General features: G+C 47.8%; 3 protein-coding genes and 13 non-coding genes across 17 annotated transcripts; 3 read left to right on the top strand and 13 right to left on the bottom strand.

The window, feature by feature from the left end:
- Window positions 1-15,422: 15,422 nt before the first annotated feature.
- On the bottom strand, window positions 15,423-15,495 carry Trnar-ccu (transfer RNA arginine (anticodon CCU)). Its single transcript has one exon. It is a non-coding gene; the product is annotated as a tRNA-Arg (tRNA).
- A 2,676-nt stretch (window positions 15,496-18,171) lies between these two features.
- Window positions 18,172-18,243, bottom strand: Trnap-agg (transfer RNA proline (anticodon AGG)). The gene has a single exon. It is a non-coding gene; the product is annotated as a tRNA-Pro (tRNA).
- A 337-nt stretch (window positions 18,244-18,580) lies between these two features.
- On the bottom strand, window positions 18,581-18,653 carry Trnak-cuu (transfer RNA lysine (anticodon CUU)). The gene has a single exon. It is a non-coding gene; the product is annotated as a tRNA-Lys (tRNA).
- A 2,384-nt stretch (window positions 18,654-21,037) lies between these two features.
- On the bottom strand, window positions 21,038-21,110 carry Trnak-cuu (transfer RNA lysine (anticodon CUU)). The gene has a single exon. It is a non-coding gene; the product is annotated as a tRNA-Lys (tRNA).
- A 2,426-nt stretch (window positions 21,111-23,536) lies between these two features.
- Trnak-cuu (transfer RNA lysine (anticodon CUU)) lies at window positions 23,537-23,609 on the bottom strand. The gene has a single exon. It is a non-coding gene; the product is annotated as a tRNA-Lys (tRNA).
- Window positions 23,610-28,905: 5,296 nt separating this feature from the next.
- On the bottom strand, window positions 28,906-28,977 carry Trnap-agg (transfer RNA proline (anticodon AGG)). Its single transcript has one exon. It is a non-coding gene; the product is annotated as a tRNA-Pro (tRNA).
- Window positions 28,978-29,146: 169 nt separating this feature from the next.
- Window positions 29,147-33,020, top strand: LOC125401541 (uncharacterized). The gene is made up of 2 exons (XM_087909599.1): window positions 29,147-29,350; window positions 32,599-33,020. The coding sequence occupies exons 1-2, from the start codon at window positions 29,147-29,149 to the stop codon at window positions 32,995-32,997; spliced, it is 603 nt and encodes a 200-aa protein (XP_087765725.1). The 3' UTR covers window positions 32,998-33,020.
- Window positions 30,034-30,105, bottom strand: Trnap-ugg (transfer RNA proline (anticodon UGG)). The gene has a single exon. It is a non-coding gene; the product is annotated as a tRNA-Pro (tRNA).
- Trnap-cgg (transfer RNA proline (anticodon CGG)) lies at window positions 32,317-32,388 on the top strand. The gene has a single exon. It is a non-coding gene; the product is annotated as a tRNA-Pro (tRNA).
- Trnak-cuu (transfer RNA lysine (anticodon CUU)) lies at window positions 32,498-32,570 on the bottom strand. Its single transcript has one exon. It is a non-coding gene; the product is annotated as a tRNA-Lys (tRNA).
- A 10,860-nt stretch (window positions 33,021-43,880) lies between the features above and the next one.
- Window positions 43,881-43,952, bottom strand: Trnap-ugg (transfer RNA proline (anticodon UGG)). Its single transcript has one exon. It is a non-coding gene; the product is annotated as a tRNA-Pro (tRNA).
- Window positions 43,953-44,684: 732 nt separating this feature from the next.
- On the top strand, window positions 44,685-44,757 carry Trnak-cuu (transfer RNA lysine (anticodon CUU)). Its single transcript has one exon. It is a non-coding gene; the product is annotated as a tRNA-Lys (tRNA).
- Window positions 44,758-46,821: 2,064 nt separating this feature from the next.
- Window positions 46,822-46,894, bottom strand: Trnar-ccu (transfer RNA arginine (anticodon CCU)). The gene has a single exon. It is a non-coding gene; the product is annotated as a tRNA-Arg (tRNA).
- A 1,476-nt stretch (window positions 46,895-48,370) lies between these two features.
- Trnar-ccg (transfer RNA arginine (anticodon CCG)) lies at window positions 48,371-48,443 on the bottom strand. Its single transcript has one exon. It is a non-coding gene; the product is annotated as a tRNA-Arg (tRNA).
- A 606-nt stretch (window positions 48,444-49,049) lies between these two features.
- Window positions 49,050-54,628, bottom strand: LOC125401876 (uncharacterized). Its single transcript, XM_048436353.3, has 11 exons — window positions 53,608-54,628; window positions 53,382-53,522; window positions 53,101-53,296; window positions 52,899-52,987; window positions 52,010-52,120; window positions 51,710-51,877; window positions 51,215-51,437; window positions 50,837-50,953; window positions 50,429-50,476; window positions 49,844-49,950; window positions 49,050-49,267 (listed from the first exon to the last, which is right to left on the bottom strand). Exons 1-11 carry the CDS (start codon window positions 53,680-53,682, stop codon window positions 49,160-49,162), a joined length of 1,383 nt encoding a protein of 460 aa, XP_048292310.2. The 5' UTR covers window positions 53,683-54,628; the 3' UTR covers window positions 49,050-49,159.
- Window positions 54,629-54,762: 134 nt separating this feature from the next.
- On the bottom strand, window positions 54,763-61,292 carry Znf213 (zinc finger protein 213). Of its 2 annotated transcripts, none has more exons than XM_085694664.2 (6): window positions 61,065-61,292; window positions 58,607-59,109; window positions 57,777-57,894; window positions 57,518-57,588; window positions 57,270-57,435; window positions 54,763-56,245 (listed from the first exon to the last, which is right to left on the bottom strand). In XM_085694664.2, exons 2-6 carry the CDS (start codon window positions 59,003-59,005, stop codon window positions 55,581-55,583), a joined length of 1,419 nt encoding a protein of 472 aa, XP_085550790.2. In that variant the 5' UTR covers window positions 59,006-59,109; window positions 61,065-61,292; the 3' UTR covers window positions 54,763-55,580. The 2 variants fall into 2 exon arrangements, with proteins under 2 accessions (XP_085550790.2, XP_048292309.3); XM_048436352.3 differs by having other exon boundaries at window positions 60,858-61,291.
- Between the last annotated feature and the right edge of the window lie 7,187 nt (window positions 61,293-68,479).

Raw genomic sequence — 68,479 nt, 5'->3', positions numbered from 1 at the left:
TTCCTGTGGGGCGGGGGAAGATTTAGTCTACCTGTCTAGGCAGGATGAGAAGATCGGTTCCCTTGAGGCATCCAGGAAACTGAAGAGGTGAAAGACTGCTTTTTGCTCTGTGGGTGGCTTTGCCAAACCCAAAGGCAAGCCTGGAGGTGAAATGTTTTTTGCAACCACAAATCTTCTTTGGAGGAGCTAAAGGGTGCTGCGGGAGCTGGCCTGTCTCTCTGTTAGAGGCTCTTTTCTTAAATGCCATACCCTCAGATCTGGAAAGGCACTTGAGAATTGGGTACCATTACCTGTTATTTAAACTGAGCATATAAGATAAATTTAGACATGTATTTTATCCAACTAGTTACAGTTTACCAGAGTTAATAATGTAAGAAGATAAAAAGAAATATTTTAATAAGTCAAGGAATAGTAGCACACGTGGGTAATCTTACCCAAGATGGCAGAAAAGTCAAAATGGAGGTTACCCATGTGTTTGTATTTTTTCAGAGCTATTTTAGTCTGGACTTATCTTAAAACGAGCACACATGCATACAGAAACATAAATCCATATACTTACACAGACATACTGTGGCCACATTATCCTAACAGACAGATAAATAAAACAATTTTAGGAACCTGTGTCAGCTGACCAACTTAAAATCCCGGCATAGTTAGGTGGCAAAAGCCAGGACAGTGGAAGGACGGGGAAACAGATTTGTTTTAGAGAATCTCAGAGAGAGACAAACAGCTAGAAAACCAGGAAGGGGAGTGGGGTAGAAACTGTGGGCTACTGAGAAGTGGGGATGGAGAAGCGGAGGTGGGGGCGGGACATAGAAGAAGGGGTGGGGGCCGAGGCATTTAGAAACTATGAGCTACAGAGCCTTGTTTGCTTTATGTTAGATGTTAGGTAATCAAAATTGAAAAGGATTTTTGTGAAAGGCCACCCAAGAGCGTTGAGTAATCAATCAGCTTTGACTTGCAGGAACCCGTCTAGAAGCCCATACCTCTTAGGACTCAAGTCTATCACAACGCATCTTCTGGGACAACCCTGGAGTCAAAACGGGGTTGCATAAGAAATGAGTGGCGTATGTCTCCAAACACACCCAGGTCTCATCTCAGTGAGGCATGGCTCACTGCGTGGGGGAACTCACCAAGTCGAAGTCAATGTTAGCCTAGCAGAGAGAGCGGGAGAAGAGCATTTTCCAGCATGTGGTGCTGAGCCCGTGGGAAAAACAGATCCTCTCCGTGGAAGACCTCCATAATGTTAGGAATAATCTTAAAACGAGCCTCTCCACCAACCAGACCAAATTAATCCCCATGTTTACTGTAGTGTTCCCAGAAGACTGGGAAAGCATGGCAGGGAAAGGATTGGGGGGGGGGACACAAAACCCGAACCACATGTTCTTCTTCTTGGTGGACACCTAAATAGCCTGTGGGAGGGGTTCTGACTCTCCGGGGGAGGGGGGCGGAGTCAGCGCTTGGTGGGCTTTTCCAGAGGTGGAGTCCAGACTAAGGAACTCCCAGACCAGGGACTGGGGTGACGCTTCCAACCATCCCCTTAGATATAGGGGTGTCAGAGGGCTGCAATCTCACTTTTAACCAAAAATCCCAGGCTTCTTGGATATAGAAGCATCAGAGGGATGGGGTCTCACTTTCAACCAAACAGGGCTCTTTGGGGTTCAATGTTGACAATAAAGACTGTCACCTGAGTCTCTTCCTCGGAACTTAACACTGAAAATGGTGGAATATTGAGGGTAATTACAGGCAATACCCTTCTGATATAGAAAACGTCAGAATCCAGCATATTCTCCTCCACACACCCAGTTCCAGTTAATGTCACTGTTGAGAATGTGAAGCCATGTGAGAATCAAGAGACTGACTTCAAGAGCCTGTGAGATAGCTCAGTTATAGGCACTAACCAGCAAGTGTGATGACCTCAGCTGATCCCCCAGGACCCACATTACCCAACCAGTTCTAGCAGGCTGTGTTCTGACATCCGCAAGTGCTATATAGCTTGCTTGTGTACACACACACACACACACACACACACACACACACACACTGTGCTGGTTTGAGTGACAATTATCCCTATTGGCTCATGTTTGAATATGTAGTTCCTAGTTGATGAACTGTTTTGGGAAAGATGAGGAGGTGTGGTCTTTGAAGGAAGTGTGTCACACGTGTGTCACACGAGGTTCAGTCTCTTGCCCTCTGCCTCCAGTTTATGGATCAGATATAAGGTCTCAGCTGCGGCTCCAGTGCCATGCTTCCCATCTGCTGCCAGGCTACCCACCGTGATGGTCATGGACTCGCCCTCGGATGTCATAAACAACCTCCCAATTAAATGTTTTCTTTTATAAGTTGTCTTGGTCATGGTGTCTCCACATGGCAATAGAAGAGAAACTAAGACAAGCACATTGTAATTTTTAAGTTCAACCCAGCACCTGGGAAGCAGAGGCAGGCAGATTTCTGTGCACTCCAAGCCAGATTGTTCTACATAGTGAGTTCAGGTCAGCCAAGAATACATAGTGAGAACCTGTCTCCAAAAGAATAAGAATAAAATAAAATAAAATAGAAAGTTAATAAGCTTGAATTGCACAGAGCTGTGCACACTTCCTAACCCACCGCTCCCTGTTGTCTGACTTTGGGAGGCATCTGACCTCCTTCCTTAGAGTCCCAAATCCTCATCCTCTGCTTAGCGAGGAAGTAAGTCCCCTCACATGACTAACTGAAACAATTGGTATTAAATGTCTCATGACTCTAGACCTTGTCAGAGCCCTTGTCCACCATGCAGAGCCTGTGTATTAAGTCATATTACATCCTTACTCTGCTTAGTCATCTGTATCCTGGTAGGTATCACCTAGAGATCATGCGCCATGCACACGCAATTCATATCAGTTTGATAAGGGGTCACGGGACAAGTCCAATGCTTTTTCCATTTTAGAGGGAATGAGAAATAGAAGCCATTGATGAATCTACTTATAAACTGGTAAAATGGGGATTCTAATAAGTATATATTTCTAACCAGGAGTGCTTTTTCTTTTAATGCTAAGCAGGTGTGACTAGGACCAACTCCATAGCCCTGCCTGTTGACTCTGCCCCATCCAACAAGGCGGAGGCATGTTCACCACTTCCGCGAGCCATGCTCACCACCCCAGCTCCAGGCACACAGCAGGTCTAAGTTGCCATTAAGCAACTAGTAGCATGCTGCTCACAGACCCCATTTAAGTGCAGGAGCTCCTAAAAGCCAGAGCTGTTCACGCTCCCAGCACAAACCAGGAAGCCATCTCTTAAAGAAGCCATGCTGGTTTTTGCTGCTAATGCTAGGTCAGGAAGCTTTCTCATAAAGAAGCCGCACTTCTGCTCACCATCAGCAAACAGAGCCTATCTGAAAAGATGCAGCTACCAGGAAACTGCACTTAGCTCCTGTTTTTGTGGGTCTAGAAGCCCTGGGTTTTTTTTTTAAGCTTTTAGGTCTTTTGGGGATCCATGCCCCCAGACAGTGGGCTCCATTCTGTAAATAGAGACTGCTCATTCATTCCCAGCCACTCAGACCTAAATAATCACATAGAAACTATGTTAATCACAACACTGCTTGGCCTGTTAGCTCAGGCTTCTTATTAACCAACTCTTACATCTTAAATTAACCCATTTCTATTGATCAATATATCACTACAAGGCTGTGTTATACCAGTAAGGTTCCAGCTTCTGTCTCCTTCAGCAGTTACATGGCATCTCCCTGACTCTGCCTTTTTTCCTCCTCTCTCTCTCTCTGCTTGGAATGCACATCTTGCTATATTCTGCCCTGCCATAGACCAAAGCAGCTTCTTTATTAATCAATGGTAACAAAACATATTCATAGTATACAGAGAGGAGTCCCACATCAACTAACTATCCATAAAATTACCACATACTCTGAAGTGTGTTATCTGAATCCTTGAAATTGTGTCTTTTAGAAACTTAAGGTTAGAATGCAATTGTCCCCAACAAGTTTATGTTTTGAAGCTTTGTCTCCTGTGGATGTCTCTGTTTTGGGAAACTGGAAGCTCTAGGTCTGGCCGGATGCTGTGTCCTTAGGACTGTACCTTGCCTCAAACTCCTGTCTGCCTCTCACTCTATGTCCTGACTGTCATGAAGCGGGAACGCACTTTTGACTCATGTTCCCACCAACGTGCTCTTCCCAAGCACACGGGGCCAGGGAACCATAGGCTGACCTCTCCAAAACTACAAATCAAAAATAAACCCTCCCTAACTGTTATATAACCCCACTCTAGGGACCCAAAAGTAACTAATGCAAGAGGTATGTGTTACTCTTATCTGCCTTGAGTTATTTATAATCAAATTCTTCATTCATGTGTCTTAATTAGCATCGTGTTTTAATTAACATTCAGTAACTACAGTTAACCCAAAACTAAAACCTCAGGGTTATAATGAGCTCTTATATCATTATCAAACACTCACTAAAAGATAAGTTCTGCCCATCCTATCTCCAAAAATAGTCTCTCCAAATCAAAATAAATAGCACGCAAAGCTGATTACACAAAAAGTATCCAGAAGGAATAGTCATAGTTACTAACTAACACATTTAGTAAAGGTGTTATTTGAAAGTGACAGAAAACCAACTTTAATTAGCCTAAAGAGGAATGGCAACTACTGATAGACATAATTGCAACACGTTTCAAACTGTCTTTTTAGGAAGTCTGTGTTTTCAGACTAAATTCAGGCCCCCCATGATGATGTCACAATTTCCTCTTCACTTTGTTTCTGTTGTGTGACTTTTTCTGGGAAGAAGTAAAAAATAATGTCTCTTCAACACAGGATAGTGTGAGCATTATAGCTTGGATGGAAAGGTATCCTGGCAGTCAGGAACCAAGGAACAAGTCAGGAGCCAAGTCCCTGTAAATGTAGCAGTACAGGAACAGTTCCGCTCCAAGGAATGGTTTCCGCACTGTGAGTGTAACAACTCTGCTCTGGCAGGGGGGTCTCCCCAGTGTGGTTGTTACAGCTCTGCTCGGCTTTGCTCTGGAGAGTGTTACAGCTCTGCTCAGATCCTCCCGTGTGTAACAACTCTGTCCTGCTAGGGGAAGATTTCCCGCAGAGATAGTGTTACAGCTCTGCTCTGCTCAGCTCTGCTTGGTAGAAAGTTGTTAAGGCTGGGCTCCAACCTTCGAAAATGTAACAACCCACAACAAACATCTTTCAAAAGATTTATTGGGGCGGGGGGGGGGGGGGGGGGGGTGGGGGGGGGGGGGGGCTGGAGAGATGGCTCAGTGGTTAAGAGCATTGCCTGCTCTTCCAGAGGTCCTGAGTTCAGTTCCCAGTAACCACATGGTGGCTCACACCATCTGTAATGAGGTCTGGTGCCCTCTTCTGGCCTGCAGACAGACACGCAGACAGAATATTGTATACATAATAAATTTTAAAAAAGAAAAAGAAAAGATTTATTAGGAAGGAAAAGTCTAGGAGGGTGGCTGCCTCTAGGGTGAGACGCAACAGCCAAGTGAACAGAGTACAGGGCTGATATAGGGCTTCTTGGGTGGGGGAAGTTTCCCATGGTGGTTTGGGATTGGTGGATTTTTGTGCTCTGATTCTAGGGCAAGCTCAGGGATTGGTGAGATTTCAAGTTCAGGGACTTCAGGGATTGGTGGGATTCTGTAGCCTGACTCTGACGCAAGCTTGGAGATTTATACAATTTCAAGCCCTGGTCCTAGGGTCAAGTCATAGTCGGGGTGTTTTTCCTTGGCCCAGGTCTCTGGTCTAGTCAGGAGTAGGGTGTTTTTTTCCTTGGCCCTTTGTGCTCTACAGATAGGGCATCAACAAAGGAAGAAGGGAGTATTCCATCCCAAGCCTTCATGGTGAGCCAAGGACATCCCTGGTGTTTTATAGGATTGCTGTTGAGGGATTACTTAGAGGAACATGAGTGAGGCTCACGGGAGCACAGGTGAGGGGTCACTCACAGGATCATGGGTAGGGCTTACAGGAGCTTGGGTGAAAGGTCACTTAGAGGAACGTCAGTGATTACAGGAGCTTGGGTGACTCTAAAGCAGCTTTATTGCTGACAAGTCCCACCCCAGCGTGACAGCAGTTCACAGAAGCTGCTCCACTGGAGTCCCAACTCCTGACCAACTTCCTGCTGCCTGTAGCATAGGAGCTGGAGAATGGGGGTTAGGACAGGACCAAGTTGATAAAGCTCAGACAAGAGTCACATGACATTGTTTTCACGAGGGAGTGTTAACAGCCCCATCATCATTGCCATAAACCTACCTGTCACTGTGCTGTTTTGCTGTTTGGTTACCATGACTGCAGGGCCAAAGTATTCTGTAGGTCTCCATAGCAATCTGTTCTAAGTAAGATAGCCAAAGGTCTTGTCAGGCCCAGAAGAAATAACTTCACTACCACAGCTTCTATTCAACTTCATTCTACAGACTTTCTCTTGCCATATAACATACCTATCAATAATTCCAAATTCACACCCTCCTCCCAGACCAACAACAGTGACCCCCCAGACCAACAGCGACAACACACACACAGCTTTTCTCCACCATGAGGTGCTAAACAAGGTCAGGCTATGGTCGTCCCTTCCTGAAGTCCATGAGTAGATCTGAACAAACCATTCTGAGTGGGTGTGCAGGATCTTGTGGACATCCTAGATCCAAGACCAAAAGTGTCCTACTACAGTTTTGATCTTAAGACAGTTCTTCTCAGTTGTGAACTTGATAAACTAGATCTAGAATCACCTGGGAGACCAGTCTCTTGGGCATACCTAAGAGAAATGATTTTTTTCTATCAAAGGTATTTAGCCCAACAAGACCCCATAGTTCTTGGACCTCCCCCTTCCACTTTGTCTCAATTAGCCAGTTGTGTCAGTTTGTAAAACTGAGCTCCAACCAATGGGATGAGACATAGCCACCAACTACATCAAGGAGAGGCCGAGGCTGCCTTGACTAAGTAAGCTCAATATCCCTATTCATTTCTAGTGCACCCCTTTTACAAAAAGAAATTGCTTTGCCAAGTTACTTCCTCTTTGTTAGTGTGTTCCTTTGTGCAGCTCCAAGATTTAATTTGCTAACTGAGCAGGGGTGGCGCACGCCTTTAATCCCAGCACTCGGGAGGTAGAGGTGGGCGGATCAATGAGTTTGAGGACAGCCTGGTCTACTAGAGCAAGTTCCAGGACAGGCTCCAAAGCTACAGAGAAACCCTGTCTCAAAAAAAAAAAAAAAAAAAAAAAAAAAAAAAAAAAAAAAAAAAGATAATTGTGGGGCTCATCCAGGATTTCAAATCCATCTGAGAGAGTGTTTAGATCCCCTCCTTCAGGGAAGGAGTGCCCCACCCCTATTGTGGTAGCCTCCATGGTCCCAGGAGAATGACACTCTCCAGGGGTCCATAACAATTCCAAGACAGAAGGTTTCTCAGTAATGTGGGACGCCCCAAGAAAATGACTTAGAGACCAGAAAATTTTTGTACAAAAGACCATGTTACGGAATGTAAAGAATGGCGAAGTACTTGTTGGGTTGAATACGAGAATGAATGAGACATGTCACTGACATGAAGTGAGCCTGGAGTCCTGGTCCACCACTCCATAGGTATCCGTGGCCATTCACTACTCACAAATCTGTCTAATCTCAGCCTTAGCCTTTGGCTAGTTTTGTATCTCTCAGTTCAGGTGAGAGAAAATGGCACTAAGGTCAGGGCTACTTCCCTTCTGGGCCATATGCTCCCAGTGCAACAGCACCTCCTATGGGCACTGGACACAACTACACTTTCTCTCTGCTGCTTTCGTGATCCCCCTTCCCAGTAAGGCTAGTTAGTACCTAGAAACTGAAGGGACGTCAAACCAGGCTCTAGGTGACACCACTTGGAGTACACGGTTACAGAGCATGCTAAGACATATGGACTCCCTTTCTTGGGGTGAGACAATAAAGTCATTCCTCCGTCTCTTTGTTTTGCTTTTTTTTTTTTTTTACCAGATCCACATGCCTAGGCTCCTACATCCATGCTAACCTAACTCAGTACCTTTTTTTTTAAGAAGAGGTGTAACTGTCCACATCAAATCTGTGAGACACAGATCCCAGAAAAACCCTTGTCCTGATGGCTAATTTTATCATAGAGCTGAGGTCACAATAAGCAAAAAAAAAAAAAGTAAGTGTATTTTGTCACCATTTCGGCTGGTGACCTTATCAAGATGGAGACAAGCAAGTGACTGAAGCCGCAGGGTGATTGGTAATGAAAAGTCCCCAGACTATCTTGATACAAAATATACAGCTTTAATAAACAGAAGTAAGACTTACAACAGCTTACACCAGAATCCAAACGATCCTTCCGGACGCAGGAGCCAGGCGAAAAGAGAGCTAGCGGAGCGGCATGCCCCCAAAACAGAATGTGAATGGCTGAACTCCCCTATCAAGTGACATTATCAAGATGACCTTACCCATGTAACTTCACTGCCGTCTCGGTTACTGCACCCTATGGCGAGAATCAAAATGTCAGCACCCATAAAACTACCTGAGCTCCCAGGGGATTACCGCACTCCTATAACTTCCTGCGTTCTGGTTTATAGTCGCACGTTCCCGTTTTCTTCTCCCAACTTAATTTTCCTTTCTGGTTTTCACCTTGCTCAGTGCCTAATGGAATCATGGAAATGGAAAACCCAGAGGAGACTCCAACATGGTACTGCCAAGTGATAAGGCCAATGTGTTTCTCCATTAGACTACAGAGATAATACCAGGCCTCTATGGTGGAAGTGGTAAAGGAGGGCCAGAGAAGCCAAAGGTTCCTCTAAACTAATGTGACCCCTGAGGACTATATCTTCAGTATATGTTATAAACATATAACATATTTATATGTTAAAAGAAAGGGGCTGATTCTGACCACCTGCATGGTCTTAAATATCCAACAAGAAAGTCTAGCCAAAGAGTAAGATGAGGGGTGTATTTCTTTAGCTATCCAAAGAGCTCACTCCCAAGACATTAGACTTAAACCCATGTGGAATGTCATTTAGACAAATTTATTACTACTTATTATCTTCTTGATAAGAAAATAGCCAGCACGCCTTTAATCCCAGCACTCAGGAGGTAGGAACAGGTGTATGTCTATGAGATCAAGGCTAGCTTGATCTACCGAGCGAGTTCCAGTACAGCCAGGGCTACTCAGAGAAACCCAGTCTCAAAAAATAAAAAATAAAGAAAGGAAACTGCTGCCTGGGTAGGAGACTTCAGACTTTGGCTTACTGCTACGCCTACCTAAAGCTAAGGGAGACAGGTCCGCTATTCTGACCTCAAAGTTTCACTCTCCTCCCTATCTAGAAGCCATCTGGGAGGGACTTCTGATTCTAGACACTCCAACAGCTATCAAAGGGTCTGAAAGCAAACCCTGGGTTTGCCACTCAAGAAACCCGCCTTAGCGACCAAAGAAAAACAAGAAGGAGCCTAATATATGGAGGCTGTAATCTCGAGACACGGTTTCTCTGTGTAGTCCTGGCTGTTCCGGAACTCGCTCTGTAGTCCAGGCTGGCCTGGAGGCTCCAATCTCTAAAAGAGATTCTAATGGACTTAGACTTGAACATTTAAGAAAATGTCCTTTATTCTATTCACCTGGCTTCCTGCCTAGGTCTTGTAATGCCAATAAGCTCTCTCTCTACCATCCCTCCCATTTCTATCCAGGCACCAGTCACAGCCTTCCTTCCTCCTCCGGACACCTGGCTGTTATACAAATAAAAGACCCCGGGTGCTTCTGGGTAGGCTTGTTGGAGGGGTACACTGACTGCCAGGCCCAATGGCTTCATCTAGCTACAAGAAGCTAGATCAGTCACTGCCCCAATTTCACAATGGCAGTTAGGGTTACTTCTTGGGGTTATAAAGAGAACTATTTGGATTCTTCCCCAAATTGTGTGTGATGCACTGGTAACTGGAGCCTATATATTTTATACATCTGATGCAAATAAATCCAGAAAGGCAGGTTACAAATCAGAAGAATTAAGTAAGGTGGAACAAAGCCCTTATAATTCTGTCCAAAAGGCAGAATTTTATGCTATTCTCATGGTACTAAGAGGTTTTAAAGAACCTCTCAATATCGTTTACTGATTTGCAATATTCAGAAAGAGTTGTCTTGCATACTGAAACTGCTGCATTTATACCAGATGATACAGAATTGACTTCGTTATTCATAGAGGTTCAAGATATAATCAGGAATAGGTTTTGTCCCATATACTTAACACACATTCACTCCCATATGGGTCTGCCAGGTCCTGTAGCACAAGGTAATGCAGAAATTGATCAATTATTGATTGGAAGTGTGCTGAAGGCCTCAGAATTTCATAAGGAACATCATGTCGATAGCAAAGATTTAAAGAAAGAGTTTCCTACTACATGGTAACAAGCTAAGGAGATTATAAGGAGATGCCTTACTTGCTCTTTCTGTAACCAAACACTGCTACCTGCAGGGACTAACCCAAAGGGTACTCAAAGGAATGAAATCTGCCCGATGAAAGTGTTCCACTTTGCAGAATCTGGAAAATTAAAATATATACACAACACCATTGACACTTATTCAGGTTTTCAGTGGGCAACTGCTTTAAGCTCAGAAAAGACAGATTCAGTAATCACACATTTATTAGAAGTTTGGCCCTCATGGGTATACCTGCACAAATAAAGACAGGCAATGGTCCAGCATATGTCTCTAAAAAATGAAACAGTTTTTGGCTTATTATAATATAAAGCATATTACAGATATAACACGCAAGCTTACAGGTCAGGCAGTTTTAGAAAGATCAAATCATACTATAAAGAACATGTTAAACAGACAGAAAGGGATGGTAAATACCCCCAGAAATAGATTGCATAATGCTTTATTACTTGAATTTTCTTAATGCTAATGAGAAAGGAACAACAGCAGCAGAGAGACATTGGATAATAGAAAAAACTTTTGAATTAAATCAACTAGTATAGACGGGCGGTGGTGGCGCACGCCTTCAATCCTAGCACTCAGGAGGCAGAGGCAGGCACATCTCTGTGAGTTTGAGGCCGGCCTGGTCTACAAGAGCTAGTTCCGGGACAGGCACCAAAGCTACAGAGAAACTCTGCATCGAAAAACCAAAACAAAACAAACAAAAAAAAAATCAGCCAGTATATTTCAAGGATGTGCTGACTTCACAATGGAAACCAGGAGATGTGCTATGTTGGGGAAGGGGTTTTGCTCTTGTTTCCACAGAAGAAAAGCTATGGATACCATCAAAATTGATAAAGATTTGGTTCGAATAAGAGAAACATCTTGAGAAAGAGAAATGATGACTCATCCACAGAGGTGACAATCATACAGGTGGTAAGAAACGTCATAAGGGTTGGGGCAGGGTTCTGTTCTTGTCTTTGGAGGAAAATATTCATTTTCAAAGAGTGGAGAGACCTTGGACATCTAGATACCTAAAGATTAAAAAGATAGCTGCCCAGAAAGAATCAACAAGCAAAAAGAAATCTGCCTTATGATGCTGGTAAAATTTGATTATTTGGACATGTATATACATCTCTACTTAAAAAATAAGAGCTGGTTTTGGAGTTGGACAATGGCTATCCATCTCTAAATCCAAGCATATTGTTAAAAGAAAAATTTAGAATTTCTGTCTCATGTCAGGAGTCATCTAGTATAGGATAAAAAAGATAGATTTTTAACGCAATATTTTACTTTTCTCCATGCCCATTTGTCTATATCATATCTTTCTCTGAATATATGTCTATATGAATAATGTTTAAGTTTTCCACAGTAAACAGTAGATTTTCCTGCAGTAATCTTTGAAGTTTCCAGGAAGAAGATGGGGCCCCACAACAACAACTCCACCTGGTCAATATGACATCATGATGCTGATAGCACTACTATGAGACTGGTTTTGGGGTATCAGCTATGGAAATGGAGCACCTTCCTACAGCATTCTGGTCAGGACTCCAAATAAGAACTTCAGAAAAACCCTATCAACTACTCAGAGACCATTTGCAATTATACTAAACAGCAATCTTAAAACTTAACCATCATTTTACTTTTACAAGATCCCATAGAAAGAACATTGCCCCCCAAGACAGCAGGAAGCAATTCTAGAAAGCAATATCCCCTCTCCCAACAAAGTTTGTCCTCATGATTAGAGGCACCATTTAGGGGTTGATTATTACTCTTATAGGGTTGGGAGTTGGAGTGGAAATTATGTAGGCCTAGAGATCTCAAAAAAAAAGGAAAGATTGAATGGGATAATAGATAATTTAGTGTGAACATATCATACTAATAATAGTAATAGTAGTGACTAATAGAGTGAATACTTGTAAGCTATTATTTATGAATAATTTACAAGTTCAAATTATATTTGTTATTTCTATTTACAATATTTGTACACCTATGCAAAATTATTTTGTTATATTGTATGCATGCATGTTTCTACCTCTGTTTAAGACATTTTGTATATTGATACAATTTTAAGATATATTTATCATATTGCATTATATATTTCTACCTCTGATCAAGATACTTATACATTGTTTACATTTTGAGGTCATTGTCCTCCTTTATTGCACAGTTGTTTAAAGATTGTTTAATATTCTGATATGAAGTCTTAATCAATAGTCATTCATGTTTTTTTATTCTTTTAGTCAGACTAATTCGATTATTTAGATATATAGAGATTGTATTCTGCATAGATAGGTAACCTTCAACCACTTCACCATGGCATTTAAATAACTTAAATTGTTATGTGTTGATGTGAGACACAATTGCTCCTAGCAACACCAATCTATTCACAAGTGTTGAGCACCAAAGATGCTACACTTGGAGTTTGTCTTCTTCTTGGCACAACTGGCCTTTGGGCAAGAAACTGCCCATGCCTCAACCACTGACAAAGTGCACCATGTCCTGACTGGACAAGCAGGATACAAGAAAAAAGATTGTCAAATCTTGCCAAGACAGGGTAAGACAGTTTTGGAAAACTTCCTGCCTCTGGAAATGGTCTGTCAGTTACTCTAGGCCTTAGCCAAAGTTGGTTGCTTCAGCATTGCAAATGAGACTTTGGGAGATTGCTCAGGCAGCCAGCTGTCTCTGTTGTCTACTGCACATTTTGGAAGCTGCTTGATGGCACTTCCTGCCTACTCAAGTAATATTATCTCCCTTCTCAGGCCTTTGATGGGGTTGAAGATCAGATAGTCATAGTTACCGTCTTCTTATGATCTAGCCAACCCATTTCCAATACAAGACTTAACTCCTTAGAATAGAATGTTTATTAAAACATTTAGCACATGTTCCTTGTTTAATATTGTTTATGCTGGTTGTAATTCTAATCTTATACTTTATATCTGTTCCTAGCGTATATAGTTTTGTATTAGATTTGGAACTCTCTTACTTAAACAAAAGGGGAAGATGCATTTAAGATACCAGTCCACTTGGGCGTGGTCACTTATATTATAAATGCAGCTGTAAAGCATGTGCTCGCTTTCTTGCTTCCGGCTCTCACTTCTGACTGCTAGACTCTGTTCCTGTTCCCCATTCATGCAGAGAACCGTGATCTAGGACAGGGATCTGTGAGCCTCCCCTAAATAAATAACCCTTTATTATTCATAATTCTGAACTAGTGTGGGATTATTTTGTGACTTCCGCCATCAAAAAAAAAAAACATAGAAAGAGAGAGAACGAGGCAAACTGGGAGTGATGGTGCAGGCTTGTTATGCCAGCACTTAAGAGGTTGACAAAGTAGAATCAAGAGTTTGAGGCCATCCTTGGCTATGTATTAGGTTTGACGCCTGCCTGAACAGAGAAGGGAAAGGAGGGAAAAAGAGAGAGAAAGGGTAAGGGAGAGAGAGGGAGAGATACCAAAGCCATCTTGAGCTACTTAGTAAGATGCTGTCTAGAATAGGTTAGAATAAGAAACTAGAGATGGGCTCCAGCTTAGAATCTACTGCTGCTTTTCGGTGTCCCTTCCTCCTCCGGGTTGAGTCTTGTGGTTTAAACCCAGCAGATCACTGAACCTGAACACAAACTCCTGCATCTGTTCTTCTACGGGTAATTCTTCCCACCCTGCACTGAAGTAAAGAGGAAGGGCATGTGAAGGGAAATAGAAAAACGTGGGAGCACAAAGGGAGGCAGAGAAAACCACACATGCCTGCTTCCTCTAGAATGTAGTCAGACTCCAGCATGCTCTGAGCAGCCAGCCCATTTCCCAGAATACAATGAAGTAAAATTAGGTATTAAAAAAAAACAATTACAAAAAAATTACTAGATACTGATTTATGATTTCTTTAGTAATTTGCTAAAGCAGCTTGTATTCCCTATTTGTCAAGCATGACTTCACTTATTACCTGGGAAAATAGCTGGAACTATTGGTCATACCTTAAAAACCTGCGGACTGCCACCTACTCTCCTTTGAATCCTGCTTGCCCACTCCTCCTTGTGGTTTTAGAATATAACTGGAGTTGTCGTCAGAGCCTTGCAACTGCCCTGACTACTGCCCACCAGCGACGTCTCCTCTCTTCCGCTCTCAGTGGTGTCTGAGCGCCTACTCCAGGAAGGTGCCTTCAACAATAGCTGGCCGGCCATGTGTTCTAAGGATCTTGGGCTTTATGCTATTGGTGTACTCACTAAGTCAAAGACCCATAGGGATAGAATTCTAATACCAAGACCCCCTCCCGTCTTTTCCCACCTTGAAGGAACTATAAAATGTCACAGAAATAGTCATTTCGAAGCAGAGATTCAAACAGCCGATAAGATCATCCTTGACTCTAGTACAGTCCTTGGTCATTCCCCCTCAACCTCGCCAATTCTTCAAGGGCTGCCTGTCAGAGGACAACCCTCACGTCCTTCCTCCCTTTGACCTCCCGCCTCTAGTTCAAGGAAGTAAAAGTCCTCAGCCCTGATAGGAACTAGGCATGAAAAGCTTGTTTGATAAAAATCTCTCCCATGTTTTATCATCCAAGTAGACCAGAAGAGATTTTTAAATTGTCTTTGTGCGGTTGAATCATGTTAATAAAACACAAACTGAAGTTGCATATGATGGGGTCACTCCTGTAAGAGAGCCACTCATTGGGCTGAAGCTGCAGGAGAGTTCAAAGTCAGCCTGGGCAACCAAGCTGAACACACCAAAAAAGAAAGGAACAGAAAGAAACAAATGTATTTAATTCTTCCCCTGCTAATGATCCCTTTCCCTATTTTATCCAACAGCTACACTAAAACTTCTTGTAAACAGATTCCTGTACATCTGAGAGCCTCCAATCTTTAAGCTATCAGGGTAGACAATCTCCCAAACCTGGACTGCGTTCCAAAGCGTTTAATAACAAGGGAACATGGGAACATTTCTTCAGCAAATGGCATCCTTTTAATCTTTTGATTATTCGATTTTCTTTTCATTATGCTGTGCTGTAGAAGATTTAGCTGATGCAGCTTAAAATGTTACCTGTCAAGGTAAGGTACTAGGATACACACTTTACCCCAGGTGGGACTCGAACCCACAATCCCTGGCTTAGGAGGCCAGTGCCTTATCCATTAGGCCACTGGGGCAGGTGGTAAGCTTCACCCTTGAAGTTTATTAAAAGGAATACTTCCGTGCCGGTGGTTAAACTCGTTCAGCTACTGGTGTAGGCATTTATTTATCCAAGATATCTTGCCCGAGTCATTGTAGTCTTCCAGCCCCAGCGCCCTCGCATGCCACGAGCTCTTCTGGCTGGGCACGTTCCGGATCTTGCAATCTCAGTCCATCGCTCCGCCGGGCCCCGCGACTGCACTTCCTCCCCAGGGTTGCCTGACTCCGGACACACCGCATTAAACCTTAGGATGAAGACTTGGGTAGCACTAGGAAAAAATGGGGGTCCCTAGCTGGCTCTGTCGGTGAAGTCCTGGACCCTCGAAAATCCCTTTCATGTGTTCTTCCCTGGCCTCTCATTGAACCGTACCGCAGAGAGAGACGCAGGGGACAGACCCAGACCGAAACAGAGGAACCCACCCACCTGACCCTACAAGGCTCGATCGCAGAAGTCAGAGCCTTCGAGTCCTCACGCGTGCAGCCACGGGACTGGACGCCACCTTCGGAGCTTCGGCACCGTCCAGGGTCCAGAAGATTCAGCCCTGAGCCTCTCGCTGTGAGCCTCTCGCTGGCACCGGGGTATCGGGGTGCCAGACAAAACCTTCCAGAGCGACCCGAAGCGACTTCCTTGGCGGCGTTTTCAGGAAACTCTTCGTTCCCGGTAACTGGCAATTTGCCTAGTGGTGAAAATTCGGCAGAATCCGAAGCTTTTCCGACCAGTCTACACGCCGCCGTCCAGCTCCCGGAACCTTAGAGGGACACCTTCCTCCTCCTCCCATCTGTCAGCGTCCTCTGCTCTGGAATCTGCCTTGCCGTTCCGAACTATAGTGCTGGGAGGCCGAGGCTCATCCGGGACTGCAGAGGCGGGCGCTGCCTGCGGTTCTTAGAATAGGTTTCCAGTCCGAAGCCTGAAGTGAACTTCGCTAGCTTTTAAAAAAAAAAAAAAAAATCCTTTTCATTTTCACGGAAATGCAAGAGAAAAAGAAAGATCCAACTAAGACCCAAAAAACTGAGGTCCTAGCTAGTTCCAGCGCGGGTCTGCGCCTCGGAGACCTGAAAAAGATGCTAGGAGACCAGAGGGCCCGAGGAGGGCACAGACCTCAGACGACTCTTCAGGTTGTGTTGGGACCCAAGAACAGACTTCTGACAGCTAGAGTCGGTAATCTGGTACCAGATTTGTCCCTAAAGGCTACTGACAAACTTCAAACTGACATTTTTAGCAGGCCAGCTGTCTTGTAGATTGTACCACAATACTGAATAATAGTGTTTTGTAGTCCAGGCTGCCTCAGACACACTAAACGGCTGAGGATGACCTTGAACTTCCGACCCTCCTTCCTCCACTTCCCAAACTCTGGGATTACTAGCGTGGTGCGTGCCACACTGAGCTTCTAATTGTTTTCTTATCATCAGAGCCGTAGTAAATTCTTTGGCAAAAGCGCTACACAAACTCTGGGACTAGTCGGCAGGTCCATGGCAGCTTGGAAGAGCCATTTTGTTGAGCTGTGTTTTCGAATGCCTGAACGGCATTTGCACATTCTTCTTGCACGTTTGTAAGACTTGTTCGTAGAAACACGATCGTCTCTGACCCTGATGGAAAAGGTTCCCTCTTTTTCTCTTCTTCAGGTTGCGTGCAGGGGATTCAACCAGAGACTATGGCTTGCTAGACAGGGTGCAGCCTCTTTCTTCTTTAACTCACTCCTTGAAGGTTTTTGAAGAGTGCAGTGATAATAAACCAGGAAATGTAACTTTTTTCTCCACAAACCCTGGAGCGATATGTAAGGTTCTCAACAGCTTGGGCCATCTCCTCTCCCAAACAGCAACCAGAGGGGTGGGGTGGGCGTGGGGGGGGTTCCTATGCATCTCACCTGTCCAGCACAAATTCAAGGGGTCCCAGCCACCTGCTCCAGTTCTCCCAGCATCCCCGGGTCCCAGAGGGATTGATTGACAAATGCCTTGTAAGGAAGTATTAGTTTGAGGCTCCGTGCACTTCCCCAGGGTTCCCAGGGTCATTTACATTTGGCTAAAAATTCCTTTAGGGTCGAGAAAGTTCTCTGCTGTGGTTGGTTGGAACTTGAGGGGGAGAGGGGAGGAGTATTTCACTACTTAGCTCAGACTGTCCTTTAACTCAGTCTCCTGCCCCATCCACCCTAGTACCGGAATCTGGCGTGCACCATCCTACCCACTTTCAAGGCTGTTTGGGTTTTGGGTTTTTTGTTTTATTGGGGTTTTTTTGTTGTTGTTTTTTTTGACACCACACCTGGATTGATTTTTTTTAATCCAGCATTTTTCATTATTTTTATACATCAGGTTAGTTTGAATAATCCCAGCCATTCTCGTTGATGGAAGTTTTGAATTATGAGATGATGCCATGGCTCAGATGATTGCCTAGCTCTGGGCTCCAACCTGAACACCGGATTAATTCACATGCCTATAGTTTCCAGCAAATGAGAAATGGAGGCAGGAAGGTCAGAAACGCAAAGTTCAAGACAAACCTGAGCTACAGGAGACCCTGCCTCAAACAGAAAACAAACAAGCAAGAACCACCTTGAGTACTTTAGAGACTTCTATTTGTTTAGTCAGTCCTTCTATTTAGCCAAGGTTGACTTTTAATTCTGAGATCCTCTAGGACCAGGATCACCTGGCCAAAACGTTATGGGCTCGTCCGGGATTTGAACCCGGGACCTCTCGCACCCTAAGCGAGAATCATACCCCTAGACCAACGAGCCTTGTAACATAAGCCCATCTGTTTCTTTTAAGGGTGGTGACCAATTCCCGTGATTGGTTTGCACATATCTAAAAAGTTTCAGATCCATCTGAAAAGGGTAAATTTAAAAGCAGGAGAAACTGCTCCAGTGCCGGACTCCATCCAGAACGTCAAAAATAGATAACTCTTCGTGACTCTTAACTCACTGTAACCCATGGCCCCTCTCCAGCTGGCTCAAAGTAGAGAAGACCAACAAGATAAGATCGTTCACTACTTCCAAGTCTGAGTTCCTCTCTGTCCTGTGGTTGAGAGAACATTTGGAAAGGATGCAGAACTAAATCCAAACTAAAATACCAAACCGCCCAACGTGGGGCTCGAACCCACGACCCTGAGATTAAGAGTCTCATGCTCTACCGACTGAGCTAGCCGGGCGCCTTAGGTGACTGCCGCTGAATACACAAATTAGTAAGGGTAGCCTGAGGGTACTGGAACTTAAGTCTTTATCAGAGACTGAAACCATTTTGAAATTCCCCCCACAAAGATGCTCAGCTCAGACACTCCGGCTGCTCCCTCCCTCAGGCCACGAACGCCTTTGCCCGTGGAGGTGAGCCCCAGGGCTGGTAAGTGCAACCCAATTCTCCAACACATCGCTCTCCCCAGGATAAAACTATTGCCTAGGAGGGTTACGGGCTGACCCGCCAGCTCCCTTCTTCTCCCCGACCTAGGGGTCTCGCATCTCTGTCTCCAGGTGTCGCCTCCTCCACAAAACAAGCTTTCCCCCAACCAGTCAGTCCCGCACCTAATCGCGTTTGTCTCACACCTCACGAAAGTATCTACACAGTCAGACGTAGGGGACAAAATCCGACATGTCTGGCGGTGGAGGAGCGCATCGGAACCTAAGACCGCACTTGTGTCGAGCTTTGTCGCCTCTACGCCTGCCCCGACGTGGGCTTCTCCGCTTTTCCCATCTCAGTTTCCCCGGAACTAAACCTAAATGGGAGAAGGATCGCTTTCGGTAGGGCGGGAACCCTGGAGTTAGGAGACTTACCTTCTCGGGTATTGCGCTTAGTCTAAGAACCATACAGCCTGGGAGCTGGTACAGGGTAGCCCTAAGGAGACACGAGTCGGTAAACTATATTCCAACTGGGACGCGGAGAGTGGGTGAACAGAGCCTACTTTGAAGTCATAGGTGAGGCTCCAATGTGGCTAGAAACACTGACTCCAGCCATCCCAAGTGTCCCCAGTACCTGGATTGCACGCCCAGGGACCTAATCCAATGACCCTTGTACAAAGAGTTCATCCTGCTTCGACGAGGACAGATTCGACACACAGCCTAGAAGCCAACACGGGGCCTTACGCTAGACAAAGGCTCATCTACTTTTTACGTTTCAACTGTGTGTTTTCAAATGTAGAAACATTTGCTCCTTTTCTTCAATTCAAAAGATGGAAGAACTTTTCTGCTTCAGAGATATTCCGATTATTTCCCTTTTTTAAATATAGTGAGCGCAATTGTGTTATGATTGTCTGTTGTCTTCGGCGTCTGAAATCTTTGTAATTTTCTTTTACGCCTATTACTTTCATTGTGTGGCCATATTATATCGTGTTTCTTTGGTAGTTTTTAAGGCGAACTGTCCTTTCTCTGTGTGTGGATATTTCTGTGAAATATAACAGAAATGTGAAATTTTCTACCCAAAATTGGCTGCTTGCTTCTGCCTTGAACAGAAGGACCTAACAAGCCTGTGTCTCTAACTAAATCCTCGTCACCGTGCCCACACTCTCCCGCGTTGTTACTTAAAATACAAATTCGCATCATTCACGATCCTGACTCATAGTAAAATTTCAAACCCTTCTTCATCCCAAACAAAAGTGAAGAGCCCTTGCCAATAGACAGAAGACTGTAGTTGTCAACCTGTAGATAGCGACCCTTTCTCAGCTGTCGCCTAAGACCATCGGAAATACAGATGTTTACATTACAATTCATAACAGTAGCAAAATTACACCTACGAAGTAGCAACGAAATAATTTTACAGTGGGGGTCACCACAACATGAGGAACTGTATTAAAGGGTCGCAGCTTTAGCAAAGGTTGAGAGCCACTGCTCTGGAATGGAAGGAACCCAGATTTGTAGGTACTAGGTGAAACTCGGGACCCGAGTTTGGCAGCTGTAGAGAGCATGAAGCCTTTTTTAAAATTGTTTTCCTATGACTGAGTAGTGTAGGATGCGCTGGGTTCAATCCCTACTTTTAAAAAGGAGGGCGGGAAGTTTGTTAGAATGTGCCGCGCTGGGTTTCAGAGTTAAGTTTCACTCTCGGAACCACATCTGGTGATGAGAAGGAGAGAATATGATGTTGGGGAGAGGAGGGAGGCTCATCCGGGATCTAGAATTCTCTATTGATGGGACTCACACTTCTAGACAAGCCAGTCACCGACACACTGTGGTCCGTCTCCATCGTGGTCCTAGAGGCCTGGGGCTGGGACCCACCAGATCAGGCTGCAAAGAGACTCGGATTTCCCGGCCCCTGTCAAGTGCCCAAAGTAAGGACCGCAGTCTGAGTACCCCAACTCTATGCAATCCCACTGTCTTCACCTCCGCCCACTGTCCCGAGTGCTGACCCTCTCTAGTCGAGCGCAGCCCGTCCCGCACCGCAGAGCTTGCTGGGGGTCAGCGAAACTGAGTCAAAAGTCGGTAATCCAGTACGAAAAGAGGTAAAGATCGGATAAAGTACAATACAACGTCGTTGAGGGGCTTGGAAAACAGCACTCCTACCCGACTCTCAAGGCTCGGTGTCTCAAGAATTCAAACCAAAAGAACAAGTCGCCCAACGTGGGACTCGAACCCACGACCCTGAGATTAAGAGTCTCATGCTCTACCGACTGAGCTAGCCGGGCGTCTCTTGAGACGGGTTTTTGAGCACTATGATTACCAAGGTTGACTTGAACACACTGTATGCTGCGAAAAGTAAGGACAAATGTCCTGGTACTACACAGAGTTAGTCCTACACACTAACTCACCTCGGGTGCCCAGGTTCCTCCCAGGCCAGGGCTCCAAGGTTGCTGCACAGGGAGGACGGAGAACCGGAGAAGCCCCAAGAGGGTGAAACTATGGAGGGCGCGGTAGAGAGATAAGCACGAGCTAAGCGTCCATCTTATCACCCATGCCAGACGGGACTTCCCTTCCATCTGTGCTCGACCGGCCTCCCTCCAATTCACGCCTTTTAACCCGAAAAAATAGGGTCCCAGAGCCAGGAACAGACCCCACACAAATATCTACGCAGGCAGACCCAAGGGCTAAGCCCCACACAACTGGCCCTGGAGGAATGCAGCGGAACAGTGACCTGGATCCGGCTGGCTCAGGGTGGCCCCGGGAAAACAGGTTCGTGGGTTGGGCTCCAACTTGGGCTCTCTATGAATCATAAGAGTCTACTTTGGCGTGCCAGTTGAAGTTCCAAAAAGTCCAGGAATACAGATGCGACACAGTCCAAGTGTCCTCAATGCCTGAATCATACCCACGTGCCTTACTCCAATGAAGAAACCAGCTACCCGGGTAGAACTACGTCCTTAACTGCGGGCGCGTGCACGCTGACCCCCACACCCAGCATTTCTACTCAGACCCCGCTAGGCAAACGCTCAACGACTGTGCTGCCTTCCACATCTTTAAAATTTAAGCTTTGTTGTATTTTTTTTTTAATCCAAGGTGAATTGCCATTTTCTTGGTACATTTCTTTGTATAGAGAAGTCTGCGAAATATCGTAGAAGCCGTGCGCTTCCGTCAAGGACAGAAGGGAGGTCGACCCCCGGAATCGGTGCAGGACACACTCAGACACCAAATTCTTAGCACAAAGGAGATTTATTATCCCGGAGCGACAAGCAGGAGGGACCGACGCGGGGCAGGCTGCAAAGTCAATCAGTAAGCAGTAGTAGACAAGCAATAAAACAGGCGGGTTTTTGTTTGTTTTTGTTTTTGTTTTTGTCGGAGTGGGTTTTAAGAAGAAAAGAAAAAAATCTGTGCTAGGGTGAGTTGGTAAATCCTGATTGGATATATTAGCAAATAATGAATTTTGATTGATGGACCTTGGTGTTTTGTCTCAGGAATGAGTCAGTGGACAATTGGATCTTGGGGGCTAGATTTAGGAATATAATTCTAACGGTTCCAGCAAAGAAGAGAAAGGGTAAAAGACAAAATCCAACGGCGCCACGCTTGCCAGGGCCTGAGTCACTCTAACCAACATCCTTAGTCATCAGAGAAATGCAAATCAAAACAACTCTGAGATTCCATCTTACACCTGTAAGATTGGCCAAGATCAAAAACAACTTATGCTGGAGAGGTTGTGGGGAAAAGGGAACACTTCCGCATTGCTGGTGGAAATGCAAGCTGGTACAACCCCTTTGGATGTCAGTGTGGTGATTTCTCAGGAAATTAGGAAACAACCTTCCTCAAGACCCAGTAATACCATTTTTGGGTATATATCCAAAGGATGCTCAGTCGTGCCACAAGGACATGTGCTCAACTATGTTCATAGCAGCTTTGTTTGTCATAGCCAGAACCTGGAAACAACCTAAATGTCCCTCAATCAAAGAATGGATAAGGAAAATGTGGTACATTTACACAATGGAGTACTACACAGCAGAAAAAATAACGACAGCTTGAATTTTGCAGGAAAATGTATGGAGCTAGAAAACATTATTTTGAATGAGGTAACCCAGATACAGAAAGACAATTATCACATATACTCACTCATAAGTGATTTTTAAACATAAAGCAAAGAAAACCAGCCTACAAACCATAATCCAGAGAACTTAGACAACAATGCGGACACTAAGAGAGACTTACATAGATCTAATCTACATGGGAAGTAGAAGACAAGATCTCCAGAGTAAATTGGGAGAACGGGGACCTTGGGGGAGGATTGAAGGAGGGAGGGGAGAGGCAGGGAGAGGAGCAGAGAAAAATGTAAAGCTCAATAAAAAATCAATTTAAAAAGAAAAGTCAAAATAAATAATAATTAAAAAGAAAAAAAGAATCAGCTCTCAGAATTCCTGGAGCTGGTAAATTTAAATCCCATTTCCCTTGCTCACAGTCAGGACCAAGACCTTACTTTACCTCTCTGCCTAATGTAGGACTCAGCTCACCTTTGCAGCCCTTTGTTGATTACACCAGACCCTGATATCTGAGAGGGTCAAAAGTCAACCTATCAGTAGAAGATAGGGAACTCCGAGTGAGGGGCCTTCCATCCAACAAGTATGGCACGCAGTTGTGAGAGTTTATTTGCTGCTGGCTCCGCATTTTACGACTCCAAGGCAAAAAGATACCTAGTCGCCCAACGTGGGGCTCGAACCCACGACCCTGAGATTAAGAGTCTCATGCTCTACCGACTGAGCTAGCCGGGCAACACATAGGAATGCTTGTCTCTCAGATGTCAGGTTTTACTAACCGTGAACTGACGGTATTAAAGACTGGCTAAAGAAATAAACCCATTTCAGAGATTTCAGAGATTTGGAAACTTCCAAAGTAGTTAAGAATTTTCACACACAACCGAGCCCCGAGCGCCAAAAAGAACCGCAGGAGAGCGAAGGGAGGACCCTGAAGCCAGGGCTGTTTCCTGCGTCCCTCCCTGAGAACAAAACCATTGTCTGAAAGTTAGAGAGAGGAACGTAGCTGAACGACCGCTCGTTCCCCTTCCCCTATTCCCAGCCGCACCTCACTCCCTCCCCCACCCTACCCCCGTCTGGGGGCGTTGGAGCCCTCTTTCTAGTCCCTGCCCTCCAACCTCTGAAGTAAGCGTCCCCAGAGCCGGAGCCTTGGATCACACTTGACCCTGTTCACACAGCAGAGAAACGTACTGCTAATGCTGCGCGCAGCCTCTGCTGGCGCTGGATGCGAGACCCAACCTGGGTTCGCAGCTGCTTTAGGTCTTTGCGCATCTGGTCAGAAGACTGGCATCCAGCAGCTGCTTAACAAACTGTATGTTTGACTAGACAGACGTCTCTGCTTTCCTTCGTGTCCCCCAAATTGAACCTAATCTAAACGTAGGAGGTGTCTCGTGTCTGGAACCCTCACTTTGTCGTCAAGAGTCTTAAGCCTTTCAGGTCTTAGCCCAGGGGGCACAGAGTCTGGGAGCTGGCATAGGGTGGCCATGGGAGGGGTGTCAATCAACTGACTCCAGCTAGTGCTCAGAATGTGGGGCAGTAGGGTTTAGCTTGGTATCCCAACCAAGGTTCCACAAGGCTAGGAGTACTGATCTGAGTCAACAGAATGGCGCCTCCAGAGTCCTGTCCACACCCACCCTCTGGGCTTCCCTCCTCCTCGGTCCTTTTCAGACAGAGGCCCCGGTGTCTGGTTTTACCCAAGCCCCAGGAAGGAGACCTATCACATAGCACTGCTGCACCCAGAGTGCCAGAAGTTGCGGTGGAGCGCCGTCTCCAGAACACAGCACTGATGGAGGAGCCGGTCTGTCTTGAGTTGTCTCCCTATCTGAGTCCTGTTTCCACTCTCAGGGTTGAGCTGAGTTTCCTCATCCATGTCATTGCAAGCATCCTTAACCGCGGATGAAAAAAGTCAAGCATAGGAAGACTGGCTCAGTTGTCATCACCCCCACGCACAGGGGTTCAAGTCTGACTTTACACAGACTGGACACGTCTCCACCACCTCAGCCTACTTCGTCTACTTCTGAAGCTTCCAACACTGTATGCTTTTCTATGTAGAAGTGCTCGATCTTTTTCCCCCTGTCTCTAAGACTCAAAGATCTTTCGATTTCAAGGATATTTTCATCATTGTCCTTCTTTAGACACAGTAAACTTAGCCGTTACTCATAGGACTTGTTTTCCTGGGATTTTAAAAGGTAAATAAATTGCTGAGTTTCTTTTTAAAAAAAAATATTTTACATTTATTTGTGTATGTGTTCATGGGGTGTGCAAGCGCACATGGTCACACGTATGAACAAGTCAGAGGACAACTTGTGGGAGTCAGTTCTCTCCTTCAACCACGCGGGTTCTGGGATCAAGGTCAGGGCTTCAAGCTCGGCAGTGGGTATCTTTACCTCCTCCTCCTCTCTCTCTCTCTTCTCTCTCTCTCTCTCTCTCTCTCTCTCTTTCTCTCTATCTCTATCTCAATGATTTGAAGGATTTATTTTCAGTGTAAGGGTGTTTCGCTTGTGTATAGTGCCCACAGAAGTGAGATAGGGTATTGGATCCCCTGGAACTTGAGTTAAGATAGCTGTGAGCTCTCATGCGGGGTGTGGGTGCTGGGAATTGAATGCAGGTCCTCTGAAAGAGCAGACAGCGCTCTTAATTGTTGAACCCTCTCTCTATCCCCTTTTTGTTTGTGTGTATGTGTGAGGCCGAGTTTATATTCATCCTATGCAGACGAGATGAGGGGATCTGATCCTGCAGAGCTGGGATTGCTGCAGCTGTGAGCCACCTGTGGGCACTGAGAACTGGAGCTAGGCCCTCTGCAATGGCGCCATTTCTCCAGTGCAAGTGTTAAGTTGGGAGCATAGGCCCCAGCCCCTCGCATCTATTCCAGCCCCCAGGCCTGAGAGTTATTTTGGTCTGGACTCCAAATCCCAGCAGGCCAGGTTCTGACCCCTGGAGGGCGGTCAGGACCACTCACACAGAGTATTTAAATGAACTCCCAAAAGAGAAACTCATCTCTTTTCCTTCCTCCCTGGGATGCAGCCTCCTGGTTCCCCCTCAGGTCACGAGAGAGCGCAGAACTCCCATTAAACCTGGATATTTCTTAATTTGGCTTGTTTTGATTTGGCTTGATTGAGAATTTGCGACGGAAGAGAGTTCATGTTGGGAAATATTCCTAACACAAGCCTCACTTCTATTTTGTTGATATATTTCTTTCTACAGGGAATTCTGCAAAAATATACCATAAAAGTGGGGTTCCCCACCAAAACCTGATTATTTACTTCTGCCAAAGATGAAAAGGCATAACAAGTTGTGTGCTGTTCTAACTAGATCCATCCAGCTTTGTTTTGCTACCCTCCTACCCCAAGTCGGTATTCCATTATACAAATTTACATCATTTATGATTCGTGGTTCATGGCACATTCTCTAAGCCTTCTATCCCAAACAAAAGCAAAGACCAGGCCTGCCACATCCACAGAATAGAGTAGAAGAGACCCAGCCTGACCTCGACTACTGACCTCAGGACCAGAAATTACTGCCGGGAAAGAGGGATCCCAGGGAGCTTTCCCCTGCAGCTGGGGGAGGGGGGGCAAACCTTTAATCCCAGCACTTGGGAGGCAGGGGCCAACCTGGTCTAGGTTGACCAGGGTTACCTAGAGCAAAGGGATATGCAGAGAAGCCCTGTCTCAAAAATCCAAAAACAAAAAGAAAAGCAACAGAAAAAGAAGTGATAGTGTGGGTGAAGAGGTTTGGGGTAGGGAATCAGCAAGAGGGGCCATCTGCTGCCACCCACAAACACGAAGAGCCTGCACCTCCTGCCCGGTCTCCTAGCTTCCTCTCTAGGAATTCAGTTTCCCAAGCCAGGGGCTGTTGGGGGAGTCCAGAGTTAACCTTCTAATGGCCTCATAAAGAAGATTTGGGCCTTAAGTACATGGAACGCACCTCTTGGTGCCTCTAACTAACCCCACAGAAGGAAGCAGTTTGGAAAGTGCAGAGCTACAACTCAAGGGTAGCGAGCCACAGCGGAGAGAACCGCAGCAAGCCTTTCAAAGCATTATCTCCCTCTAGCTGGGGACATAACTCAGCAGTAAAGTCCCCTAGACTCAACCCCTAGTACTGGGGCGAAAATGGCCTTGGTGTCCAGAGCTGAGGTCTCATGGGTAAGCTGGGATCTCTGAATATCATCTAGAGAAGAAAAAAATACATGATATGATTGTTAAATTAATTTTTTTTTTGAGATAGGCCTCACTATGTAGCTCAGGCTGAGCTAGAACTCACTATAGAAACCAGGCTGGCCTTGAATTTGTTGAGGTGTGCCAGCATCTACTTCCCCTGTGCTGTTATTAAAGGCCTATTAATTGATTTAATTTGTAAGTCTTTTAATTATATTTATTTATTGTGAATGGAGGCCAGAGGACAACTCGTGTGAGAGTAGGCTCTCTCCTTCCGTCCTGTGAGCCCTGGGGAGCCACCCAAGTGACCAAGCTTGGCAGCAGGTGCTTTTAGCCATGGAACCATCTCTTGGGCCTCGGGATAGGTTGTTTGTTTGTTTGTTTTTCTTTCTTTCTTTTTTCTGAGTTTCACTGTAGCTTCTGGAGCCTGTCCTGAAACTAGAGTACTGGGATTAAAGTGCCCGGCTGTTTGTTTGGTTTTTTTTTTTTTTTTGTAAAGATTTATTTAGTGTGTATACAGAGTCTTCATGTACGCCACCAGACCAAAGAGGGCACCAGATCTCATTACAGATGGTTGTGAGCCACCATGTGGTTGCTGGGAATTAAACTCAGAATCTCTGGACGAGCATGCAGCGCTCCTAACCTTTGAGCCATCTCTCCAGCCCCCTGTTGCTTGTTTGTTTGCTTGCTTGCTTGCTTGTTTGCTTGTTTGTTTGTTTTTAAATAAGGTCAGTTCATCCAGGTTGGAATCCTAATCTTATCTCCAGTCCAGGAGTCAGCTCCTTCAGTGTGCCCACTAAACAGATCCGCCATAGGATGTCACAGAGAGGAGGTGGCTGGGGAACCGCGCAGCGATTGCTAGGCGGAGAGCCGGAGTTTCTGTGAGGCAGGAGAGCTGTAGAGAGAACAATAAAAACCCAGAGACACATACGGGGGTGCACCTGAAGACCAGAGCAGCAAAGCAGCCAGCACCTAAAGAGCTCTTACCTCCACGACATTTTCAGACTGAGAGAGAGCGAGTTCCTGTCTTGTCCCACCTGGGATTTATCTGCTGGGATTAAAGGCATGCACCACCGCCGCCCCGCCTCTATGGCTAACCAGTGTGGATGCTGGAATTAAAGGTGTGTGCCACTGTCGTGGCGGACTAGTGCAACTGTTCTGCGTTCTGATCTCCAGGCAAGCTTTATTTATTAAATTACAAATGGAATATCACTACAGTGAGTAGCGACTAATCAAGTACCTCAGGACTCCATTGTCCAAGCTAAAACATTACATTGCCCAAGGTGGGTCTAAAACACATAGCCATAAGATTAACAGTCTCAAGTTCGCAGGCCGAGGCAGCCTGGTCTACATAGTTCCAGAGCAGCCAGGATTACCTGATCTCTCAAAAAAAAAAAAAAACAAAAAAACCAACAACAACAACAACAACAACAAAGGGGAGGGGGAGATTCTTATGCTCTACTGACTGAGCTATCAGCCGGGAAACCACTATAAGCCTTTATATATATATATATAGCCTAAGAGCACAAGTATAAATCCGTTTTGCATATGAAGTTTAAATTTCTCATCCAGGCATCTGCCTACCCAAAGAGCTGCGTCTTCAATATGCTCTCACCTAAGCCGAGGCCAGAGATTGGATTTGCAGGCACAGGTTTTAAGGATCTTTCTGACTCAAGGCATTTTCAGCGAGCGCCCCTCCAACAAGCTAGTGTGACCAGCTGCGAAGAGTTTGAAGACTCCTACAAAATTCAGCCTTCAGTATTCAGAGCTGATGTGTCAGAGTAAAGTCTGGATCTCTTTAGCGTCTAAGAAAGAAGTAGGGAATGGACGTTTGAAGTGACTGTTTTGAAAAACAAAATTAGTTTTTGCAAAACAGCCACGGGCTCGTCCGGGATTTGAACCCGGGACCTCTCGCACCCTAAGCGAGAATCATACCCCTAGACCAACGAGCCACGTCGATATCTACTCTAGTTCACCTTTATGGCGGTCGTTGAAACAGGGGTGTGCCTGGCAGAGCTCGGTAGAGACAACAGTTAGGCTTTAGATATTCTTGGAAGGGCAAATTCCGGGACTGTGTCTGCCGAGATATTCCAATTTTCCAATTTCCTCACGACCTACAAAATGGGGAACAGCCCTGGGTTCCACAGTCGGTGTCCCCTTGTCTACGGGAAGCAGGGCTGGGATCAGCTTTTGCCCACGCGGCAGCTGTCTAGACGCCAAGTTCTCTCCCGCCGATTACACGGAACCCCATCGAAGAGTCAGGAGGCAGCTGCGTGGAATGTCCTTGACCACGTCTCCTTGGCCAGGCAGCAGCTCCAGAGCGCAGTAAAAGTCGGCTGAGCGTCGGAGGTACCTCGCCCCTCGCCACTTCTTCCCTTTTGCATCCGACCTGCCCATCGGGGCCAAAATCAAAAGTCCCCAGCCAGGTGTAGTGGCTCATGTCTTTAAGTTTCGAGACCATCCTCGCCCTCATGAGTTTCAGGACAGGCAGGGTTTCATAGGAGAACTCTATCTCAAGAAAAAAGAAAAGAAGGGAGGGAGGGAGGGAGGGAGGAAGGGAGGGAGGGAGGAAGGGAGGGAAGAAGAAAAAGAAAAAAATAAAAAAAAAGAAAAAAAGAAAAAAAAAGAAAAGTAAAAAGAAAGGAAGAGACTTCGATTTGGGAGTGAAAACTCCACGAGGTGCACTCACAATCTCAGGTCCAAGAAAAAAGTGTCCATGTCCCTCCCTCCCGTTCTCCCTCAACTGATGAAAAAAGCTGCCTTTGAGAAACCAGCGACCAAGACCAGAGTGGAGAGAGGAGTGTCTGTCCTTCCTGCTGTCTTTTTTTCATTTGACCTTCCGAGAATCCTGCAAATCTGTTTGAAAGTGTACCCCAACCCACACAGGCTGGTCTCTGATGTCCGTGTTTCTCTTCTATTTTAAGGGACTTCACAGATCGGCTCCCCGAATCTGCCGGTGAAGGGGGTGGGGGGAACCGTGTATAAAAATACAGAGGCAACTCCACAATGGGCTCGTCCGGGATTTGAACCCGGGACCTCTCGCACCCAAAGCGAGAATCATACCCCTAGACCAACGAGCCAACACGCTCTTGCCCTTTCCCCCCTCCCTTCTCCAAATGAGGTGACGCTTCTGTCGTTTATTTTTTTTCCCTTAGTTTCTCGGTTGTCCAGTACGAACCTGCATAGGAACCGTAAGGACTCACCGGTCCACCGCCACTGTGAAATCTCCAGGGTGAGCGCTAATTCAGTGAGATAAACCAAGGAAGTGATAAGCTGGCAAATTTTCCATTCTCTAAATCCTAACTAGCGTGGAAGAGAGATGGGTTTACGGGTCATTAAATTAGAAGACATCCTAAGCAGGATACTGATACGAGAAAACACAAAGCAAAGTGCAGGCATCTTCCATTTTCCAAAACGATAAATAGCAATCAAAACAAAACACAAAACTGATAAACCAAAGACTTATAAATTGACTACATAGATTTAAAGTCCTTAAATATATCTCTCTCTATCTATCTATCTATCTATCTATCTATCTATCTATCTATATGTAGATAGATATTTAGTCAGAAGTGGTGACAAACGCCTAAAATCCCAGTATGTGAGATGGTGAATTTAGGCGAGTTAGGAGTTCACGACTATCTTTGGCTACCCAGTGAGTCTGAGGCCAGCCTGAGCCACACGAGACCCTCGAGGATATATAGGTATTTCCTTGTCATGTGGCAAGAAAAAGAAATGGAATCCTAGAAATTGATATCTATGATCTCAGCTCTATCTCTTTCATCTCTGAGACAGGTTCTTGTCAGAAATGCCTAGGCTAGTCCCAAAGTCATCCTACTACAAACGTATAGTCCTAGACTGCTCCTAAGTGGACTAGGCGAGAAAGGGAAGCTTTGAAGTGGAGGTTAAACAAGAAGTTCTTCCGGCCTGGGAAGAGTTTCAAAACCCAAACCTGCTCACCTCTAACTCCAGGCTGTGAAGTCAGTCTGGGTTGTACTAAGGCCCCGTCTCAGAGCAACACTGTAACTATTTCCAAGGGCTGAGGTAACAAAGTACCATAGCCTTAACTCAGTCTGTTTTCACGGCCAGCGCTCTCCTCCCATGGCTGAGCCGCCACTGCGGGCCTCAGAACTGTAAGCTAAGGTTCTAAGGGTACCAAGCTGACCACACAGGCAGAGGTTTTGTGAAATTCCCCCAAGGCTGTTCCGGCTGGCGGAAAGGCTGGGCAATCCAGAAATCCGGAGCCTGGGCTCCTGGGGTCCTGCTTCCTTGACTGCACTAGGTACCTCTGGAAGGAGCACCCACCCGGCTGCAGCTTAGAACAGAGTTGGGACTCCCACACTATTGAACTGTGGGATTCCTCCACCCGGTTCTGTTTGGTCAGACCTGAATCAACATCTTTCAAATTAAGACCCCGTGGGGAATTGGGTCAAGGCTAGTGCTGTGCTAGGGTGGAGTCAGGCCCAAGGATGACCAAAAGCGAGCAGAGAAACAAGGGTGTGTGTGAGTTCATTGGCCCAATCTATGATTCTGCTTAGAGTACAAGAGGACCAAATGCTGGAGAAAATTAGATCCTCGACGTTTCTTTCCTCTTAGGGGACACGCAATAGCTCTGAGTCCTGGCAGACATCTTCTTAGACTGGAGAAGTAAACCAACTTAGTGGTGTTGGAATTCAGAGCGAGACAAGAATTCACAACGCCACCCAAGAGGGTCAGGTCCCAGGCACCACCCACTGAGCTGGCTAGGCCACCATATGCTAGTTGGAGATTTGTTTTCTTTGATCCGAGGTATCAGATAATACAGCTGCTTCTAAAGGCCCTTTTAGGATTCCCAGCGTCCTGCCAATACAGCCAGCAGACCCTGGGACTGAACCTTCCGGATGCAGACAAAATTATATGGTTGTGAACAATGGAACTGGACTCCAGGGGAATGAGGCGCTAATCCTACGTATTATCCAACTGCCTGAGCTACGGCAGCGTCTCCTAGTATTGGGCGTCCGGCGGGACTGTTTGGCCATGCTTTGGGGAGATTTGGGGGCAAGACTTAATTAATGGACGTTCCTTGCCTCCTCATTGCTCTCTGGCCACGAAACCCAGCCTCCACAGCGGTCTCAGCCACCAGGCAAGGACTTCCCCAAAGTGCAGCTTTTTCCCGAGGTTCGGGCTCCTTCGGAGCTGGCTCTGGGTCAGACTGCCAAACTAATCCCTACCCCACAGTCCAGGCAGCGGGCGCAACTTATTCGGGAATGAATACAGGCCTATAAGGAAGTGTCAGGAACACTAAACTGTGTGGCTCGTTGGTCTAGGGGTATGATTCTCGCTTCGGGTGCGAGAGGTCCCGGGTTCAAATCCCGGACGAGCCCTGGAGGGGGTCCAGCTTCCCAATATTTTTATTGCCACATTTAGAATTCGGTCAAGTTCGTGTTACTGATTTCCAGTTGTGTAACTTGAACCCAATGGAAAAAAACATTGCGCCCAACGTGGGGCTCGAACCCACGACCCTGAGATTAAGAGTCTCATGCTCTACCGACTGAGCTAGCCGGGCTGCTGTACAAAAGCCATCACTGAACTAGCTGGACTGTCTGAGGAACTGCCCGCTGAGACCCGTTTTTCTAGGTGTTTTTGGTTTTGTTTTTTTAGTGAAATCGCGGCAAAAAAAATTCAGAGTGAAGAACAATGTGGGCCTCAACAAGGGCCACAAGGTGACGAAGAACGTGAGCCAGCCGAGGCACAGCCGGCGGCGCGGGCGCCTCACAAAGCACACCAAGTTCGTGCGGGACATGATCCGGGAGGTGTGCGGCTTCGCGCCCTACGAGCGGCGCGCCACGGAGCTGTTCAAGGTGTCCAAGGACAAGCGCGCGCTCAAGTTCATCAAGAAGCGGGTGGGCACGCACGTAAGCGCCAAGAGGAAGCGGGAGGAGCTGAGCAACGTGCTGGCCGCCATGAGGAAGGCGGCGGCCAAGAAGGACTGATTCCCCCCTTCGCCCCCGTTCCCAATAAACGTTGCTGTGCCCCCCCCCCAAAAAAAAAAAAGAACAGTGAGAGCACCGGATCTCCTGGCAAGAATCTCAGACTCGTGGGTTCGAGAAGAGCACCCTGGATGGGCAGAGGCGCTGGGCCGGGCTGCCGCTGGGAGACCAGTGTGTGATCCATCGAGGCCTGAAATCTCGAGTTTTACTCCCGATGCAGGGCGTCTGCGCCAAAAGGTATAAGCTTCGCTCAAACGATCGCACCGTCTTCAGAGACCAGAAACTTGAAAGTTGCTTTGAACCCGTGAAGTCCATGTCAAGGACTGTAGGTCCGTGAAAACATGGGGGCGTGTGTATTCCTGCAAAGGTTCATAAGGATGAGTCTTCTCTCGGCCTCTGCGAGTTCTCTGGATCAAACCCAGCAGGAGGCCATAGTTTTTATTACCCATCTGCTAGGTAGAGTACGTAAGGGTGGGGGCTTTTTAAAATTTATTTATTCTTTGGCAATTTCATGTATTTATGTAATGTTTGTTGGTCATTTTGTCGTCGACTCCCTCCAGACCGGTCCCCCATTATTCCCCAAAAGCCTTCCTCCTATTTTCGTGCCTTCTTTTTTTCTTGCATGTGTTTTAATTTTGGTTTTGGCCTATTACCCACTGAGCTTTAGTAGGCTGCGTGCAAGAGCATGGGTGGAGGGTGAGTTTCTGAAGCATGACCTCCCCACCCCAGCAACAACTACAGCCTACAGCCCCTCGAGGGGGTGTGAGGGTCTCATGAGTGGGGAAGGCAAGAAGAAAGTCAAGGGCTGGTGTTTGGCAGCGTATCCCTCTGTGTTTGAGCGCAGTGTGTGGGGTCGGACAAAGACAAGAGCATCCATCAGTTTCCACCGCTGGGGAAGTAGGTACTGCCGCTTTGCTGTCTCTGCATGGTTGCAACTCAACCTGTACTACTAAAAGTAGGCAAGACAAGACTGCTGAGAAACTACATCAGGGTAGAAGAGACGAGAGAGAATCTCTAGCAAGACTCCAGAGAGCTGATCACAAAGTCAGGAGAAGGGTGTTTGCACCAATCACAGCACACCTCACGTGCAAATGAGGCTTGCGTTTGCACCAATCACAGCATTTTCTTTAGAACTAAACACACTAATTCCTCCTCTAGATTATGAGATGTGCTTGCTCCCTTTCTGTCCCCGGATGAGTTCACGCAGGTTTATGATTGCAAAAAGACTGGTGGAACAGGAAATAGCCCTGGCTGAAGCTGCGCCCTTGGGAACTGAAACAATCGGCTGTGGTCAGCATTGTGTGGGTTCTGTAAGGATTTCAGCCTGTGTTACAGACAACTGGTGCCGCCGTGGGAGTCTGACTGACACAGTACTTTTGCTCAAAGCAGCTAGGGCAACAAGGGAGAGTCTAAGAACTACTAATTAGGAATTCGTATTGTCCCATCACTAATGTCTTTACTTACTTAAAGAACAATGAACATCAGAAGAGGGGCTTACATGAAGAATCTAGTTGGCACGGTGGAGCGCGCCTTTACTCCCAGCATTCTGGTGTCACAGGCAGGCAGATCTCTGTAAATTTCAAGCCAGCCTGGTCTACATACAAAAAGCCCAGGCTCAGTGAGACCCTGACTCAAAAAATGAAAGTGATCAGACAATCGGGTAGCACTAGATTCTTGGGTTCACTAAGCTAGAGTGTCACTCACAAGCAAAGAGAGATAGGTGGGTCCCTCTACTTAGGACTAGACCCAGGATACAGTTCTTTTGAGTGCATTGTCCCCTAACTCCAAGTCTGGCAGTGTGAGTCCCCTCTAACTTTATCTATTCTGTTCATTTGTTGAGGTCCTGCTCTTGTGTAAGTAGATACTTTTGGACTTCCGGTTTGCTAGCTGTGTATGGATGGCTCTTCATGATAACTCAGTTGTGCTGGACAAGGTGTTTCACAGTAGTAACCCCAGCCCTTGGGAATCAAGGACAGTGCGGGCTGCTTAATGAGTTCCAGGCCAGCCTAAGCCACAGTGAGACCTGTCTCAAAAAACGAAAAATAAAAACTCATCCTCAGCCGCCTAGACAGAACACAGGAGGCTGTCACAAAACAGAGCAAAACAGAAAACAACAACAAAACAACATCTGGACTAGGTGACAGAATTTCTCCCCCAAAATATATGTATAGGCCAGATAGATTGGTGGTGGTGTGTGCCATTAACCCCAGCACTCAAGAGGCAGGGGAAGGTGGTTCTCTATAAGTTGAAGGCCAGCGTGTTTCAAAACAAACAACGACAAAAACCTGCAGGTTACCTAGGACCTCACAGTACAGGGGTCTTTAGAGATATAATTAGCAAAGTTGAGTGTGTGCTGTCTGTACTACTACGTGTACTACGGTACTATGCCTGTAGTGTGGAGCCTGCACTACAGGACCATTCCCGAGCTGGGCAAGGGCCTGGAGATTTAAACACACAAAGACACACAGACAAAGACACAGGTCACCCTTGAAACAAGAATGCCCCCTTTATTGTGTACCAGAGCCGGTTATATATGGATCCTTAACTGATAGCCACGCCCCAGCCAAACCCACCAGAAACCACTCCCCTGCCATCAGGAACTCCTGAGGGTCTCTGGCTCAAAGGAGCTGCAAACACGGGAAAACAAGTTGTTTTGCTCAGAGCAGCTACCAGCTTAGCAAACTGTTTACAGGAAATTCGGGGTCTGGGTTCACCGCCCCCAACAGAGTGAGGCCATAGTGAAGTGGCATGAGCCCTGATCCAATAACTGAAGCAGAGGTAAGAGTGGGGAGAGTCACACAGTGGGGAGAGACTGCTAGGCTGACGGAGACAATAAAGACTGCATGGAGCAGGCTTTCTAGGAGCCACCAACCGGCTCCCGAATCATGACACAGAGACTTATTGTTAGGTATGAACACTCAGCCTTATCTTATGCCAGCTCTTACAACTTAAATTAACCTGTTTCTCTTCATCTACACTTTGCCTTGGGGCTTTTACCTCTCTTTCATTCTGTATGTCCTAGTCCATGTCTGGTTGGCTGCTGCCTGGCTAACTGGCCCCAGGCAGATCCCTCTTTTTCTCCCTAGTTCTCTCCCTCTGCCCTCCTCCTATTCTCTCTGCCCACTAACCCCCCATCTATCCCTCTACTGGCTAGCTATTGGTCATTCAGCTTTTTATTGGACCAATCAGGTGCCTTAGGTAGGCAAGGTGAAACAGCAACACATCTTTATATAATAAACAAATGCAACATAAACAAATGTAATGCACCTTTACATAGTTAAAGTAATATTGCACAACAATTGCAGACAGCAATGAGAGTCTGAGAGAGACAAGGAAGGGTCTTCCTTGGAGTCTTGAGAGGAAGCAGAGCTTGCAAGTGTCTTGAGGAAAAACTGCTGGCTTCAGAATGGCAAGAACACCTTTCTGTTTTAAGCCACCCGGTTTCTAGTAATTTGTAACAGCAGCTATAGGAAACTAATCAGTCCACCGTAAGATGTTTTGGAGTTTTGTTTCAAAAGCTGTAATGGTGTATGAGATCTATCTATCAGACAAATGAACTCTCTCTTAACTTTAGAGCACTGTTCAAATTTCCATTAGTGCTGAGCAGTGTGGCTCATGCCTTTAATCCCAGCACTCAGGAGGTAGAAGTAGGTGGATCTCTGTGAGTTCCAGGACAGCCTGGTCTACAGAGTGAGTGCCAGGACAGCCAGGGCTACAGAGAAACCCTGTCTTGAAAAATAAAACAACAAAATTACTGTTAGTGGGTTTTTTGTTGTTGTTGTTGTTTGGTTGGTTTTGGAGTTGGGTTTTCATTTGTTTTGTTTTGTTGGTTTTTTGAGACAAGGGTGTGTGTGTGTGTGTGTGTGTGTGTGTGTGTGTGTGTGTGTGTAGTCCTTGCTGTCCTTGAACTCACTCTGCAGACCAGGCTGTCCTCAAACTCACAAAAATCTTCCTGCCCCCTGAGTGCTGGAATTAAAGGCACGTGCCCCCACACTCGGCTCAAATCATTATTGGTGTAGATGATTGCCCTCCAGTTCTTACTGTAAGCAAAGACACTAAAGATGGGTCCTTGTGACTCCCGAATTAGCAGCTCCCAGACTCTCCATTGCTGCTCTGGCTGCCTAGGGAAATGACTTGTCTTTATGGCCAGCACAGCCATCAGGGACAGTCCGCGGAAACTTAAAAACGAGCTGCTGATCACAACTGCTTTGCCTGGGTGTGAAGGTGTAACCTCAGCCAAACCTGTTCCAAACAGCTTGGACCAGACTTCCTGCTAGCTCACACCGAGGTGAACAAACTCATGACCCTGCAATCATGGCCACCTGGGCCAGAGAAACCACATTCCCCACAGTCTAGCTGAGAGATGGTTGTGACTGGCCCAAAACACAAGCCATGATGGCTGTGGTTGGTGCTAAAGAAGGAAGGTTGTGGTTGTTGGAAACAAAAACCTCTGCTTGCACATCAGGCTGCCTCCTTTGGCTGTTGAGTCCACTTGGAAATCACTCTCACGAAAGGCCCCTTCCTATGCTGCTTCCAACATCAGGCCTGATGCAAGGCACCTCTCAAGTGGTTTTGCTAACTTTTACTAGAGCAGGTTGAGTTGGTAAGACAAAAAAAGACTAGCAGACAATGTAAGGGAGTTACAGGAACAGTCTTCCCAAAGGAAACTAACAGCAGACAGAACAGGGACAAGGGAGGAAAGGCAGGGGTAGATGGCGCAGAGCCGAGGTTTCAATGATAGACAGGCCCAGTCCTGGAAGCTGGCATGAGGGCTGGAACACTAGAGGGTGCCACCTCATGCTCTTACGTCACAGGTCTCAGCTGCAGAAGCTGGGGCTCGAAGAGCTTGTCCTCACCTACCCACAGTTTTTGAATAGAGCAAAACCCAGCATGTAATTCGAAATGCCTAGGACAGTGAGCATAATTGGGTTGCTGAATTTTTTTTCCCCTGCTTTTTTTTCCCCCCCGTTTCTGTTTCCCAAATGCTGGGATTATAGGCGTGCACTGCCACCCCCAGCTACAATTATAGGTGTGACCCACCACACCCTGTCATAGCCTTCGAGGTCCCTAGCATTTCTCTTCAGGAACGAATTCATTAGGGAAGAGAACTGGGCACCCATGTCTGCTCCAGAATCCTGAGGGGGTGTCCAGGTCTCCTGGAGTGGAGGAGCTGGGGCTTCTGCCATCCACACCTGCTAGTGAAGCAGGCTCCCACATGGCCCAGGCAATGCAGGCTGTCTGACGTGATCACCATGTCTGACCCCAAACCTCACAACCATACATGAACTTCCTATTCCCCACAAGACAGAGCAGGGTGGCAGCTGCAGCACGCTGCTGCTCTCTGGGACCCAAGAACCCAAAGCCAACTCCCCCACCCTCCCAGTGTCTCTGGTCTGAGGTAGTGGTGGCAGGAAGGGACCCACAAGCTCCTCTCTGGTGCAGACCTCAGTTTGAGCACACTAAGACATCGGAGCGCTGACTGGGGAGGCCGAGGCCCAGAGGAGCCCTGGACCCAGAGTTGCACATAACCGTGAAAGTCCTCTGGAGTGGGGAGACCCTCACTCAAATCTCGGGATAACACGATCCCCCCTCCCACCCCCCAGGAGCTCACGAGAGACCGTCCTTGCTGCAATCACACGAGGTTTATTGACAGGACAGAAACCAGTGCACTGGGGCTAAAACTCATTTCCCACGCAGGGGTAGAGGAGTTCGACCCCGAGTAGCTGGGAGAAGGGGTATTTAAGGGAAGAAACCACAACCCAGTAATCCAAAGAGGGTAGGAAGGGCGTCATTGGAAAATTTCAAAAATACCAGTGATAGTCACTCCCTGTTTCTCAAGATTATTTTCAAGATTATAATCTAACTTTATCTTCAGCTAGTTCCTGAAACAGAGTCACTGAACCGGCTGACCTAGATTTTTGGCTCTATTTTTCCTGCTGGAGGAGTCTGGATTTATCTGGGTCTTTCAACCACTCTTCCAATTCTTCCCCTCCAAGCCTGAGGCCTCTGCACGTGGATCCTCCTGATAGTCTCTGAGCCTGGACACATTGCTCAAAAAACCGAGCCTTGAGTTGGCCAGGAAAAAACTGCGAGTGTCAGTTGGTCTAGAGCTGTAACTCTGCTTTGGATGTGGATTCAAGTCTCAATATAGGCTTGTATCTTTTGCTTTCACAGTGGAGATGATACCGTATCCAGAACCACCTGAGTCTTAGGTAATCTCTGCTGGTGCAGGTCCTCAGGCGTCTTTTCCTAGTGACTGAGCTTGATTTAGATGTACCAGCTGCCTCTCTCCCCCTAAACCAGCCCACTGGTCGCGTGGGCAAGGCCAGCGTCCTGAGCGTGTTAATGTCAGAAACAGAGGGACACATTTGGCTTGTCTTTCCACAAGGTCTGAATCTACTGAGTAACAATAATGTCACAACCTACCTTGATTTTCTTGCCTGCAATTTGCCAAGTAGTCCTGATGTGGCTAGATAGCTGCATGTTAGCAGTCACAGGTTCTTTCTATTCCAATTTTACTAATGAATATTAATTCTGAGATCACCCATTGCAGTTCTCACAGAGTGTGTGTGCGTGTGTGCGTGCACACGTGTGTAAAGGCTTCAGAGTTCAGAAAGGCTATCCCAAAGTCAGAGATGGAGAACCGAGGCAGTGGCCAGAGTCTATAGTAGACCAGCCACGTCCATCCTAATGAACTGCAGTCCAGTGCTGTCCGGCAGAGACAGCAGGTGACCAGCCGTTTGGAACGGTACTTGGAAACCCCTGAGTGTAGCAGGCAGAAACTGCACTGGAGCCTTGGTCCGGAGGAAGAGGTCCTTCGCTATGACAATCCCTGGACAAAATTCCTAATACGTGGCAGGGTGGGGTGACTAGCCAGCATGACCACCACACTTCAGTCTCAGGAGGCTCTTTTTCTGTAGTCCAAAATGAAGGGCTTCATCTGGCATGAGTGATAGGATCTAATACATCACAGGTGTTGCTATCTACTCATAGAAATATGTTGTCAGCCCGCCTCCTTGTGCTGGCAGACCGCCGTTGTTTACTTGTATAAACAAGATACGGAATCATTCTTTCTTAACATTTATGCTCAAAATGGAGTAACTCAGATCAAAGCTCTTGCTTTATAAAATGGAGTCACTCAAGGCTAAATGTAGTCTGAAAAATTGATATTTCATACAACCCCTAATAACCCAGGGCAGGCCCGGCCTCTTCTCAGAAGTACCCCTAATCCTGTGTCTGAGTTGGAGCCCCAGATAGAGCGGTTTGTGGGTATAACCTCGAGTCTAGATACACCACTCTCCCTGCGCGTCTCTAGGCCCGAGGCTGCTTTCGTGAGATGCGGCAGCCAAGCAGAGCGGAAGAGAGTGACTCTTCCCAGGCCAGCAAATGCTGCAGGAGGTACCCCAAGTTGAGAAGTATAATCTGCTGAGTTTAACATTAAGTCCAAGGCTGTATTTGATCAAATATGGGGGACCCCCTCCCCCACTGGCCTGTAGGCTCAGCTCATCAAAGTCTACCACAGGATTTGCCCACAGGAAATACCCCAACTCATGTTGCCTCTTGTCTGTCTGTCCCTAGAGCAGCGTGGTGTCCCGCTCCCTCCTTGGCATAGCCCTGCAGTTCCTACCATGTCACCTCAAAGTGGATGAGCTAAAGACACAGGGATTCCCAGCCCTGGTTACTGTTGAAGAGACTAAGGACAAGCCATCTTGCTCTGACTCCATTTTGTGTTTGCCCAAACAGTTCTCTGCAGCACTTCCCTCTACAGCCACACCTTCATATCACATCTGAGATTTCCACGGCCTTGACCATGGTCCAGATATATTAACAACAACAAATTAAAGTAAACTGAAATAACCAGAATATATATCTAAGTCAAAAAATATTTGTCAAGCTCTGTCTAAAGTAATAGTTGTGGTCTACCGGGAATGAAGGTTTCCAGGTTACGCTGGCCCTCCTCTAACCTTGGTCCTCTTTGTGGTTTTTTGTGATAAGGTTTCTCTGTGTAGCCCTGACTGTCTTGTAACTCTCTCTATAGAACAGGCTGGCCTGGAACTCAACAGAGGCCCACCTGCCTCTACCTCTCGGGTGCTGCAATTAAAGGGGTGCACCACCAGTGCCGGTGTGGGTTTTACCTTTTAAAACTCTGCACTCCTGAGCTTAGGTATATCAGATATTTACATTATGATTCATAACCGTAGTAAAATTACAGGTATGGAGTAGTAATGAAATTGTTTTATGGTGGGGGGTCACCATAATGTGAAGAACTGTATTAAAGGGTTGCAGCATTAGGAAGGTTGAAAACCATTGAATAAAAGGACCTAAAACTTTTAATCAATATGGTTGTCAATAACCTCCTATGGATCATTTCAGTTGAGAGCTGGGGAATCCTGATACCTCGGCCCATCCAAAAGCTGCAACCTTAGCTGCTCCCAGCGCCAAGGAAAGCCCACTTCCTAGATCCACACAAGAGCTCTACAGCCTGGCACGAGAGCCACAGCCCTGGAGGACACCGCTGCCATTGCTCCCACCTGCCTGGGGCCTGGCACCTCTGCACGCGCTGAGGTTGCAAGAGTGGTCCAAGACCAACACCTGAAATGATTCTTACACACGAGCAAAAGAACAGCATAGCTGACTAGAAATTTAAGAAGATTTAAAATCCGTCGTGGTTGCCCGGGTATCGTGCTGAGACTCATGATCTTGGGGTTGTAGGGGAAACCCATGTTGGGTGTCTGACCTCTGAGTAATTGTTGGCTTTTGGCGTCTGCTATCTACTGCGATGGGAATCAGACCCCGAGGGCAAAGAGGAGGCCAGCTTCTACTGGAGTTTGCTGCAGTCTGTGGCTGTGCACAGCCAGCTCAGCAGAGCTCCCATGAGACTGAATCTGTTGATCCGCCATATCCACTAGAGTCCTGTTCCTTTGGTTTTGGTTACACAGCAAGGGGCTGGGGCTGCTAGCAGAACAGTCTGCCTACAATTGTGAAGACCAGCTTTGGTTAGGAGTAGAGAGACCTACAGTTCCAAGCCTTAGATCATCATCCCAAACAGCATCTGTAATACCAAACCACACCTGTCAATTCCCAAAGCAATTAACATTCCAAACCCAGGCAGCCTGTGGTAGTTGGGGTTTGAACCCAGAACTTCTATACACCCTAAACAATAATCATTCCCCTAAACCAGCAAGTCATGGGGCTCATGGAGCTCTCATAGTCTCTGGGTAGCTAGGACTGTTACACAGAGAGTTCCGTCTTGAAAAATAAAAATAAATTTAAGAAATCAAGAATAAGTCTTCGAAATGCTCTGGTTTCATCAGAAGGCTTCTAACAGAACTGACTGCTGCTTGATCCTGTCATGCCTCCCTGTCGTCAGGCCTCCCTGTCAGGGCTCAGGGAAGGTAAGGCCTCCCCAGGCAACCTTAAGGTCTATGTAAGAAACCTGATGGTGTTTAAGGGATGGGAACTCAGGAAACAAGTCTCAGGAGCCTGGATTAAGAGGAGAAACTTGGAGTCAGGTGGTGGTGGCGCACACCTTTAATCCCAGCACTCCGGAGGCAGAGGCAGAGGCAGAGGCAGAGGCAGAGGCAGAGGCAGAGAGGCAGAGAGGCAGAGAGGCAGAGAGGCAGAGAGGCAGAGAGGCAGAGAGGCAGAGAGGCAGAGGCAGAGGCAGAGGCAGAGGGAGAGGCAGAGAGGCAGAGAGGCAGAGAGGCAGAGAGGCAGGCAGAGAGGCAGAGGCAGAGGCAGAGGCAGGTGGATCTCTACGAATTTCGAGACCAACCTGGTCTACAAGAGCTAGTTCCAGGACAGGCTCCAAAGCTACAAAGAAACCCTGTCTCAAGAAACCAGAGAGAGAGAGAGAGAGAGAGAGAGAGAGAGAGAGAGAGAGAGAGAGAGAGAAGAAACTTGGGAAGGTCAGAGACAAGGCCTACTAGTGCATGGAGCTGCCGGCCTGTGGCAGCTCTTCGCTCTCTTGAAGAGATATCCTCTGTAGCTTTTAAATAGGCCCATTTTCTTCATTCTGGTGTTTCCCTCTCTGGGCCAGGCTAACACAGTCGCGCAGGTCAGCCAACTTTCTTTTCTCCGATGTCACACTCTAAGTTAAGATTACAGTTAGGATAACTTGTCCCAGTCGTCCAGAGTTAGATATCAGACGACTAGGTCGCTCATATCCCCTAAAGCCTACGGAAATCATTAACACTCGCTAAACGCGCGCCCAATTAACTCTCCTGGTCTCTTCTACAAAATAATCACAGTGCAGTTACGGACACTCACGATGCCACTTTCTCCCCTATGAGCAGCAAACCATCTGTTTAGTGCAGTCATCCTCCTTAATGACCTTGCCATACCTGGATTATCAAATAATAAAATCTAGTAGAACTGTAAGGTGCGACTGTAGGGTGCGAAAAAAAATCGGAGCCCGAGTGTCCAACATTACACGGAGGCCCCAAGGCTGAAGGCACTAATCTCTGCTGCCCCCATCTCCTCCCCGTTGTTGTGGGAGGGCGTTCCCAGAAGGTGTTTCGGAAAACCCGAGTCTCCGGAATTTAACCTTACGTCACACGAAGGAAAACAATGTGCCCTGAACCAGGGAGGTCTAATGGTGAGACCTGATACGCGACACCCAGGGTTCTGCGGAGAAAGGAATGGCTGGCAATGATTTGCCCTTGTTCTCTGCTAGGATCCCGAGTCTAGATCGCATGTAGTTTGTCCTTTAGCTGCACCTAGACACCAGAGTTGCAACGGACCAGAGATGCCTGGCAGAACGTAAGTGGGAACAGGGGACCCAACCTGGTGCCCGAAATTGGGCTACGCCTTCGACTCTGTTCTTGGATCCAGCACTTCGCTAAAATCCAAAACCTTCACTCTGCAAAAAAGTAAAAGTGTAGTAAGGGCTCGTCCGGGATTTGAACCCGGGACCTCTCGCACCCAAAGCGAGAATCATACCCCTAGACCAACGAGCCACTACGAACGACAGGCCTGACGCTGATCTTTGGATACTTGCATTCGACTGACTCATCACGAGTATTCCTTTAGTCCTACTTGGAAAGATTTTCCGAGTTCGTTTTTCTGTGTTTCAGAAAACCGAGGGAGGTATGGCACCGGCACTGTGGAGACGGAAGAGAAAGTTCCTACGCGCTCATAGTGGGTCAGACCTCTGCCCTAGGGCCCAGCACTCCGCATGAATGGCCACCGTCCTCCGGGAAAGGGAAGTCAGAGAGCTAGCGTGAGCAACGCAGTCTCATGGTGAACCCCGGATTAGAAATTTCACCCCAAATAGAATCCTAGTCTAGAACCTCGAGATGAGACGGGATTGCCACCTCCTGGTCCGCCAGTACCCGCAACTCCCATCAGGGGGAGAGCAAGGGTCCTTCAAAGAATCCGCAGATCCTGTTCCTCGGCAGCCCACTCCAGCCATGAAGACCGACGCAACTCAGAGACCCGGATACAGAAGCCAGAGCTGGACTCGGGGTTCGGTTCTTCTTCCTAAGTGGACCGCAGAACGAACGCTCCAAGCTTCACCTCCGAATAGCGTTTGGCAAGGGATTCGGTGTCCCTGAGGCGAGATAATCCAGTAAACCCACGTCTAAGGCTAGTTGCTCATCCTACAAAGCCCAAACAAAACCCATCTGTTTTAGAACCCTGAGGTTCTAAAGAATTCCAAGAGGTCTGTAGGTAACAGGCCTACCATCTCCGCCCGGCTAGCTCAGTCGGTAGAGCATGAGACTCTTAATCTCAGGGTCGTGGGTTCGAGCCCCACGTTGGGCGAGTTATTTTGTCTATGAAATCTGCAAACAGGCAGACGTCTGTGTACTGCAGGAACTTGTGCTCATGGCTGAGGATTTCATATACAGCGCTACAGATTCAGAAGCCTGTGGAGGTAGAGCCAGGTTTTTCCTCTTTTTATTTAAATTTTATATATTTAACCTGACACTTTACAAGTATATCATACTTACATAAAAGTTCCAGGTACAACACGAAGAACATTCAGTCTCCTGCTTGGAGAGGGGCACCACCTCCCTGGACTTCCTGAAATTCCCAGGACTAGGCGGTGACTCCACAGACTTCCTCAAGAAGCTCGACCTCTTTCCATCCGAGACGGTGCTTCGAGGAATGGAACTAAGAAAGGTGGGCTCTCCTGCAATACAGCAATACAGCCTCTAACATACGAGGCTGGCTCGAACCCCCGGTACCGGCTTTGTTTTACCTGGACGCCGATAAAGACGGGAAAGCACCAACATCCTCGTGCTGTGGGAGCTGAGTCCTTTCGAGACTGTCTAAATCAAGTTTCTGGCCGAATCTATGGGGGCTCCACCCGTGTCTGCTTTCCATTTTAGAAAACAGAAACCATTGTGAAAATGTTGAAAGGACAGGGTCAGATAGCGAAATAAATATGAAGCCCCCTGCCTTTTTTTTTTTTTTTAAAGCAGATTTTTAAAAGCAGGTTCCAATCCAGATTATCCTGGAACTCGAGATGTAGTCCAGGCTGGCCTCTAAAAGACTCACCTGCCTCTGCCTCCCTAATGCTGGGATTATAGATGACACTGCCACCCTCGTTTTGAACCTTTTTTTTTTTTTTGAAATAAAAAATATAAATTGTTCTAAAACAAGTGTGTCTTGTTGAAGGTTGAAGATCAGGGCCAATCTCAGGATAAAGTATTGAGTAAAAAAAGAAAAAAGAAAAAAAAAAAAGTCAGGGCCAAACCTCCAAAGACCTCCATACCTCCAAGACCTCCATCGCTGTTCTTTCTGAAACAAAGTAGAATTTCACCCCGCACGTTGCAGAATCACAAGTAAGGGGAACCGGCAGCCTCAGGGAGGCCTTCATGTGAAAGGCAGCATTAATTAATTAGTTAAGAAGGTTCCCTGGGCCATAATACATCAGAAGCTTCCAATCTTACAGTAGATTAACCCTTGTATTTTGGGAAATTTTTACCTTAAGGATGAAGCCACGCATTATACAGATTTTTAAAATACAGAATTATTATCTATTTCAAACATGTACTAAAGCTAAGAAAATAGTCTTTTGTGCTTTTGTGTCTGCCACTGAGCCATATATATACTCTGAGCCCCAATCTATAATTTATAAACTAATCCATTGTCTTGGAAGTTGATCTCTAAATAATTGTGTTTATTTAAAAACAAAAACAAAACAATTTTGCCTTTAATCCCAGCTCTGGGGAAGCAGAGGCAGGTGGATCTGAGTACCAGGCCAGTCTAGTCTACAGAGAGAGTTAACAGGACAGCCAGGGCTACACAGAGAAACCCTATCTCGAAGAACAAAAGAAGACTTTAAAATCTGTAACCTAACCTGGAGTCGAGGTGTACATCGGGGTTCAGGAAGAAGATGCAGAAGGACTGTGAATTAGAGCTGAGTCTGGACTAAATAACAAGACTCTCGTAAGTAACTTAAAAAAAAAAAAAAAGGAACCACATTAAAATTGTACACCTAGAATCTGAACAATTACTGTTTTAGTATCAACTAATAATTGGTGATTCATAAAAATAGTTCCAACATCGGTGGCGCACGCCTTTAATTCCAGCACGCGGGAGGCAGAGGCAGGCGGATCTCTGCAAGTACTAAGGTCAGCCGTGGTCTATAGAGTGAGTTCCAGGACAGCCAGGGACACAGAGAAACCCTATCTCGAAAAAGACAAAAAACAAAAAAGTTCAAACGAAATCATTTATTTTGTAAACTATTAGCTTGCTTTTATTTAAAAACACAAAACTACCTCTAACCTTTAAAGGTGAGTCAAAAATTCTCTCGACATTTTACTTTTGTATCCTCTCCTAGCATGTTTCGTCCTTCAAGTGTCTAAAAGACAGCCTTCTTACCCCGGGTGGGACTCGAACCCACAATCCCTGGCTTAGGAGGCCAATGCCTTATCCATTAGGCCACCGGGGCTGACGAGAGGGATGAAATATGAATCCTCCACTAGTTTGTTTCTCTCCGTTGTTCCCGTGTCAATTGCTGTGCGCACTACTTTTTCGCAAATCGCTGCCCTTTTGCCAGATTTTCGCGTCCATTCTCAGGCAAGGTTTTAACTCTGATTAAGTTAAGGCCTCGGAGCACCCCTGGGATCTAAAAGGGGCCGCACTTTGAAGAAGAAACTGAAAACTACATCACTGGTTCTATCTTAGCCCATTGGTCTAGAGTGGGTATAACGTCTGTGTGCAAGGTGTCCAAGATTCAAATATTGAGTGAGCCCTTTGAACCGTGACGGCGGATAGGGAAAACGTGTTTGCGATGCAGGATACAGGAGCCGGCACGCTAATAGATGTTTTTGCGGTGCCGATTCCCTGTCTAGAGAGAGTGCACTGTGCTCGTCCTGTTTGGTTCTCTCCCTCTGTCTCTTCGACCAAATGCTACTTGGTAGGGACAGATCTTCACTTTTTTGAGTATACAGCTGACTTATATATTTTACTCGATACCCTCATCCTTAAAAAAAAAAATTGAGGTTGCGTTGCGTTCCAGCCCAGTTACATTTACCTTCATGCCCTTTTGACTCTCCTTTATCTCGTGTGTGTGTGTGTGTGTGTGTGTGTGTGTGACTGATCTAACTTATATTTACAAGCCTTATTAAACCACTATAACATTAAAGAGCAAATGACTCCGCACAGCTCTGTACCACGTGAGCTGGACCCCGGCCCTCGCCTTATGTTGTGGCTCTCGTGGGAGTTGCGGGGATGAAAGACGTTTCCGATTACTCCGAATCCCTTGAATGGAGACACCCCCCCACCCCAAACACTCCAGGACAAATGTCAACTCAATCCTGGACATATTTTTGCTATTTAAAAATTTATATTTTTACAGATACTTACACTGGACCTGTTAGGAGACGGCTTGTTGTTGTTGTTGAAACAAGACTGGCGTTTAACCCTCCTGCTTCTACCTCCCAGATGCAGGGGTGGGATTTCCTAGACAGGACACCTTCGCATCGTAAGAAACCTAATCTATTAGATTGTTTCACGGGTTTTAGAGCTGTGGACATATACATAAACCAAATTTACTGCTTTAATTGACGTCCTGTTCAGTGACATCACCTTCATCCACCACATTGTGCAATCAACCGGATACCCTAGTCTAGTTGTTTGGTTTTTGGAGACAGGGTTTCTCATCGTAGCTGCCTACTGAATTTTTTAATCCAAGTGTCTTTGGCTTCCTCTTGGACAACTCCCACTCTCACTCAAGCAGCCCAATCTGGCATCTTTTATTTTCCTTTTCCCCGGCGCTAGTTCGGTTTAAACTAGCTTCACCCACTGATTACTAGCACGCTGGAAATCGGGAGTTCGGGAGTTCTCAGAGCCGTGGGATGAAAAGAAAGCAAATCTGAGAATGGGAAATTTTTAAGTAGGGTTTGTAAAAATCGTACTCTTGCAGCGACCACGAAGGGACTCGAACCCCCAATCTTCTGATCCGGAATCAGACGCCTTATCCATTAGGCCACGCGGCCCTACAGCAAAGATTACCTTAGCTCTCTCTATAAGGCAGTCTCAAGAGCCTACTGCGCATGCTTACTTACTGGAAAAAGGTCCCGCCCCTTCGGCTAATCTATTTAGAGAGCTGCTTGGGAGCCTCAAGTTTGAATCAGTATGAACCTTCCTGGGCAGTCCGCCAGCCTAAGCCCCTCCGGATCTGAGAGGTTCGTCTTTCTGATCTTCTCCTCCACTTGCTGGCCCTCAACTCAGGATCAGGGACAGCCCATGCGCTTACGCCATCACGTCACTGGTAGATCCGCAATGGTCTCTTCCAGTTTGCGACCCGGCTTGACTCGCCTCTCCCGCACCTCGGTGCCCCGAGTCAGATGAAGACTGAGGAACGCACGCACCGCGTACTGGCAGGGAAGAATTGCGATCCCTGAGCTGGTCCTTCCCAGGACTCTTCCCCTTAGGCCGCTCCCAGCATATCCGACCAGCCCTGTTAGGTTCAATAGTCCCGGACGCAAGGCACAAACCCCAATTCAACCTCTGGTCCCCAGGAGCACAGCTGTTCCTCTATCTAGCGCCAGGTACTTGATCTCACTTATTTCAGAGAAAGCATTCATTTCACGGAGCACAACGATCGTGAACAGGTATTTATTGCACGCTATCTGAGCTCCCACAACCAAGGTGCTGAAACGCTGACAGAGTGCGTAAGGAGGATAGAGCGGAAGTAGCCGGACTGTCAATCCTACAAACAGAGCCGGCGCCGGAGCGAGCTGCGGATCTCCAAGCATGCCTTGCGCCGCTCGTCACTGTCTGGCCCGAGCAAGTCCAGTTCACACACCCTCCTGTTGACCTGAGGAGTGACACTCAGCTAGGACCCGAGGGGCTCAGTCTGGCACACCCACCGCAGTCCTCGACTGCTGGCGGTTTCTTTGTGGGGGAGGGGATGCTTTCTCAGACAATCTCACTATGTATTCCAGGCTGGTCTCAAACTCGGAGATCCCGACGCTACCTTCCAGCTACATGCATGCCCCCACAACACCCGGCTCTTGTTCTGTTGTTCTGCAAGCCTAAAATTCCAAGTACTACTTAATCGTCTCACACTGCCCCAGAGGTTTAACGTGAGTTCCTTGCTCTCACCCAGTGGGAAAAGCTCCCACCCCATACGTATATCTGCTGAGTTGGTCTGATCAAAGTGCCATGTGTGTTTGATCATTTCATATTGTGTGAGCCGAGATCCCTCCTAGTAATAAAGGTGTTTATTGTTCTAGAAAGAAAGGGAGAGGGAGAGAGAGAGAGAGAGAGAGAGAGAGAGAGAGAGAGAGAGAGAGAGATAGCACGCCTTCTCCTTTCCCTGGGGCAAGTGGGATGTAAAGGGAACACTACCACCAACCCAGACTTTCTCTATCCCTGTCCCCGCCCTTCACACCTCTGTCAGCAGCTCAATGAGATCTCCTCCTGGGTTGGCTCTCATGACCTCCACCAGCGTCTGGACAAAGTCTGAGCCCTTTTCTTCATCCCGATAGGCCACACAGCCTATGTCAGGGAGTGAAGCCAGAGAGTCAGTCAGTCTTGGGCTCCTTCCCTCTTGCATCCCAACCCTAGAAGCCTATTGAGGGTGGGAAGAGTGAGACGGGCAGGCAGAGGGTATTCTGGGTATCTGCCTTGAGCAGGGCCAGGGATTCTTGCATCAGGGAGAAATTGCTGATATTTCTAGAGTATTGGGGTAGAATAAATGTAGAACAAACATTACTGTGGACTTGCTAGGTATCAAACACTGGTCAGGGTCCTGAGGCCAACGGACCTGCTCTGTCCTTGAAGAACCTACACAAGTGTTTGGTATAGTGATCACCTGACAAAAGCTTGCCATTGTTACGGTGACTATAAAGAGTACACTGTGGGGCGGAGATGGCTTCACTGCAGCTGGGCTGGTGCATCTGCTCCTACTGATATCAAAGTCACTCCAAGTCTCAGGGCAGGAAGCTAGGTCTAGCAACAACCATGGGCTTCTTACCCTCAGCAGCTGAGTAGACAGTGAGGATGTCTGCTTGGCCAGTGCTCCCTGCAAAAGAGTCAACTCCCTTTATCGGCATCCTGGGACTTCAACTGCCTCAGGTCTGTCATCTCTGGTTTAAGGGCAGCACAGGGCAGTGGAAAGAGTGCAGGGAAGGAAGACAGATGGAAAACCACAAGCCTTCCAGCACTCGGACTGTATGAACGCAGAGAAGCTAGTTCTCCTTGCTGACTTCAAACCCTAGGCTCAGTCAGGTCCCTTGCGGCTTAAAGAGACATTCCCTCCCTGAGTCTTGGCAAAGAAGGGGCAGAGGTGATAACAGAACCCAAGATGACAGTCCTGGAAGTATGCCAGGAATGATTCCCACCAGTATGCCAAGCCCAGGCTCTAGAAGGAAAGCAGACCCACCTGGGGCATCAACATGAACCTGGAGAACATCTGCCTGGGTGGGGATGCCTGGGGGTGCTCGCAGCCAGCGCCTGTACCATGGGAGAGCTCTTGGCCCCACACCAGGGTCCCTGTTCCCTGGAGAAGGAGGGGGGCAGATATGTATACTCAGTGGTACCTAAGGATATTTCTGGGTGATACAGACTCCATATTAATAGTGGGGCAGGCTTGTGGAGCTGGTAGTAGTCATACAAGCTCAAGGTTGTGGAGAGGATGGAGAGGGGTAAGGAAAGGCTAGTGTGCAGGCTTCCTGGAGGAGGTGGGTGGGAAGTGTAGGGGGCCAAGGACTGGCAGAGGAAAGCCAGGAGAGCTGGTTGGGCTGGAGGCAGGGCCTCTTACCCCCACGGCAGGCCTGAAGCAGGAAGACCTTGGGGCGCCCATGCAGTGCCTGGCAGCAGTTCAGCTCCTGGACCAACATCTCGGACTGTACTTCTTGCCCATCAACCCCCAGCAACTGCCCTTGTGGCCCCCCGTGGGCCATCAGGGCCAGCAGGGCACAGCTCACAGGGCTCTTGTAAGTGTCCAGCTTTTCCCGGAACTGAGCCAGCTCCTCCCGGAATGCCTAAAGTGGTGAGGACGAGGGCAAGGTCTGAACCAGAGTCTGGTTGCCCTCCATGGGACTGGGGGTACTTCTTCAGCCTCAACCTTGGGGAACAGACTTCCCAAGGCAGGGGGGAAGTGACTTTCTTATTCATGGAGCAGGAAGTCAGAGGCTAGACGTACAGATGTACTTCCTGCCTGTGATGTGGGAGAAACCTAGGAAGGAAAACTCCAGGGTCCTAGGGGAGGGGTACCCTTCCTTCAAAGCACTACCAATTTTGGGTTTCCCCTGACCTGAGCTGTAGGGTCTATCCTCAAGGTGACCTTGAAGTCTAAGGCCTGGCACAGGTCCACCAGTGCCGCCACATCATGCTGTGCCCCAAGCCGGTCTTGAATCACAGCCAGTAGGAGGGCGGCTTTGGTCCCAGGCAGGTCATACTGTGCACTTGGTCTGGAGTCTGACTGTACAGAGAGTTAGGGACACACAGTGGGCTGAGGGGACTCCCAGTTCCTCCTCTCCCCATCTGTATCTCTCTCAGCCTCCACCCAACCTGCAACTGTCCACACAGGACTCACACAGGACTAGCCTCTCACCTCTGGCCTCCAGGGCTCCACATCTCCCAAACACAGGGTGCCCCGCAAGGAGGTCCTAAAGAGTGGGCAGTAGATATCCCCAGAAGACTCTTCAGCTACTCTGCAAAAGAGCTGAGAGGGCAGGGCCCAAGGATGCCTCAGAGAACTGTGCTGTTAGGGATGGGCGTGGGCTGCATCCTAAGCAGAGGGTCAGGATCTTGGCTCCAGGGGAAACTTAGCCTGCTTGGAGCTACTAAGCTTTGGAGGTCACATAGCAGGGAGGTAGAGGGGAACACACAGAGGTCAGGATGGACTTAAGCAAGACCTAGGCTCTGACTCGTACTCAAGTTCATTATCTCACCCTAGGGATTGATACACACAGGGGCCGGACCCTCCCTGGAGAAACACAGGTCTGTGGAGGAGGCGGTGCTAGGCTGAGGGAGCCACGGAGCAGAGCTGGGGTCCACAGCTCTCACTTCTACGTCACTCAGACACCACTGAACTGCCCGGCAAGATGTTCAGACCTCAGGACCAAACCTGGGCCCATCTCAGCCACAAGGCCCTTGCAGTAGAACAGGGTAGCTTGCTTGAGTGTCAAAGGGTGAGGCAGAAGTTCCGCTGTGGATACCAGGAGCACAAGGAAAGTTAGCAGGATGACAGTGAGACTGGCCAGGCCACCAGGGAGGGCACACCACTGTCAGTCAGGGAAGACTTCGGGCAAAGGCATGGGATGGAAAGAGAGTTTGGAGTCTGGGTGGTCCCATGTAGGCGTGAAGACACGTCCTGCAGCCCAAGCACGTGTGTAGCTGATAAAGGTTTTCAGAACAGATGCAACAGAGTGTGCATAAATTGAACTCTGGGGAGCCAGGGAGACACAGGCCCCGCCTTCCCTTCTTCTGGGTCCCCCAACCTCTGTCAGCAGCTGCAGCAGTGACCAGTGAGGACGTTGGTTGCAGATTTCCCCCAGACTCGTGAGGAAAGCTTCAGGCTCCCAGGCAGCTGGGGGAGAAGCACCAGGGCTGTGTAGGTAAGCCAGAAGGTCCCGGCTTTCCTGCTCATTCCCCACCTTTGCTTTTCCCTCCCAGAACTGGGGTCACTGCCTAGACACTCACCCTTGAGGCCACTAGAGAGCAACAGGAAGATTTTGGGGCAACCCTGCAGGGCCCCACAGCGACTCAGTTCCTGAACCAGCAGCTGTGGCTGCCTTAGCTGCCCACTGGGGGCCATCAAGACCACAAGGGCACACCCCACAGCACCCCTCTGGATATCCAGCTGCTCCCGGAACAAACTCAGCTCCTCATGGAATCTCTAGGAGAAAGAGGCAATGTCTGATAAGGCCCCAGCTAAGGGTGAGCGCTGTGGCAAAGGGTGAAGGTTGCAGGGTGAGTCTCACCTGGACTGAGACCTTCCTCTTCTCACAGTTTTCAAAGCCCAGAGCCTGGAACACACCATCCAGGGCAGCAGCTGCAGCCACAGACACTCCGGAACTGCTGAGTATCAAGGCTACCCTTGAACCCTGCACCCTGTATTTTCCCTGGGGAAGGAAAGTCAGAGCTATGCTGGGCTGAAGCCCAGCTGGGCATTGAGGATGGACTGAGCCAGGCAGAGCATCCCACTACCTGTCTTCCCAAGCTGTCCCAAGCATCTGCCAACTGTGCAGCCGCCTGCAGGGTCCCAGACACCAGGAAGGCCATGAGGCCCAGTGGGGCTTCCTCCAAGCCCAGAGCTTACTCTCTGGCTCTGGTTCCAAGCACACTGGGGCCCGATCCTTGCCCTTTTCTACACATGTTGCCTCCTATCAACTGCTGTGATCCCATCTGGACTTTGCCCTTCTTTGGTAACCCTAGGCTCCACTCCTACAGCCTAGCTCTCTTCTCTAGCTCTGGCTGATAACTTCATGGCTGGCATTCCTGTGTTCCCACCTGAGCCATGAGCTTGAGCTCAATTCTATTCTTAGTCCTTGGCCCATGCTCCTATCTGATCATGTTACACCTAAGTGTCTCCCTTAGGAGGGTGCTCCCAGCTCTACAGCCCATACTATTCCCAGCATCCTTTTCACCCTATCCTCCACACGACTGCACAAAGTCCAAGCATACAACAGCGCAGAGCTTACAGAGGCACGAACAGCTAGCTGACTGGAACCTGCTGAACCAACAGTATGACCTTGGTTGCTTCATGTGGGAAATAGGAAAGGTTGAGACCACAAGGCAGATGTGCTATGCTGGGGGCTGGCAGAGGAGGGACCCTGGGGACAAAGGTTGGCACACATGAATCAGTTAGTAAGGGACAGAAACATCTTGTCTCTATCTATCCCCAGGACAGGTCCCCTAAGTCTGACAAAATGAACCAAGAAGATCAGCAAGATCAGACAAGGAGTGACTGGCCCTGACCAGGCACCACCAGCTTGCTGTAGGCCCCAGCTTGTACTGGGGGCTGGTACTCCTTTTAGCTGATTATCCCCTCTGAAAACTTCAAGCTCACACAGGGCCAGCTGAGCTTTGATCCCACAGAGCAGCAGGTGTGCCCCCTCATTCAGTCAGTCAGTTCCCCTTTGGCCCCTTGCTCACTTTACCACTGCAGGTAAAGGAGGACCTGGCAGACTTCAAGTCAAACCAGGACTGCACCGACTGACACAGGAGAGTCAGTCACAGGGCTGCAGGTACAAGATGTGGCTCCACCTGGTGACCACATACACCCCAAACCATCAGCGTTAACAAGCCAAAAGATAACTCCCATGCCCCTAACTCAGAAAAGCCAGCTAAAAAATGACAGCCTCAAGGAAAATGTCCATGTTTATTCAAACCCTTCTGAACACCACCGGGCTGAGCCCTTTTGGAGGGTCTATGCTCTGTCCTGTTAACGTCAGTCTGCACACAATGCAGACTAAACATGGAATACAGTGCTCAGGTGTCAGCACAAAGTGCAGACAGAGCGCTAGTGTAAGTACGACAAAGGCCGCACGTCTGGAGGACGGGTCTTCTCCAGAGTCAGCCTGCTGCTACAGCCACCACCTCCACTAACCTCCAGACCTGCAGGCCAGTGTGTCTCAGGGCTCACAGCATGACAGCTAGGTAGCTTCCTGGGGTTGGAGCAGGAAAGAGGGGTCACAGGTTGGAAGTGGTGGAGTGTAGGGGGTGAAGGCTAGGAAGCTAAGGTGAACGCAGGACCTAAATTCTCATTGGTGTGGGCCCATGATCCTTACCAAAGCCAAGCAGTCCCCTGAGGATGAAGGCCAGTCCCCACAGGAAGGCACAAGTAGACAGAAAGAGACGGCCTCCAGCCAAGGAAGCCTGGAAGGTCCTGGGGAGAAACCCTAGGTCCTGCCCGGGAGGCCTCACACCATCTGATACTCAACTAGAAACTGTGAAGCTCCAGGCAACAAGTGGAAGAGAAATCCAGAGCAGGAATGGGAGAGACAGGAGGCAAATCCTGGGAGCAGGCATGCCAGTTCAGAGTACAGAGGCCTTGGGTCCCTTCCATACGCTGGCAGTGGTCACAGGCAAGAGGAGAATTCTCCAAGAGGAACAAAGAGAGGCCGTGAGACTCACGGGGAGTGTCCACCTCGCAGGACTGCTCAGGTCCCATTGGCGACTCACCCCACGGGTTGGGCCATCTTGGCATGTAGGCTCTGGTGCGCGATGAGATGTGCACGCTGCTTGAAGCTCTTGTCACACTCGCCACAGCCAAAAGGCCGCTCTCCCGTGTGCACACGCCGGTGGTCCAGCAGGTAGGAGCGCAATGAGAAGCTCTTCCCGCACTCGCTGCAGCCGAAGGGCTTCTCCCCTGTGTGGATGCGCTGGTGGTCTGCCAGGTAGGCGCTACGGCTGAAGCTCTTGCCACACTCAGAACAGGAGAAGGGCTTCTCACCCGTGTGCACGCCCTGGTGACGCACCAGATCAGAAGAGCTGCGGAAGCTCTTGTCGCATTCAGGACATTTGTGTGGCTTCTCACCAGTGTGCGTTCGCTGGTGCCGGGCTAGGTCTGAGCCCCAGCGGAACCGCTTCCCACACTGTCCGCAGCTGTGTGGCTTCTCAGTCACTAAATCCCGAAACTGCCGCCTGCGCGTGGGCGGCCGTCCCCGACGCGCAACCACCAGCGGGCCCAGGGCTGTCCTCTGTGGGTTCTCGCTCTGCCAGACCTCGGTGTCAGCCTCCTCAGGATTCCAGGACATAGTCACTTCACAGTTGGTCTGTCCCGACAATGTTGTCACAGCCTCCTTTGGAGAAGATCTCTTGTTCTGGCTTTTGGATCTCAAACCTGCAAGGTGGGGAGAAGCCACTTTAGCCCCCCTTGACTCTGGAACGGGAAGTTTTGAGATTCAGGCTGCTGCGGCCCAGACTTCTTACCTACAAAACGACCATTTGGGCGAGCAAGATGGCTGAGTGGATACAGTCACCTGCTGCCAAGCCTAACCACCAAGCCCGAGCTTTGTCCCCCAGAACCTACACTGAGAAAGGAAGGAACAACTCCAGAAAGCCATCCTCTGATCTCCACACATGCTCCTCTCTGTACTGCACACAAAATAAAAATATTAAAATGTAATTTTATTTTAAAAGTCTATTTTTTAATGGGAAGATGATAAAAGGGCAGCAAAAGAACAGCTCTGAGGGAGCCTTAGGGAGCCACTGAGCGGACCCTTCCTAGAGCAACTGCTGTTACAAAGACCTCTGCCTGTGGCCAGCGTCCCTCTCCACAGCTGAAGCCAATGGCTCATCCCCTGCCTGTAAACTGAAGGCACCAGCATGCGTAGCTAGTGTGGCCCCTCATTCCTTAGGCTCCAGCGTTGCAGACACAACACACAGCAGCCTTGGACAGGGAGGAACCCCAAGCCCACTCATAGTGCCACCACATAAGTAAGATGAGATCAGGCAACGCCAAGAAAGGGCTTGACTGGGTGTGAGTACAAATACTGGCATGCAGCTGGGGCTCTGCTTGCTTTTGTTTTGGCTTTAGCATGTCTGTCGCTGACAAGTCCCATCAACCTCACTGGATCTCAGAATGTTGTCTGGGGACAAACTTTCCTATGCACTAGACTGAGATGTGATGAGAAAATGCCCTTCCAAGCCCTCAGCATGGCACCCTCTGCATGGGCGTCCTCTGCATGGCGCTGGCACAGAGAACACTGGTCAGCTGGTCACATAACCCACAGAGACAGTCACTTGGGCATCATTAAGGAGGCTGTTGAGGAAACTCAGAAAAGCCTAACTTTAGAACCTGGTTAGGGAAGGGTGGGAAGAAAAACCAGAACTACAGCAGAAAGAGGCCCCATAGTTCTGCTTACCAAGAGCAGCATTCCGGGAGTTCTCTCTCTTTATGTCCCAGAAGAGATCCCTCTGGGCAGGGTCCAGGGAGCCCCATTCTTCTCGGGAAAAATAGAAAGGGATGTCTCCCGATGCCACAGGTTTTTGGAATGGGGAGATATGACCCAGCTGAGGTCTCCCAGACAGCTGTGAATGGGAACAGGAGGGGTCAAATTATATGTTCAACTGCACCAAGTCCTCTGAGGGAACAAAGGGACTGCTCACTCACCTGCACAGTAGAGGCAAAGGAGACATCCGTCGTCTGTCCTGTCTGTCCTTCTTTAAGAACAGGAAGTTCGGCTGAAGGGAAAGAACAGAGCTTCATACAGGTCAAGGACTGAGACTGATGGCTTCATCACACGTACACACACCAAATGCGTGCATGTGTGTGCTCATGTGACTGGGCTTCCCTGTTACCCTCAGGGCAATTGTAGAGAAGAAACCTAGGCCCTGTGTAGCCACGTAACTGACCAAAGAGTCTTACTCACCATGGCTGTGTTGCTCTTGGTGAGCAGGTAGCTGCTTCTGTATCCTTGCCTTCTGGGGAGGCCCTGGAGTTTGGAGTGTCTGGACTGCAGCCTTAGGCTCCACTTCAGAGGGCTCATCCTGTGCAGTAACAGTAACAAGCCCATTAGCACAGAGACCAGACTGGGGGGGGGGTAGGAGACACACCCATTAGGAGCCTAAGGGTTGGGTGGGGTGAGAGATTTAAATGGAGACCCAGAAAAGACCAGAGAAGAATGTGACACCAGGCAGTGTTCTGTATTCAAGGACGAAACTTCCTGATCAAGAGGCAAGAAACAATCCCTAAAAGGCTAAAAGTATAGCTACTTAACAAAGGAGAAAGGTGTGTGTGGTGTGGGGGAGGGGGTCCTCCTGCCAAGGCAGAATCCCACACCCTAGCGGCTTTTTAGCCCCAGAGGCTCCCAATGTCAAGGACTCAAGACTGCTGGGTACCCTTAGATGTTCCACCTTCTCAGTCCCCTCCAGTGCTATGTAGCATTGTTTTTGACTGATTAGAGTAAAGCATGAATAGTTGTGTGGAGCTTAAAACCTTTCTTCATTCACTGGGGAGGCAGAGGCAGGCGGATCTCTGAGTTCAAGGCCAGCCTGGTCTACAAAGTGAGTTCTACATTTACTTAAGATTTGTCTTTCAGAAAAGCATCCTGGGCTGCGTTGGGATTGTGTGTGTGTGTGTGTGTGTGTGTGTGTGTACTTCCCTGGACTCAGTGTTTCCCTGTCCCCTGTAGAGATTTGTCTCCATGAAGAAAGATGGCCTCAACTCTTCAGGCTCCTAGACGTGGAAAGGACCCTTCACCTGTGGCCAGGCTTTCAATGACTGATTCTGTATGTCCTCCACCAAAGCGACAGCTTCCTCGCCGCTCCCAAGGTGCTGTCTCTGCACCTGGGCTTGGATCTCCCCTGGCAGCACAGCTAGGAACTGCTCCAGCACCAGCAATTCCAGGATCTGCTCCTTGCTGTGCAGCTCCGGCCGCAGCCAGCGGCAGCAGAGCTCCCAGAGCTGGCTGAAGGCTTCGTGTGGCCCAGCCACATCCCGGTAGCAGAACTGACGGAAGCGCTGGCGGCAGGCTTCTGAATCCTTGCTGTCCACCTGCTGGGCAGGTTCCTGCTCCCAAGAGCAATCTTCCACCTTCACAATCAGAAGTCCTTCTTCCTCCCCAGGAGCACGGTCTTGGAGCCCCTGGAAGGATGCCATTTCCCTGGGCTAAGTGGACCTTAGCTTGGGGCTCCAGAGCTGACCCTTTCAGTCTCCCAGAGGGGCTCTCGGTGACAGCTGGGCTGGCATCAGGACACATATGCCTATGGAAAGAGCAGAAGAACAGTATTTGAGGAAGAGTGGAATACGCCAGCCTGGAACAAAGTCTGGGATCTGGCACCTTAGCCTTTTGTACCTCTAAAGCGCTTTAGGCTCCACTGTCTCTATACAGACCCACAGTCCTTTATCACTACATCTGACGCCCCAAATCTGGGCCGCAAAATCCTAACCTCACTCATTTGGAAGCACTTCTGCTGATATGAACGTATTTTTATCCTCATTTATAGTAACTGTTCAAGCATAGTAGCAGACGTAAGTATGTTTATGCAGTCTGGAGATTGATTCCCTGAGCCAGCTGTGGCTGTAGCTCAGTTGTTACAGTGGTTGTCCAGTACTACATTATAAACTGGGTGGGATGGTACACACTTGCAATCCCAGCACTCGCTCATCTTCAGCTACATGAAGTCTGAAGCTAGCCCTGGATACAGGATATCCTGGTGTGTGTGTGTGTGTGTGTGTGTGTGTGTGTGTAAATCATTGAGGGCCAAAGGGAGAGCTCAGAAGTTAAGAGCATTTGTTGGTCTTACAGAGGACCTAGGTTCAGCTCCCAGCCCACGTGGTGGCTCACAACTAACCATAACTCCAGTTCTAGGGGACCCAACTCCCCTTTCTGACTTCCTCAGGCAACAGTTCTGCCAATGATATACACACACTTATGCGGGTAAAACACTCATACACAAAAAATAACTAAATCTAAAGAAAAAGCTTTAATCATTGATTTTTTTTTTCCTTTGGTTGGGGAAGATGGTGGCATTTCAAGACAGGGTTTCTCTATGTAACAGTCCTGGCTGTCCAGGAACTCACTTTTTAGAGCAGGCTGGGCTTGAACTCACAGAGATCCTGCCTCTGCCTCCTGAGTGTTGAGATTAAAGCCTGTGCCACCACCACCCAGCGTCACTGAGCTACTCTTAAGGTATACTTTTTCATCATCAAGGCTGTAAAATTTCACTGGATGTAGTGGTACATACATGGTGACATATATCTGGAATTCCAGAACTTTAAGGAACAAAGTCAGAGCGCCCAAAGTTAGAGACCAGTATGGAATATAGAGCAAAACTGTCTCAAAAAAAGTTATAATTATCGTTCTTAATTATGAATGTTGTCTCAAGTTCCTTCACTGATAGGCCATACTGTTACTTTTCTCAAATTTGAAAACTTACAAATCTACAGGTCTGGAGAGATAGCTCAGTGGTTAAGAGTGTGTCTCTCTTGCAGAGGCGGCAGATTAAATTCCCAGGGTATCTGTCGCCCTCTATTGGCCTTCTCAAACCCTGCATGCATGTAATGCACTACATGAAGGCAAACAATCAAGACAATATAAAATAATCTTTTTTTTTAAAAAAAAAAAACTTACAAATTTTGCAAATTCCAGAAACTTCTTACTCCAGATATAGGGTGGTATCAGATACCTCACGGACATCATTCATTCACAACTATATTTGAATGTATGGCATGTATTTGTATTTTATGTTACTATTGCCTCACAATATTCTCAAAAGTGTAATTTGAATTTTGCCCTTTTTTGTTAAACAGTCTGACTAGCATGAGCATCATAATTTAAAAAAACGAGAAAGGAATGTTAATATACCAAAACATGTTTCTTTTGATTCACTAACAATCTCAAATATGACAGTGCCGCATTTTTTCCCTGTGCTTTTACTGAAAATTGTTATTTTCAAAATCGACAAGTGCTTTATGTGTGCTTTACATAAATGAGATCTTATGAGCATACCACTTTGGATTTTGTGTTTTTCAATTAGCAACGTTTCTTCATTAGTAGACGGGGGTGCTGCAGTTTTCGAGCCAACCCGAGTGATGCATCCGGGCGATTTCCAATTCTTCCACTACAACAAGCACTTTATTTACGCTTCTCTTGTCGAGCCTTCAGCCTCATCCTCCAGGAACCGAGGAGGTGTCCTCGGAGAGGGCCCGGACTCACCAGGGTCGCTCGTCAGGACGTGGGAAAAGGGGACGGTCCCAGCAGCCTGGCGAGAGCGACGGGGACCCGGAGAGCAAGGAGCCGCCCGCGGCCCTTCGGCCTGCGCCTCGGGCGCCGAATCCGCAGGAGCCCGACTGAGCCACACGACGCGCCGGTCCCGCCCCCAGGACACACCGCCCCGAGCCGCCAGGTGCTCGGAGCTGCCCCACCAGCTCCCGGAGCCGGAAGTTCGCGCGGGGATCGCTGGGAAGCCAGTAGGCGCATGCGCGAGGACCAGCGTTGGTACTCTTACCGTCCCGAGCGCCGTTTGTCTGAGGTGGCTGGCCAATGAACAGGGAGAGTTCCCACGGCTGGCCAATCTGAGAAACCCTAGGCTTTGGAGACGTCTCATTTTCGCCTTCTGGGTCGCACTTATCCTAAATCAGGTCCTTGGGAGTTCTCGGAGCTTCCTGGAAAATGGAATCTAATTAGAGCGGAGCCTCCATCCTGGGCAGCATCCCCTTCCCACCTACCGGCATTTCCATTGTACTGAGCTCAGGAGCAGGAGTCCTGATGCCTGGGGGAACTGAGCAGGAGGTCCACCTCTGCCTGGACCCCTGCATTGTTGCAATATTAATGTTAGTGGTGAGTTAGCTTTACTTTGTAAACATCGTTGGTGTTTATTTTCCTATAAATAGACAAAGACCGGAATGGGGCAGGTGACAACCGTTGGACTCTCCCTTGTAGCCCCCGTCGCCTTGAGCAAAAGAATTGTTAGTCACACTTCCAGCCGGAGTAACCAACTGTCTGAAACGCCCACTCAATGAACACCTTGAGAAAACTACACGTAGATAAAAGCTGAGTGAGGAGCCTCTCCCAGGGCTGTTTGAGACAGGCATCAGTTCTTGCTTCACCAGCCTCTGAATTCTAGATAAGCCTGAAGCCACGTCCACCAAGGCTACAAAGGGAGCACTTCTCTCTGTAGCGATTGATTGCTAAAAGAAAAGGCTGTGATTGTCCAAACACCCCTCGCCACGGCATATAAGCAGACCCATTGGGTGCACAGCAGACTGGGAGATACTAGTGTCGTCTCTCCTGGTGTTGCTTTATTAGTCCCAGCGAAACTCTTGAGTGGTCTTGCCTAGTTGGAGTAGTAAAGGCTGAGCTGGTAACACAGTGACATGAAACAGAACTGTAGGGGCTGTAGAGGTGGCTCACACTGCCTGCTCTCCCAAAGGTCCTGAGTTCAGTGGTGGCTCACAACCACCTGTAAAGAGACCTGGTGCCCTCCTCTGGCCAGCAGGCACATATGCAGACAGAATACTGAAAATACTGTATACATAATAAATAAATAAATCTAAAATTAAGAAAAAAAAACCAGAACTGTACTAAGGAACATTAAAAGCCAGGGTGGTGGTGCACGCCTCTAATTCCAGCACTTGGGAGGCAGAGGCAGGTGGATCTCTGAGTTTGAGGACAGCCCGGTCTATAGAATGAGTTCCAGGACATCCAGGACTACATAGAGAAACCCTATCTCAAAAATAACTAAATAAATAAAATTAAGTGTTTTTTGCATTGGTGTGTGGCTATTACTATCTCCTTTTCAACTTGGAAAATCTAAACTATCCCATTAGACACTGTCTTAGAGTTTCTGTGCCTGTTATAAAACACCACAACCTTAAACGACATTGGGAGGAAAGGACTTATTTCAGCTTAGAATTCTCAGGTCACACTCCATTGCTGAGGGAAGTCAGGGCAGGAACTCAAATAGAGTAGGAACCTAGAGGCAGGAGCTGATGCAGAAGCCATGGAGGATACTGCTTACAGGCTTGCTCTTCATGGCTTGATCAGCCTGCTTTCTTAGAGCATCCAGGACCATCAGCCCAGGTACCACCCACAGTGAGCTGTACCCTTCCCTATTAAGTATCAATCCAAAAAATGCATCATAGGCTTGTCCACAGGCCAATATGGTGGGGGTCATTTTTCCAATTTAGGTTAACTCTTTCAAAACAACTCAAGCTTGTGTGAAGCTGACATAAAAACTAGCCACGGTTAAACACTGACCTCCAAGATCCTCTCTTAGCCCCCTACTAACCTCCATACTTTTGTTTGTTTGTTTGGGATGTTTGTTTTGTGTGTAAAGGTTTATTTACGTGTGTGGTGCTCAAGGAGCAAGAGAGTACAGTGAATCCCCTGATGCTGGAGGTATAGGTGGTTGTAAGCTGCCCAGCATGCATGCTGGGAACCACACATAGGTCCTCTGGAAGCACTCTTCACTGATCAGGCAATTCTCCAGTCCCAGTTGCTTGGTTTGGGGATCTTTGAAACAGTCTCACACAGCCCAGGCTGACCTAAACTTTACTATGTAACCAAGTGTCATAGTGACTTTTCTATTGGTGTGGTGCGATGAAACACCATGACCGAGGGTTAGAGCTCATGACCATCACAGCGGGGAGCAAGGCAGCAGGCAGGCAGGTTTGGCACTGGAGCAGTGGCCGAGTGTTTACATCTTGGTCCACAAGTAGGAGGCAGAGAGAGTGAGATAGCAAGGATTGCTGTGGACTTTTGACCCCTCAAAGGTCCCATGGAAGCACTTTTAACCAGTGAGTCATTCTCCAGCCCCAGTTAGAGCCTCAAAAGCGAGTTTTTGTGGGGTTTTTTTGGGGGGGAGTGTTTTGTTAATTTTACATTTACTTAGGGAGTGTGCACAGAGGTCAGAGAACAAGTCTCAGGAGTCAGGTTCTCTCCTCCACTAGGTGGGTCGGGGGGGGGGGAGGAGCAGAACTCAAGTCCTTAGGTTTGACAGCAAGTGCCCTTACCTGCTAGGCTACCTCACTGGTCCATCTTTTGAAATTTTTCCTTTATACTGATAATTTGATATTTATGTGCAAGCTTCCAAATGTAAAGTGCTTACACTGAAGTCTCCTTTTAGTCTCCCTCACCTGCATCCGCTTTCTAGAAACACACAGTACCATCTACTGCAGAGGTATTTTACACTCAGACCAAAAAAAAAATGTATTTAAGTGGATCCTTTTTACTCTGTTCTATACCTTGTAGGCTGTGTGTGTGTGTGTGTGTGTGTGTGTGTGTGTACATATGTGAGTGCAGGTGTACCTGTGCCCCCCCCCAAAAGTCAAGTAAGGTGAGGAGTGAAGATGCCCTGTATTGTCCATCAGAAGGACAGACAGCTCTGGATGGGAACAGCCCCTGAACTGTGGTTTGGGGGAGCTGGGCTTCTCATGTGTGCTGTGGGGAAACTCTGATTCATTCATGTCCTTCAAGCCTGATCACAGTGTTGCTTGATCATATGTAACTTGTATGACTTGAAGGCTAGCCACCTTCCTCAAGGGATTCAGGGTCTTTGTGCAGAGCCTAGGACCTCTGGCTCTCCATAGGTAGTGAGTCTACGATTGCTTCCTGTAATCTGAGCTGCCCTGTCATCCTGAAAGATGATACAGGTATCCAGGCTTCCACAGCTTCTGGCTTAGGTTCCCCTTGCTGCTTCCAAGCAGGACTTCCGGGTACCCTCTGCTCCCGTTCCCCACCCCACTGCCACCAGTAGATGGCGACAACAGAAGCTGGGCTGAGAAAAGAGAATGTTGTTTATTCCACAAAGCAGATCCCCAGGTAAATGATGCAGTCTCATAAGTGGAGCCCAAGTGCTACCTGATACACACACACACACACACACACACACACACACACACACACACACACACTGCAAGACCAGAGAGTCACCAGTACATCCTCAGCCTTCGCCTTGGAGCATGCCATGAACTCTCACTCTGGCTCTTCTGGCCCTCTGTAGCAGCTTTGATGATTCCCCAAAGGTAGGATGGCATACCAGTTCCCTCTGGAGCTGTCCAGAAGGCCCAGGCTGGCTAATTCTCAGAAACATAAGTCTGATGACCAAACTCATTTGGGGATCTTAAGGAGAGCATCAAGCCCAGAAAGTATTGCATCTTCTAAATCTTAGAATGCCCAGGGCCGGGGGAGTAGGAAAGCTTAGGGAAGGAAGGGACAATCCTGTGTTATTGAACCTGTCTTTCCAACAACAGATGGCCCAGGAGAAATAGGCAAGCTTTTAAATCTCAGCCTGGGACAGGCTCAAGATGCTAAGAAATCTTAGTGCAGCTTCTGGGCTCAGGGTCCCTGCACAACTCTGGCAGTCAGAGTCTAGAAGGTGCAGAGACTAAAGTCCTCAGATCCATCAGAAGAGCTCAAAGCCCCGCTAAACAGGTTCAGCCACTCGATAGCTCCAACTAGTCTGTCCAGCAGACCTTATACCTACCTCCTATCTTGTCCTAAATGTCCCCGGGTTCCAGCTCAATCCTCTAGGCTGTACTGCAGCCTAATGATCAGCCCTAGCTCCTGTCCAGCCAATTGAGGGGAGTTCTGAATAACCCGTTCCCTCCTCATCCAGAGATCTTACCACTGCCTTGCCTGCCACAGCTCCAGATCCCTTGCCAGCTCCCAAGCACGATTTATTGCTCCACGATGTGGTGTCCCGGTGCACCCGCATCAGAGAGTGGGTTGCATGTGAACCCTTCCACTCCATCCAGTGGTCACTCATAAAAGCCCAAACCTGGAAGAAAGCCCTATCTCTCACCTTCCTTCCAGATGCTGGCTCTGCTGGATCCGCACATCCTTCATCTCCCCTGTCTCCGTTTTTGAAAGTCAGTTCCACCTCAGGACTTTTTGCAGAGGTCACACAAAGCAAAGGCTGTTCAAAAGGTAGTGTTGGTTGTTTTCTTTTTCATTTTGTTTTCCATCAATCTAAAGCAAAAAATGCAAAGAATAGAATTCACGCTAGTGGCAGCGAGCCACCCCAGTATAAAGAAACTACTGAGGGGCCGCGGACAGTACCCTCAACCCCAAGAAGTCACATTGGTAGGAGCCGGCCTCACTGTCTCCTCAAGCCGTAGCGGCTCCTCGGGCGTGGCCATAAGATGGCAGTGTCGGCCACGCTGTCCCTCAGCTTCAGGGCTGAGTAGATGCTGAGAAGTAACGTTGTTCTAGAGGTCTTGTGTCACCTGACTTCGTTTTTGGACACCTTTTTGAAAAAAGGTTCTGAGAAAAAACAAAACAAAACAAAAAAAAAAAAAAACCAGGGTTTTGTTTTACACTGCCAGCGACTGGTCAGCCCTTTTGGAATTCAAAATAATCCAACTTCCAAAATACTCCAAAAATCAGCTTGACAGAATCTAGAACTAAAGTCCAGAACAGAATCAGGATCTAGAGGGAGATGTCCCAGAGGCAGAGGACCCAAAGTCTGTCGCAAACCACAGTTGATAACCTTTATTGTTCACTCATGGGCAGGCACAGACACAGTATCTTCTTTAGCCCTCACATAGCCCAGCCCCACACCACGGATGGCAGAATCTCCAGTGTTGGGAGCTGTAGATCCCCAGCCCCTTGACTTTCTTTGCCTGCAGCTGCTCTGAGCATGAGACCCTGGCCACAGACTGATGAGTCTGCAGCTGAGAGACCCCCAGAGCTGGGTGTGGCTAAGGATGTCTATATAAACTGCCCCAGAGCACAATAAAGTGGCAATGGCACTCTTGGATCAAGAGTGGCCGTGTCTCCGCCTGTCTCTCTCTGTGTCTCTGTCTCTGTGTTTGTTTCTGTGTCTTTAAGTCTCAGCTTAGTTCCCGGCTCGCGCAATTGGTCCTGTAGTGACATGGGAGCTACAGGACCATTTTGGGTTTTTATTCTCCAACATTAGAATTTCCAGGGCCAGTAAACTAAGAGATGGTGACGAGAACAGTCTGTCTGCCCAGAATGTGGATTTGTGGAGAAAAGTGTAGAGTCCCATGGTCTGGTCCTTCACCGTCCGCCACAAAGGAGGGACTGGGCTTGTGAAACTCCCAGAGCAAGGCCCTGTGGGATGATTCTCCAGGTAAAGACAACTGACAGCCTGTGCTCCATCCCTGGGACCCACGTGGTGGAAGGAGAAAAGTGACTCCCCTAAGTCGTCCTCTGAACTACAGAGAGAGACAAAAACAGAGAGATTCACAGAAAAATAAAAGTTATAAAAGCAAATTCATGGGCAGGTCGGGGAATTAGCAATTCTGTAGGAGATTCCCTGAGGCAAGAGGGACCCTGGTGCCTACCTCTTCTGGGCTCCTTCACTCCCAAGCTCCCAGATTCCTGTTTCCAGATCATTCTGTAGGTTCATAATGTTGCCTTTCATTGACCTTCCACCTAAGTGAATACTGTTCAAATGGATAAAGATACAGGATCATGAAGGGTCAGGTCAGGATGTGAATTACCCAGACACTGGAAACATTCACCTTGAACAAATACAATTCAGATGGCTGGGGATAAAATGAAGTATGATAATATCACAGTCGTCTCTGCCTTGAGGCGGCTTTAGTGACTCATACGAATGTGAGCTTACATTAACAGAGAGATGTACAATGCCTTGGGTTTTTGAAAAACAGAATTCAGAGGCCAGGCAGTGGTGTCACACACCTTTAACCCCAGCACTCAGAAGGCAGAGACATGCAAATCTCTGAGTTAGAGGCTAGCCTGGTCTCCAGAGCGAGTTCCAGGACAGCCAGGGCTACACAGAGAAACCCTGTCTCAAAAACAAAAACAAAAACTCACAAAAACAAGAGCCGGGCAGTGGTGGTGGTGCACGCCTTTAATCCCAGCACCCAGGAGGCAGAGGCAGGTGGATCTCTGTGAGTTCAAGGCCAACCTGGTCTACAAGAGCTAGTTCCAGGACAGGCTCTAAAACTACAGAGAAACCCTACCTTGAAAAAACAAAACAAAAAAAAAAAAAAAGGAAGGAAGGAAGGAAGGAAGGAAGAAAGGAAGAAAGAAAGAAAGAAGAATTCAGGGTTTGAGAGAGAGCTCAGTCTAAAAAGCTGGAAACACAGCAGGTTCCAGTCCCAGACCCTACCTCAAAAAAACAACACCCGAGGTTGACTTTTCACGAACAAACACACAGGCAAAAAATGCAATGGCAACCACTGAAAGAACCCTTTGTCTGTGCCATGCATAAGAAGAAATTAAGAGATGTCCACTGTTTTTTTTCCCCTGGTGTGTTTATTTACACTGGCTCAGCAAATATATTGATCCACAAACTACAGCTAGAGGCCAAGGTCAAGTCAGTGTGTTTGGTTTTAATGGTGGTGTTTTGGTTTTGTTGTTGTATGATTGTTGTTTTAAGGTTTCAAAAGTCCTTTAAAAAAAAAAAAGACAGGATCTTCTTTGTAGTCTTGGGAGGCCTGGAACTTGCTATGTGGACCAGGTTGGCCAAGGGCTGGGATTAAAGGTGTGTGCCACATGCCCAGTGCATTTATCATTTCAATATGCTATATTTTACTGAATATGCTATTTTATGTTTGTTTGGTTTGGTTTTTTGAGTCAGAGTTTCTCTGTGTATCACTAGCTGTCCTGGAACTCACTCTGAAGACCAGGCTGGCCTT

Source organism: Myodes glareolus, chromosome 9, assembly GCF_982192425.1.
Source record: "Myodes glareolus chromosome 9, mMyoGla1.1, whole genome shotgun sequence".
Taxonomy (NCBI): Eukaryota; Metazoa; Chordata; class Mammalia; order Rodentia; family Cricetidae; genus Myodes; species Myodes glareolus.
The sequence above is the reverse complement of the archived record's forward strand: the minus strand, read 5'-3'. Positions and strand labels throughout refer to the sequence as shown.

Coding starts and splice junctions, on each gene's coding strand:
- LOC125401541 (XM_087909599.1), top strand. CDS start 29,147: ATGGGGAACAGCCCTGGGTTCCACAGTCGGTGTCCCCTTGTCTACGGG. Junction 29,351..32,598: donor GGCAGCAGCTCCAGAGCGCA/GTAAAAGTCGGC, acceptor TCACTGAACTAG/CTGGACTGTCTGAGGAACTG.
- Znf213 (XM_085694664.2), bottom strand. CDS start 59,005: ATGGCATCCTTCCAGGGGCTCCAAGACCGTGCTCCTGGGGAGGAAGAA. Junction 57,895..58,606: donor CATTGAAAGCCTGGCCACAG/GTGAAGGGTCCT, acceptor GTTACTGCACAG/GATGAGCCCTCTGAAGTGGA. Junction 57,436..57,517: donor CCTTTGCCTCTACTGTGCAG/GTGAGTGAGCAG, acceptor TCCCATTCACAG/CTGTCTGGGAGACCTCAGCT.
- LOC125401876 (XM_048436353.3), bottom strand. CDS start 53,682: ATGGCCTTCCTGGTGTCTGGGACCCTGCAGGCGGCTGCACAGTTGGCA. Junction 51,438..51,709: donor GGATAGACCCTACAGCTCAG/GTCAGGGGAAAC, acceptor TCACCACTTTAG/GCATTCCGGGAGGAGCTGGC. Junction 49,951..50,428: donor TGTCTACTCAGCTGCTGAGG/GTAAGAAGCCCA, acceptor TCCCTGACATAG/GCTGTGTGGCCTATCGGGAT.